The sequence below is a fragment of the Lampris incognitus genome, chromosome 3, assembly GCF_029633865.1.
Source record: "Lampris incognitus isolate fLamInc1 chromosome 3, fLamInc1.hap2, whole genome shotgun sequence".
Classification (NCBI taxonomy): Eukaryota; Metazoa; Chordata; class Actinopteri; order Lampriformes; family Lampridae; genus Lampris; species Lampris incognitus.
In genome coordinates this window covers 67,822,362-67,894,450 of record NC_079213.1, presented here as the reverse complement: position 1 = coordinate 67,894,450, position 72,089 = coordinate 67,822,362, and the positions used below count along the sequence as shown (strand labels likewise).

Genomic DNA, 72,089 nt, shown 5'->3' with positions numbered 1-72,089 from the left:
TTTCACACACACACACACACACACACACACACACACACACACACACACACACACACACACACACACACATTTCCTGTGTTTGGCAGGCTGTCTCACCATAGTCTGTGGGTGAGACATGGATGGACCTGGACCTGATGGGGACCATCGGAGACTGCACCTCCAGCCATAGCTCGTAGCAGTTCATCCTCAGAGGCTGAATGGTGCAGCTCCACACCCTCTCCACAAGCCGGCCCGACTGGCACGTTGCCTGCCCCAACTCTCCGACCTCCTCCCCCGGCTCGCTCCCTCCCCTCCATTACATCGCATGGCAGATCCGCCCACCTGTAATGGAAGGAAAGTGGGAATGCATGCATTACCAGAGTGCAATCTTTTCTTTAGACTCTCCGCAGGACTCTCCGTTCTCTCCATTCAACTCTAATTTATAGCGTCAATGAAGGTGAAATTCCAGCAAATATACCAAATGCCAATTTCTGGCCACCCAAAAGACTAAGATTTAACAATTTATTTATTGGCATAAACAAATTAATTCTCTATTTAAGGACTAGAGAAATGGAGACGCAACATGGGAGAGGTCCCAGAAGCGGAGCGTGTGAAAGAATGCCGAGGCAGTTATTAGCCAAGAAGCCTAAGGGGTAAACATCTCTGCGATGAATGAGATGCCCAGTATGTGCCCACAACACACGGGTGCACACATTCACACTCATGTGCACAAACACAAACATTTGTATACTGTTTATGCACACACACACACACACACACACACACACACACACACACACACAGACAGGCACACATTCCACAATATTTGCACGTCGATGAGCAAAGTGCTTTAGTGAAGGTTCAGTCAGGAAGACTACCTTTTGCATGCATAGGCCTGTAGTTGTATTTCTTATTTTACCCTGCCATTCTCATCTCATGCATGCTCGCTGTCCCGATTGGATCATATTAAACTGACTCATGGCATCCTCTGCTACCCGTGCCTCTGATGCCGACTATGAACTGATTGAAATGAAATGAAGTATTTAGCTGTCCTCTTTCAAACTGCCGCATTACACTCCTTGATCACAACTATAAGGTCAGAGAATGGAGTACAAAGGCCATTAATCACCTGGACTGGAAAGCATTTTGCTGGATCGCCGGTTCAGAACGAATCTCTTTGCAGAAAGGGAATTAACGGTGTACAGAAAGACACATGTTGTGAAACGGGAGTCTTGGATGTTGCAACGATGCCTGCAGCACACACCTCAAAGGTCTTGATTGAGCGTCCGAATGAATGGCGGCTATTCACCGGCACCTCTTTCACCCAATTAGTCAGAGACAGGCATGCTTTTGTGACTACATAGTGACGGATCTGTCGGCATTCAGCTCATCCGACCCGTGGACGACAGACGCGGCTGGGCGAAGGGGCCGTCCCTATTTTGAAAGACTCCCGGGGCATGGCATGTGCATCTCTTCTTTCCCCCACAAATAGTAAGTGGGCCAGGGGGTTTTACAATGCAAATTTGAATATTAATGGTTTTCGCTGTGCAAAGAAATGGAACAATACTTTTAGCCCCCAAATAAGAGAAAATGGCTATTACCCAACAAACAAGTAAAGTCAGGGGGCAGAACTGAGGTTGAGCTACATGATGGACTCTTTGGATATATTGGCAGTGCAGGAGATGTCTGTCACCGGTGTCACCAGTATGCCCGGGTAACCCACTTGTCCAGTTGGCTTGCATCAGAACTAGACAACAAGAGAGAGGGACTAAGGAGATGATGGCCTTTTTGTGTGTGTGTGTGTGTGTGTGTGTGTGTGTGTGTGTGTGTGTGTGTGTGTGTGTGTGTGTGCAGTTGCACTCTTGTCTGTTTCTGTGTATGCAGGTGAAAGAGATAGGAAGTGAGAGACAGGAGACAGCCTGAGACAGAGGCATGCAGCAGTCAGGGAGAGGTCATGCAGCAGTCAGGGAGAGGTCGTGACTTTATTGAACACGTCTGATAAGGGGCGATGGGCCCGCCTCTGAGGTAATCCCAAATGGAGAACACTTTTGTACAACATCTACAGTGTGGACAAACGTCTCGGTGTCGATTCATCAATAAGCTTTCGAAACACACTCAAAGCAACGTTGTGGTTGCAGCATACAACGATGTATTACATACGACTCAACACAACCTCACACAGCCAAGAACAATGTAACAGTATGTGTGGGTTTGCCTTTGAAGATGTAACTAAAGTGCTGTGTGATTCTTTCTCCACTTCAAAAGGTTACCTGGCATCAATGGAACATGAGAAGATGTGTTGGAAAGCAAATGTCTGGTAAGATAAACAAAGATCAATCAATCAATCAATCAGTCAATCAGTCTCTGTCTGTCTGTGTATCTATCTATCTATCTATCTATCTATCTATCTATCTTTCTATCCATCCATCCGTCCATCCATCCTTCCATCCGTCTGTCCGTCTGGCTGTTTTCTCTTGCCCTCTGTGTGTCTTCATGTCTTGCTCTTTCACTCCACGTCATTCAGTTCAGTTCAGCTCAGTTCAGTTTAATTCCGTTTTTATCGAACTAAATCTCCATGCTGTCTGTCAGTACCACCTCCACGGAGCCCGATGTGACAGTCTGGCTACAATGATGGATCGTAGCGAGAGATAGGTGTTATATTTATTTCCCACTGAGATGAAAACTTGGTATACTGGCCACAGTGTGATTCCTGGCAACCCGAGCACAGAAGTGAAGAGGGCTGAAAGGGAGGGCCCAATCACAGGAGCAAGAGGTGGTTTTCTCATTTCCTTTGTGTCTCCGGAGGGAACTTGTCGATGTGGGATCTTTGTCCCAGATGAAAGGCCCTGAAAACCAGCTCGGGCGAACACCAGAAGCTAAAGCCCCTTTGAGTTAATGCCGGGCGGTCAACATGGGATTTACTATGTCAAGCTGCTAAAGACCCCCCCCCCCCACAGTTCCCTTTGACAGGGTTGATGGCAACAGCCGATGCATGAACAGGCGTGTGGCCGCATGTGATTTGTACCCGTCTTCAGCCAAACACATGGCTTTCTGCTCATTGTTGACCCACGCACTCGCGCAAATATGATGCAGAAACAGTGTGTGGTATATCTAGCACGAGTAAGGAAAACACAGAGGAGTGTCCTTTTTTTGGAGTAATTTGGGGTCATTTTGCTTTTGGGCGCACATTTTTCCCACACCGCACTACAGCTGCACTGATTTAGAACAATAACATGACTAATAATAGTACTGCTGCTACTACTACTACTACTACCACTACTACTACTACCACCTCCACTACTACCTCTACTACTACCACCACCACCACTACTACTACTACTACCACTACTACTGCTTCTACTACTACTACTACCTCTACTACTACCACCACCACCACTACCACTACTACCACCACCACCACTACTACTACTACCTCTACTACCTCTACTACTACTACTACTACTACTACTACTACTACCTCTACTACCTCTACTACTACTACTACTACTACTACTGCTATGTTGTTTCTCAAATTTCAATTTCTATGATTTTTTTGTTGGTTTTTTTTTAGCAACCCCCCCCTTTTCTTCCCAACTGTACCTGGCCAATTACCCCACTCTTCTGAGCCGTGCTGGTCGCTGCTCCACCCCCTCTGCCGATCCGGGGAGGGCTGCAGACTACCACATGTCTCCTCCCTTACAAGTGGAGTCGCCAGCTGCTTCTTTTCACCTGACAGTGAGGCGTTTCGCTGGGGGGACACAGTGCGTGGGAGGATCACACTGTTCCCCTCAGTCAGCACTCCCTCCCCCCCGAACAGGCACCCCGACCGACTGGAGGAGGCGCTAGTGCAGCGACCAGGACACATACCCACATCCGGCTTCCCACCTGCAGTCACAGCCAATTGTGTCTGTAGGGACGCCCGACCAAGTCGGAGGTAACGCGGGGATTTGAACCGGCGATCCCCGTGTTGGTAAGCAATGGAATGGACTGCTATGGTTCCCGGACGCCCTAAAAAGCAAATTATTGATGATATCAGTTTCATTCAACCTGAAATCCAACAAAGCAGAAAGTAGTGAGGTGCTTTTGGGAAACCGGCATGTGAATGCCGCTCCAGGCTTCGTGAGTAGACTGGCCCTGAGTAGGGGGACTTTTACCTTTGACCTCTGGCTTACTCCCAGTCAACAGATCAGCGCTATGCATCCCCAGGGGTCAATGCATACATTTGTCTCCTTTTTTTCCAAAATCCAAACCAAATCCAAATAATTCCCCCCCCTCTCTTTGGTACCACACTCTCATTTCCCCTCTGCTCGTCTTCTCCCGCTTTTCCCTGCAAGTCATCAGATCACTTGCAGATGACGACAGCATCCAGCCCCAAGGTGGATCAGATGGGATACCCAAGTTTATTTTCTAAACGTGAGAGGAGGGGGCTTCTGTGGAAAAGCTGACTTCCCAGATGGAGAGGGACCGGGAGAGAATGTGCATATCACAAAGATGGGTTTTCATCAGATTTTGTCGGTGTCTGTTCATGTGTTGTCGGTGCCTGTTCATGTGTTGTCGGTGTCTGTTCATGTGTTGGCACGTCTGTTCACGTGTTGTCGGTGTCTGTTCATGTGTTGGCGACAGCACGGTTCGCAGAAGTCGACTGTATCGCTAACTCACACAAGCACAAACCTCCCTGTTTCCATGTTTGCCCTTCATGTGCTTGTGTGTGTGTGTATATATGAATGTCTTCTCCTGGGTCGCCACCTTGCCGTGGTGGAGAAGCTTGCCTGTACTAATGATCCCAAGAGCTATACCACCAGGAGCTCGGCTCCTGGTAGGGTCACCCGAGGCGGATAGGTCAAGAGGGAGGTTCCAGATGAAGCGCGATCCAACAAAGACCTCAACAGCAGAACTGGTGGAAGTTGTCTCCAGGTCACAGCAGCAGTGAAGGCGGATGAAGGCTGCAGCAGAGGGTGGTCCCCGATCGTCTTGGTTCTCCATGCCACTGGACTCTGGCCACCTCCTGCCAAGGACCGTGTGGTGGCTGCAGCCACATCAGCCTCTCCACGTAAAAAGCTGTGTCACGTGCAGGCGTCCTCCCACTATGCGGCTCCAGGATCAGCCTCTATGCCCCCCTCAGGACCCAGAGGGGCCCAGAATGAGGACAGTCATACTCAACCCCGAGTGACCGCCAATGATGATGATGATGATGGTATATATTAATGTGAAGGGGCACACCGAAGTCATGATTCCATGAACTGCAAATGTTCAGATGTTATAAAAGATCTCTTTGACTACAACAGGAAGAATCTCTCATTTCAGCCAGTGATGCTAACAGCATGCGAGTCTGTCTCACGTCTTTGTGACGTGATTTAAAGAAAGTTTCACGTCCAGTTTGGATGTGTCAAAGTCCCTGTAACTACCCGGGACAACCCGGAGGGCAGACCAGAGAAACAGCACTCACACACCTAATTAAATGATGCATTTCATTTAGTGTGTGTATGTGTGTATGTGTGTGTGTGTGTGTGTGTGTGATTTCTCTGATCCATTTTGATGTCTTTGACTCTATACTTGTGTGCATAATACAGAAAGCAAAAGAAGGGACTGGGAGGGTTTTTTTTAAAGAGGTTTTTGGACTGGGTAGATTCAGCAGTTGTGAAACTTTGGTTCTCCAAAAAGGCAACTATGTGTAATCAGCTTTAGCCTGCAGGAAGTCTTCCTCCTCCTCACAATAATAACAGCCAGTAATAACACTCCTCGACTCAAGTGCAGATCACAACATTTCATTTGTTTGCACTTCATATCGGGAAAAAAGTTGGGTAAGGATTTTGAAACCGTTATCACTCAATCTCTCCCCTCTTGGGTTTCCAAACCGAAAACTAAACACACGCTTTACTTAACGCACTTGTAGGCGCATCTTTCCATGTGACTAATGTACTTCAGCTGGCATTTTAGATTCAAACACAATCTGGCTATAGCGGCTTTACATTGACGTCAGCGGGTGCTAATTTGTCGCAGTTGAAAGCTATCTGCAAAGCACCAAAGAACTTTCACATGTGTTGCTCTTTTTTTTACAGGCCGGCCTTACCTCTTGACCCTTTGCTAAACCCCTGGATTGCACAGCAGTAGACAGGTACAAAGGTCCAGGGGTACACCTATAAAATCTGGTTCCCCTGACAAGATATGACACTCCATGCTGGCAAACGTGGGGACCCCCCACCCCAGGTTGCCTTTGCTGTTATGACTGGCCTACAGTCCCCTGATATAATGTAACATTTCTCATCAAAGTTTAATTAATAAACCGATCAACCATCTTTCCCCAAGTATTTCCCCTTAAAACCACAAAAATAGCTTCTATCTTTCTCCGTCCTCCATTATCATATCTTATTATCAGGCCTTTTTTTTAATTGATAAAAAATACGATACAGAACAGGTGTAACAGTTGACAGAGACGATTTTTTCTCTCAAAATAAAGGTACTGCAGATTCATACACCAAAATCATTATCACATTTTATGTGGCAGACGTAGTGTTTCTGGTCACATAAAATTTGACAGTATTAAAAAAAAGTAACTTTAAAGAATCATTCATAAACCTCTTGAATCTAGGGATGGCATTATTATTATTAAACTTGCATTTGTGTATGTAAAATGTGCCCATTGAAATATTTATATTCATAACAAATTCCAAGAGGCTAGTATGTTCCTGGTTTCCTTACCATTATCGGTTCATAGCCAAGATAAAAAAAGTGCTTTAAAAACACACACAAAAATAAACTGAGATCGTACATAGATTTGATTAAAAAAAATTGATCCACATTCGATCCAGAATTTTCCAGTGACTACACAAGCACAGACAATGAGACCAAGTGTTTCACATTCAGTTTTGGAGAAAAAAAACCGATTACATTATAAAATATATCATATATCGAATCCAAATATCACCATCATATATAAATTTGAACATGTGGAGTCTAAACATTGCGCAGTAGCTTCAAACTTCCCTGACTCGATTTAAATTGAGCTCGGAAAGAGAGCGGCGCTTTTCTGTCACCTGGTGGTCATTTGTTGACAATACACCCTACTGAAGTTACTCCCCGGTTTCCTCAGGCGTGTTTGTGGCTCTTTAGTCAGTCGCAAGATAGCAGACAGACACCACTTCCGGCTGTGCTGCGTAACACCCGGTCTCGTTATCTCTAGTTTGTTTAAATCTGTTCTTCGGTTCGTTTCTATGACGACACGCGCATATTTCTCGTCAACTGAGGAGCAACGAAGTGCCACCAGTGAAGCAACCTTATTGATTTTTTTATTTTATTTTGCCACCCAGACCCATCAGATATCATGACAAAACAATGTAAGAACACACAGGGCTGTTAACCCTCCTCCTATTGTGTTATTGGTTGTGGGTCAAATTTGATCCGTGTTCAAAATTATTAACACTAAAAAACTAAATAAAAAAACCCCACTAATTATCATCCGGTAAAATGTTTTATCTGCTAAGTAACTTCTTCACCTATATCATTTTATGTTTAAAATAGGCACAATGTATCGATTTTATTGCTCGTGATGAACAGAACAGGCAAATATAAGACCACGAGAGGTTGATGATGAACAAAATAATTCCCAGAATAACTTGCTTGTATTTTCTTTTTCGTTAAAACGAGCAACTATTGTTACATCTGTTGTGTTATTGGTCAAAATTGACTGCATATAAAAAAGGATAAAAGTCCATTTAATTTTCCAAGGTGTGTGTGTGTGTGGTGTGTGCACTTGTGCGGGTTTATGCACATATGTGCAGTGGCGCCCCCAGACATTTTTCATAGGGGTGGCCAAATGGGGGCACTGAAAATCTTGGGGTGGCACACCAAAACCAAAAGCCATGACTGAATTTCAGGAATTCTATTGTGCTGTTGCAGTGTACTGTATAGGCTAGTTGAAAACTGTCAATATGAGAGTTAAGGAATCACATACTGAAATACTTTGGTTTCTTTTTTTTTTAGAGTTAATATTACTAAATATCTGGTGTGCATAGACGAACAATTCTGTTTTAATGTTTTATGTATCTGTATATGTTGTAACGTGTTAGATGACCCCATATAGTGCATATAGTGGACCCCAAAAGCACTTCCTATATGACATAATTTATGGAGTCGAGGAGTCGATTCTCGTATTTTAAAGCCAAAAACTTGAGAGTCGTGCAGCCCTATAGCTAGCTAGAAACAGAAGCTGCTCAGCTGCTGTCAGAGGCGGACTGTGCACGAGGGAGGGAGTGTGACGCAGTGACGGACGATCAGAAGCGGCTGGCTGCCTGGCTATGCATTTGCTATTTTCTTTAACATGAATTATCATGAAAAATATACATTATTGATTTAAATGAACAGCACCTAATGTAAAATATCAGATAGAAGCATGTTATGCATAATCAGAAGCATATTCTGCATATGCGACTCGTGGCTGGGGGGGGGGGGCAGCGGGGGGGGCAGGGATCGTATCAGGGTGGCTGCGTCACCCCTGGCTACCCCTTGGGGGCGCCACTGCATATGTGTGCTTTTTTTGAAGATTATCTTCACAACCATGGAAGAAACTGCCGTTAAACAAGGACTTGAAACGTTAGTGCGGCTTAGGAACAAAAATGATTATTGATTTAAGAGCACAGTGGCACCAGCTCACAATGATTTTCCGTTAATATCAAACACTTTATGAGATACTGTAATGTCATTCTGAGGTAGGCTTTGGCAGGCAGACAAGTCCCCAGCTGCCTATTTTTTCTTCTCTTGCTCAGCTGCTGGGATGAGACAGGTACGTATGGTCGTCATCATTAAAGGACCTATAACTCTGTGTGTGTGTGTGTGTGTGTACTGTGCCAGGTGTGCAGTTAGATAATTATAATGACAACAATAGCACATATTATTTGTACCGCCCTTTCCAGAATACTCATCGATGCTTTATACATGTTGAAATAAACAAAACAGCAACACACCAAACGCAAACCACACACCTGAAAGGAAATGTGCCTCACCTGTGTCAGCAGAAGAAGTACCAGGTTTCTGGCAAGAAGTAGTCTAAATATGTAGGTCTAGGACAGGCTACACTATGTATATAGTTACCCATTTACGTGAAAAATTTTGAATTAATAATAAAAAATGATGTGAAGGTTATATAGTCGAAGTTTTTTCTTTATCCCTATTGCACCGGCCCTCCTCCGTAAGACCACCTGTCAAGTGGCCCCCGGGTGAGACCCCTGGCTTTAAACCATAGTGAAGTAGTTGCTGCTTGGGTCAAACATCAGAGGAGCCAAGTGCTGCTGCGGTGCCGAGACCAAGCTATCCGAGGGTCTTTCATTGGTACTGTCACAGCCGCCCCCACGCCCTCCCAGGACTCACACTCTTCGTCCCAGTCTCCCCTAATTGTCTCACTTACCTTGACCACTCCCCCTGCCCTGGTTTCTCTCTCCTGTTTGTGTGTGTGTGTATGTGTGCTTCAGGATTGGAGTCAGGTGTGGGGCAGGCAGAGCAGAGGTCCACCACCTGCATCTTATCTGCTGCATCAGCCCCACCCCTCATATAACCAGCCTTGCCACATCCACCTTGCCATAAGCTTCCAATAGTGTTCCTGTCAAAAAAAACTGGGAAAGACCCTACCACTCCAGTTAGTTATAGGCCTATAGCTTTGACGTCATATGTATGCAAAATTATGGAAAGAATGGTTACAGAAAGGTTGATGTATTACATAGAAAAGAATGAATGAATCACTGCATGTCAGAGTGGGTTTAGAAGAGGGTGTAGTACTTTAGATCCACTGGTATGCCTGGAGTCTGACACCAAGAAAGCTCAAGTAAATAAAGAGTGTGTTGTAGCTGTTTTAAAGGCTTATGACATGTTGTGGAAGGAAGGACTCTTAATAAAATTGGATATTATGGGTGTTGGAGGTAAAGTATATAATTGGATTAGGGACTTTTTATTTGGCCGTGCTATTCGAGTTCGTGTCGAGAACTCATTTTCAGAGGGATATGTAGTTGAGAATGGAGCCCCTCAGGGTAGTGTGATTAGTCCTCTTCTGTTCTCCATTATGATAAATGATATATATATATATAAGCAGGTAGGTCCAGATTTTGGTAAGTCACTTTTTGCAGATGACGGCGCACTTTGGATAAGAGGTAGAAATATAAAATGTGCTGTGGGAAAAGTTCAGGAGGCAATTATAGAAGTTGAAAACTGGTCTCTGACATGGGGGTTTAAGTTGTTAGTAGAAAAAAAATCAGAAACTGTATTTTTTTATAAGGAAAAGGGTAGGAGAAGATGTAAGTTTAAAACTCTATGGCCAAGGATTAAGGAAAATGAAAGCATTTAAATTCCTTGTAATATGGGTGGATGAGAAGGTCACATGGAAAAATCACAATGATAAAATAGAGGATAAATGTAAAAAAGTTTTGAATGTTATGAGATGCTTGGCAGGCACCATGTGGGGGGCTGATACAGTTGCTTTAAGGAGCATTTATACAGCTTTAATTAGACCAGTCCTAGATTACGGTTTTATTGTGTTTGGTTCAGCCGCATGTACTTCTTTAAAAAGGCTAAACAGAATCCAGGCTCAAGCATTAAGGTTGTGTTGTGGAGCAGTCAAGTCTACACCAGTGTCAGCACTTCAGGTAGAAGCTGGAGAAACGCCTCTGTATTTAAGGAGGGGACAGTTAATGGCGAATTACTGGGCAACTCTGCAGGGACATAAAGATTCACATCCTGCACAGTTCTGTTTTTGTTTTGTAATGTTTGTTGTTCATGATGGTTTGGCAACATTTACTATGTATTTCTCTGCATGAAGAACCCATAATTACTACCGCGCCAAACTTGAACCATAACACCACAGATGTAACTTTTCTTTTAATAGGCATTTAAAAAAAACGCCTATTAACAAAGATAATCAAAATGTGTTTCGCTGTATTCGGTAGGCTATTGTTGAGGATACAATGAAGCCTTGTTTTGATTAGGAAAAAAATCAAAGGTGTTTCACATATCTAAACTTGAAAACAGGTCGAATTTGGCCCAAACACAATGGGATGGATGAGTATTTGACAGATATCAACTTGACAGATATCAAGAAACAATCACAAAAATGTTCCATGTCATTGTGGGAAAACTTAAGTTTTACTTCAACGTGTTGTATTAAAACAATGGTTGTTAACCATCTAAGTGATGTTTTTGCCGTATTGGTTTAGAGTGTCTTATGCAGTGTGCGTGACAGCAAACCCATTTATCCCCCTGTTTCCAATGACGGGACTAACCTAGAGGCTCTTCAGGAAATGCTGAACTGATGCCTTTTCCCCCCACAGCAGTTGGCAGGACATCTTATTTGGCCTCCACATCAGTGAGAATGAATTGTTAGAGAGTGGAGAGGAACAGCTGGGCTCCTGTGTGTTAGCTCCTTTGTGTGGTTCTCGTTAGTTACACATGCTTCTCCAGCATCCAAGTGAAATCTGGGATTTGTTTCCTCGCAACACCCAGGGTGTGTATGTGAACGTGTGTGTGCATGTTAACGGTGCACAGGCACATAAGCACACAGGTTCATATCAAGACACAGACATAATCACGGGTTTTTAGCAGAAATAAGCTATTTATTCTCCCAATATTTATGCTTAAAACACCAGAATAGTGATGCACACAGAGAAGGCAGCCTTTTGGAGTAATGTCATTGTCTTTTGCCGTTACTCATCCCACAGTACACACATCTAGTCTGTCTGAACTGGCAAGAGCAATGAACTTAATATTTTGACCTTTTGCCCTGTGTGACAGTCATGAAAATAATGCTGACATCACACATGGTGGCTGCCATCTTTGCACCGCTGGTCCACTCTTTTTCCTGACAATTTGTAGTGCAATATTTTATTGTGCACGGCCAACACATGCACGGTACGTCGTCTAATACATTAGAAGACAGTAAATCAGGAAATGTATAATTTCCACCTTGTTCAAGAAATCACAACTATTCACAATAAATACTTAGCTTTTCCCAATTAAGGACACACAGTGTCATGGATGCAATGCACAACTCTTGCAGAGCACCCCTAGTGCTGTGCACGTGACCCGCTCTCCTTTGTGGAGAATCTTGAGTGAGTGAGTGAGTTAAAAGCTAGCTCCATGAGGTGCTTTGCATCTAGAAACACACAAGATATCTGAATATACAAATTTTAAACCCAAACCATGCTCCAGGATTGTTTTCATACATGTTCATCCACTGGGCTCAAATGTACATTCTAATGTCTTTTGTTTACATCCTTTTACAGCTTTCAGTTGAAACTAAAAAGCACAGAAAAATTAAGCACAATGTCTCACAAATTTTTAACATCTCAACTAGAGTATCTCACAATGGAATGACACACACTGTTTATGTTGGCAGGTAATGTCATCATTGCAAATTACAGTCTGCAAACTGTCCCTCATAGTTGTGTTTGAATTCGAGCACAAAGGGCCGCCGCCGGTCTCTTCCAACGGCTTTTGCATCCTCCGCAAAATACTTTTCCAGTCAGTGAGTCAGTTAATGAGTCAGTCGCAGCGGCAGCTTTCAACAGAAACACGTGTGCTTTTAACTTCAAAGTCGAATGTGCTCGGAGGAGAGCAAACGTTTTCTCTTTTCGGTTTGAATCTCCTCCTCGTTCCCCCTCGTGGCCCTGGCAGCATTCAGAATGGCTGCTCTTACATTTTAGCAGCAAGGTGGGCACGGGTAAATGCAGGTATACAGACATGTGCCCACCTACCCGGTTACTTACCACACACTGCTTTGACACCCGATTAAGGGTAAATTGACCTTACCATAGACCAAATAATTGCTGAAATTAACCCAGGTGTTAGCACGTCTCATAATACCCATTTACCCCCGGTAGCCACTCGCCCGCCACAGAAACCACTACAAAGCCACTTGAAGAGGAGCAGTTTGGTACAGTAGAAGTTAGGCTTAAACCTAAACCCATTTAAGAAAGAAATAATTGCAGATTACAGGAACGCGCCCTCCTATCCTCCTACCTCTTGCTTTTCCCCCCACAGTACACAATAGCAGCATTAGCGAATAGCTACACTTTGAGTGACTTATTCAGGCGAGGTATTTTACACTTTGTGACATCACACTTCACTAGGCTTACCAGGAAAATCATGAAAACCAGTTCCGGCAACACGCTGTGATGTATGGCACATTCAACTACAACATCATATGCATTTTTTTAAAAAGTGCATTTGTGTCAGTTCTCAACATAGCGCCTTAGCTCATAGCCTGGGGGTGCTTTCTGTGCACGAGGCAGTTCTGAATTGGGGCAGATACAATAAGGAGAAACCACCCATTGACCCGGATGCCAGCTCATTAGGCTTGTTAGAGTCCCCGGGTCCAAGTAATGGGTTTGATTCCACACAACAATCCTTTCTGCTCAAAACTGCATTTTCAAGAAGCCCAATCTTTGTTTCCCCTTTCTCCACTTGTTCTCTTTCCTCCTCCTCCTCCTCCTCCTCCACCTCCTCTGCCATATAATACAGGTCCTTCTCTTCTCTCATCCCTTCGTCCTCATCCTGTTCAGATGTCTCGGAAAACTCTTCCACAGAGTTGTAGGAGCAGGAGCGCCGCGGATCGTCTGCCTCCCCACCTCGGCAACTCTCCAGCTCCCACAGGCCTCCAGGGAATGATCCAGAAATGTCAGAATTGTTGGCAGAGAAGTTTCCCTCATCGCTGGAGCTGCTTCCACTGCCCTCCTTATAGTGTAGGTGAAGTGAAGGCTGGTCCTGCCCCGGGTCAGAGAGGAGCACAGTGGCATAGGTGACTGATGACTGTGCAGAGCTTTCCATAGTACCGGGAAAGATCCCTGGTTGGATATCATCCATCTGTCTGTCAATTAACTGAGGAGCTGATGTCACTAAGATACCCACTGTGGGAGTCAGGGAGGGCGCTGCTCCCACAATGTCATCAGATTTAGTCTGGTCGAGCCGTGGGGTCAACCCTGACGCTAGGCAGATGACGGGAGAAGAGACAGGGTCCGGAGAAAAGGAAATGGGAGGAGCTTGGACCATGGCTGCGGTTAAAACTGGGATGTCTGGCTTGTCTGCTACAACAGCTTGGGAAATCTTCTCTGGAGGCAACAGCAATGGCCAAGCTGCCAGACCCTCTGGGAGTTGGAACAGGTGGTCAAGGGTGTCCACCTTTAAAGAAAGGTGCAAACATAGATGGTAAGAGGCAAGTTATAAAAGGATATCAGAGCCTGTATGGATGAAAGAAGTCAAAAAGATAGCAATCATTAGAGTTGACATTTCAGTAATGTGGGCGATGGTCACCCATGAGTTTTTTCTCTCACAAGGAGGTGAAATTCATATTTCGTGGTATCACTAAGGCTAGGAGTGCCAACTACCTGTTAGGCAGAAAAACACCCATTATCTGTATCTACTATTAGGTAAATGAGGGAAATTATGTTTCAGTTGTGCAACACCTACACCAAAAAATACCCGAAAGACTGAAACTGAAAGTGATGAAAAAGTCACAGAAAGTTGAATCAGTTCATCTGGACATAATTTTTATTGAGAGAAATGTTTCATCACTCATCTAAATGTCCTCTTCAGTCTAAACCGACTGCAGATGAGTGATGAAACGTTTCTCTCAATAAACGCTGTGCTCAGATGAACTGGTTCAACTTTCTGTGATTTCATTATCTGGATTTTTGAGCATGCATTTAAAAAAAAGAGGATGAAAAACAGGTTTTCCATTTAAATAATGAGCAGCACAGAATTTGACATAAAAAACATCCAATATAAATTACGTGGTTAAAAGGTGAGGACACTTCAGTTGGGTGGCAGAGGGGGTGGAGCAAGCCGTCCTGGTCAGTGCTCCACCCCCTCTGCCAATCAGCGGAGAGCTGCAGACTACCACATGCGTCCTCCGATACATGTGGAGTCACCAACCGTTTCTTTTCACCTGACGGTGAGGAGTTTCGCCAGGGGGAAGTAACGTGTGGCAGGATCACGCTATTCCCCCCAGTGTGATCTGGTAGTTGACCGACCAGAGGAGGCGCTAGTGCAACGACCAGGACATATATCCACATCTGGCTTCCCACCCGCAGACATGGCAAATTGTGTCTGTAGGACGCCCGACCAAGCCGGAGGTAACACGGGGATTCGAACCGGCGACCCCAATGTTGGTAGGCAATGGAATAGACCACTATGCTTCCCGGACACCCATCACAAAGAATTTTAATTTGTGAACAACAATCATTGACTATTTTGTTTTAATTTCCCTGAAGTAATCAAGGGTTTCATAATACTTTTGAACCTACAATCCAACAGTTTAAGCGCGTTTTCACATATAGTTCTCTTTAAACGAACCAAACTCGTCCTCTTAAAAGTGGACCAACAGAAAAGGGACTCAGTTCTCCTTCCGTTCACATTGTCAGTTCATTGGAAAGAGGACTCGGTTCTCTTTCTGGTCCACTACAGCTCTGATGGGGCCTCAGTCCTCTTTCTGTTCACACTACTAGAGTTACTCTGGAGCTCAGACCTTTTTCTCATGTTATCGCGTGTGGTCGAGTACTTTTGACGTAGTTTTTTTTACTTCGACGCGGCGCTGCAGTGCGGTCCTATCAAAGCCCCTCGCTTTCATATGAACTGCAAACTGGAGGAAAACCAAACAGTTGTCGTTTGATTTGTTCTTCATTCCATATCTGGAGTAGTGCAGTAGTTTCGTCCTCGGACCAAACTGCTCCTCGTCCACTAGTCTTGCTTGCGGCCATGACTCCATGTCATTTGTTTTTTCGAGTGTCCCAGTTCTGTCTATGGCAAGCCTGGAGGGCGAAAATACAATAGCAAAGGGCGAAGCGAACCGAGAGCGCTTTGTGTTCACAATGCACAGATTAAGCGAACTGATTCGTGGACCAAAATCAAATCGAACTCAGACCACCTCCCGAGTGGTCTGAGTTCGGTTCGATTTAGAGGGGTCTGAGTTCGTTTGGAGTGTTCACATATGCGCAAAAAAAGCTGACTAATCGCTCTGAGTTCATTTGGAGGGCTGAAACGGACCAAGTGTGAAAACACCATAAGTCTCTTCCCTCTGTAGTGTGTCATACCTTTTTGAAATCGAGCCCTTTGGCCCAGGAACAGTTGTTGGGGTTGGGAACATCCTTCCACACAAACTTCTTCATCCTGGAAACAAGATGGAGCAGGTTCATCAGCTTGCATCCTTCTATCCCTAAACTTATCCCTCTTTCTCCATCTGCCAAGCTGGAGGTAACATGGGGACTCGAACCGCCGATCCTCGTGTTGGTAGGCAACCGAATAGACCGCTACGCTACCCGGATGCCCACTTACACTAATCTTAACCCTGAGATGCATCAGATTAACCGCTACCTGACCTTTAACCCCAAATGTAACCTCTACCTTAACTTAACCCTAACCTTAACCACTACTATATGTAATTAATATTCAAAAAATCAGGGCAGACATTTTACATTGGAGTCTATGGAACACCTGCCACATGTTTGCAGATGCCAGAGGTTACCTCCTGCGTCAATACAGCGACACTGTTTTCATGATGCCATGATTTTGGTAGCCAATTTTGTCAGCATAACACCTGTGAAACCCATTCAAAACCCCCATTATAATTTGAATATACATGACCTGGAAAGGAGAGGGGTGTTGTTTTCTAAATTCCTGACAAACTGACTTTTAACACTGAAGGTTTCATGCAGCAGGACAAGTGTTTAAGTGTTTTGTTTTCAAGAGGAGATGTACTCTTACTGGTTTTGGGAGAGGACGAGAGTCACAAAGAGAACGATAGACAGGAAGGTGATTGTTGTCAGAAGCATGTAGGCCGCAGGGTCCCCTCTCGTGGCTACGGAAAAATAGAGAAAATAAACATTATCTCTAATAACTTGTTGCAAGTGTCCTGCAGAACATGGCTGATACAAAGGTTCTGCGAAGACGGTGTCTTCCTGTATGAAATGCAGACTGTAATGCATGTAAGGGAAATTCTTTAATGCACACCTTGGAGTGGATTATCCTGGTTATACCGTGGTCACATAAAGAATTGAAATAAAAGCATTCACTTGTTTTTTTGTTGAATGTTTTGGGCTCAGAATTAAAAGCTTATAAAGCAGGCCGTGTCTGCGGGTGGGAAGCCGGATGTGGGTTATGTGTCCTTGATCGCTGCAGTAGCGCCTCCTCTGGTCGGTCGGGGCCTGTTTGGGGGGGCCGAAGGGAATAGCGTGGTCCTCCCACACACTACGTCCCCCTGGCGAAACTCCTCACTGTCAGGTGAAAAGAAGAGGCTGGCGGCCGGACTCGATGAAGCAGCAATATTGGCAACGCAGTCTTCGGGAGGGGGGCGGAGTCGGCTTGTGTTCGTCATATGAATGCATCTCTGGGTGTGTCGGAAAAAACAGTGGTTCGGCCTGGAGTCGCCTTGTCACGAAAGTGGGGAGGCGTCTCCTTCGAGACTGCCGGCCAGAGAGATGCAGTTGGTGAAGGCACGCAGTACGAGGGTGGGTGTTTGAATTAAAATAGGGATTGATTGGCCACTAAATTGGGAGAAAATCCGAAATAAATGTATAAAAAAAAGAAAAGAAAAAAAAGAAGCGGCTGGCGACTCCACATGTATCGGAGGAGGCATGTGGTCGTCTTCAGCCCTCCCAGGATTGGCAGAGGGGGTGTACAGTTGGGGAGAAAAATGGGGGGGGGGGGGGAGAATCCAAAAACAAAAAAAAAGTTGTAAAGCAACAGCTAGCCGCTAAGCGAACTCTAAATGTTCAGTGCACTAAATGTTTATGGTTGCATAGCAAACCTTTGGCCAGCATATGAATTTAGAACAGTGATTAAACCTTAGCCAAACTATGTGTGCATTATATGGTTTTAGGGCACACAGTACAGCCAATCGGACACCAGTATTCTTCGTGGCCGTGGTATAAGCAACGATGACACTGCAACATCATTCAGCTCTGGAAGTAAAGCTTACCTATGGTGTGCACCGGCTCCCCTTCTGCATCAGCAAACACAGGATACAAGGTGAAGCCATACTCCTCTGACCCAAAGAAATTGCCTATAAGATATTATATATAATCAGAATTAATTCTGGGTAACACTTTCTATGAAGCTTGCATCTATAACACCCTATAAGCATCTATAACATCCTATAAGCATCTATAATGCCCTATAAGCATCTATTGCATCTATAACGCCCATACTTTCCTATAATGTGTATTACAATGACTAACGGCTATGGCTGAAGACTGGGAAATAGTACTGAAGTCTCATTATGCATCTCTACAAAACTCCAGCAAAACAAGTTGGCTATGATGCATTATGACATTTGACAGATAAACAGGCTAATGATGACATATTCATAATGCATAAATCCGTTTTAAATTGACATAATGTATCATAAAGGTGGTTATGAGGTGTTGTGGGGGCATATACATGGTTATAATGAATCTTACAATGACTTATAGCTACACTTATAGGGCGTTATAGATGCTTATAGGGTATTATAGATGCAAGCGTCCTGTTTTCAATGTTATATTTCTACCAATTCCTTTTCATTTCAAATCTACGACAGTGGAGGGGAAGATAAGAGATGTAATGGGGGATGTATGAATAGAAAAGGTTACCCTTTAGGTAGAATGTGCCATCTGTGTAGGGGAGCCTGGCCCAAGTTTCTGCACTTTGGCTGTTTTGTCTGCCAGCATCCTGTTGCCTCTCTGCTGACCACTGAACCACCATGGCAATGGGCGCAGAGCAGTTGTCCATCAGACTCCATGACAGAGACACACAAGTATTGTTGAGCACCAACACATGGAAGAATCGCACACAATGCCCTGCAGCAAACAGAGGACAGCAATGAGAGGGCTGAATCGAATATAATAGAATCACAGGATCAGATCTGCAACATCAACATATTAAATGGAGAAGAATAGAGAATATAAGAGTGCTAAAAGATGTTTAATTGAACCTAATTGGCCATCTGAAGACAGAAACTTGCCACTAGATAACCTGCAGGTACAACAGAAAAGACATTGCCCATTAAAAACTCATCAGTTGCAGACAAAACTGCAGGTTTGGAAAAGTCAGCATGAACTCTACATCTCATCTGGTCATTCAGGTCTCGTTGCCTTCCCCGTCTTACAAAGCAAAGTAAAAACCTCTTACACAGTTCTGTTCTGGGGTGCAACTTTGTTTATGTTCCGGTCTCCTGAATTTACCGGAATATTGTGGAACATTTGTTAAAAATAAAATATTGACTCAGTTGCCCTGTAACAAAACATGCCACATGTTTCAACGGAAAAACAGTAAACAGCTTTTACAGGTTTTAGCCAATGAGTTGTATAATGAACATTTCATTGAATTATGGGAGTGATGGGAAAGACGAGCAAATGCATACAGAGACTTTTGCAAGGACAAACACAGACACGATCCCTTGCTTACACAAAGCGAACATTTATGCATTTAAAGGCTCAAACACAGTATTACATGGAGTGCTGCCATTAAGAGCTCCAACCTAGCTTGCTCTATTAGTGCTACTAGACTAATGCCCCCCCCCCACTCCCTAGGCTTTCAATATCATAGGCATGTTTTTATTTTCCTGCGTTAAAGTGCAGCTCTTAGTGCCTCTCAATGCAAATGAACAGGAAACTATAGACCACCTTTGCGAGATGCATGTTCCTATTGGTTCCATTAGCCAGTGAGGCATTAAACTGGTCATAATGACTCACAAGAGAACTGAAAATTGTTTAAGCATGTTTACTTTTTCTTTTTTTTTTTACTTCCCCCTCCTTTTTCTCCCAAATTGTGCTTGGCCAATTACCCCACTCTTCTGAGCCATCCCGGTCGCTGCTCCACCCCCTCTGCCGAGCCGGGGAGGGCTGCAGACTACCACATGCCTCCTCCCATACATGTGGAGTCGCCAGCCACTTCTTTTCACCTGACAGTGAGGAGCTTCGCCAGGGGGACGTAGCGTGGGGGAGGATCACACTATTCCCCCCCCAGATCCCCTTCCCCCGTAACCGGCGCCCCAACCGACCAGAGGCGGCGCTAGTGCAGCGACCAGGACACATACCCACATCCGGCTTCCCACCCGCAGACACGGCGAATTTTGTCTGTTGGGGCACCTGACCAAGCTGGAGGTAACACGGGGATTCGAACCGGCGATCCCCGTGTTGGTAGGCAATGGAATAGACCGCCATACCACCCGGATGACCAAGCATGTTTACTTTTAAATAATATTGAGTCCAGTGCACGGAGAGGTTAATGTTCATCAATCTAAACATGATTACCAAACGTGTAATTCTGGGAAGTATATCTGATGGGGCACCAAAATAAAAAAAAGGACAGTGTCATTGAATCCAGTCAGCATTAACAGGTAGATCGCATGACTTTCATTTTGCACCTTTGGGTTTGACTAGATAATAATACCCCTTAATTTAATCTTTTATACAATATTAAATGATCTAATCAATATCGTTTCAATTGTCTTCTGAGCTATAATTACACCCTAAATCCCACAAGGTGGGAGAGCTCTCTCTGCCTACACATACACCTAACCCCTTAAACCTGACCCTTGGCATTCGTATGAAATACAGTGGGTTAACCACTACCCTAACATTAACCTTAAACTTAACCATTGCCTAAGCTAATAATAACTGCCTCATAACATTGTCATTAATATTCAAAAATGAGCGCGTAAATGTCACATTGGTGTCTATGGAACACCCGCTGCATGTCTATAAAGACGCCGAATGGCACCCTGCACTCAATACTATGTTGATGCTTCATTAACGGCATCAACGTAAGTCGTCATGGGATGAGAATGTGTTGCATTGTCAGTTCCACTGCAATGGTCTTCACACCATAGACGTTTTATAGATCACACATTAGTTGCATTATAGCAGATGGAGTCCTTTTAAAATGTGTATTGTTGACAACTGTGCTACTCAGCTGCACTGCTGCTTTAGCACACAACACTGATCTAGAGCAGTGTTTCCCAACCCAGTCCTCAAGGAACCCTTATCCTGCAGATTTTCTTTGCAACCCTGAATAGGTACCTGTTTGTAGTTACTCAACCAATCAGCAATGAATTATGTCATATGTTGCACACCTTGCATAATTAAGTGCTGTGAGATGATTGATTAAGTACAAGCAGGGCTACCTATGCAGGGTTACAATGAAAATCTGCAGGATAGGGTTTCCTTGAGGACTGGGCTGGGAAACGCTGATCTAGAGTACTAATGACCAATAGATGCAAGCCTGTGCAGGTATCCAGTCTGCCTCAATCTGCATACAATCGCTGCAAGAAGTGAGATTGCCTTTAGGTGAGGACACTTCATAACACGAGATTCTACAAAATATAAACACAACAGAGCATATGAAAACCCTCCCTTCCTCCCACCGTTCTCGGCAGGTTTCCCTGCTGACTCACGTTTGGGCTGTCTGTCTAGTGTCATGTTGATGTTATTGGTCGAGCTCCCCAGGCTGTTGAAGGCTCCCACAGTCACAGTGTGAACCTCCTGGCTCCACTCAAAGCTGTAGGAGGCCGCCTGCTCTAGCCGTTCACGAAAAACAGCACCCCCGGATGTCTGGTGCTGAATTACAAATCCATCTAAGCAGTAGGAGCGTCCTTTTAGTTGCATATCCTGTGGGGAAAAGTGGAAACCACAGAATGATAGATTTCCCCCCCCCCTTTTTGTTTATTAGTGTGCTTTTTTGTTTTGGGCTGAGATGAAATAAAATCCAATAATTTCCCTTTTTACCCTATTCACACTTAACATGCACCTTTGCAGATCTGATAAATTTAACCACATACAAATTAAGGTGTAAATGCACCCAAGTCACAGCGGTGATGGATTGTAACCTGATTGCCGGAACCACCTCGAGAAGTGATCAGAGATACATTATGGCTGTGATTTAGATACATGTAAATATGATTGTTTCTCCAAGCCAGATATATCCTCTCTGCACATGACTTTGAGGAGTAGATTATATTTCCATTAGAAAAGCAAATACAGCACCCCTACTCACTTGTCATACTTAGCTGTATATTGTAGTTACCTACTCCAAACAGGTGGGACAGGGTGTTGTAGTCCGCACCTGTTGCAATGTGTCAATGTATATTCTGGCAGACAACATGGTCTAGTGTTGCAAACTGGGCATCACCCTTATTGTTTTTATTCACTGTAAGGCAAGTCAGTATCAAGCAATTCAAACAGTAAAACTTGAGCAACTTCAGTGTTTGCCATTCAAATAAAGAAAGGAAAAGAAACGAGAAGGGCACATCTATAAGATGCCAAGGTTTTCAAAAGTGATGGGACAAGCAAGAGAGTTTTGTAAATTGTGTAAGGATTGTAGGGAGTCTCGCCAAGCCAATCTTAAACATAAGGTATGGTCTTATTCTGAAAACTATTAAGAGAAAGTCCTTCCTATTTCCAGTAATGTCTTCCTTTCTTCATTTGTTTTTCACCTTTTACTGTTTAAATCGTGGACGCTGACTGATGAACACAACAGATTAAGATGCCGATTGTAATCTACTGCATGCAATCGGATGCCATTTGACTCAACATACAGTGCATGGGATCCGCTCCATTCCTCTCCTCCTATGGTGAGTGCAAATGATTTCAAGGCCAATACCTCTGTAAGCAATGGTGCGGCAAATGCCACAACATACACAGACCATACAAGTAGACAGGACTGATGAATAAATAGTCCAACTCCAGAGAAATAATTTTGATCAAGTGCAAATACAAGATTTGTACACCTTAAATAGCAGAGTGACATTGGTCTGGTTTCTGTATGGATCATCCTGAAGAACTCTCCAGAAATCAGGTCCATGCTCAGGTGCTGAGGAGAAAACACAAACACACAGAAGTGTTGACTACTAAACTTGTTCTGAATAAACACAACTGCGCATGACAAGAGACTCCCGCCTAGAAGGGGCAATACACTGCACATGCATAACCTGACCAGAAGGGGAGCTGTCCTCCATTACATTAACTAAATAGGGATGCATAGAGATAACAACATGTTAACAATCTCATTCTCTTTTTTTAAAGAAATAAACAGAAAACAAAAAAAATGAAATTCACAGCGTGAATTATGGAACATACATTTCCAGAGAAATCAACATGTCATGGAAACATTTGAGAACAAAATCAATTGTCCATCCAACACCCTTTTAACCCGGGTCCCATTCTCCTTTCTTTGTGAGACAGTCAGCGAGTTGAGTTTTCGTGTCTGACCAAAGAAAATCATCTACATGACATGCAAGCACCCCAGTGACCTTACATTGCTCATCCAACCAATAAAATATTGCTGGATCCACCTGAGACACTCTACCACCAGTAGTCTGCATGATTTCCTTCACTTTGTTGTACCAATATAGTGATGCGTCTGCAAGTCCATAAACACATTTCTTAAGTTTCCATACAACATGTTCACAGCCTGCTTCTGTAGGGGGGCGGATATAAATATCCCTGGATAGCTCCATACCCTGTAAAAATGCCGATTTGATGTCCATAGAATGCACTTCCCACTGGTTTTGACATATCACTGATAACATAAGTCTAAGTGAATCAGTAGCACATGTAGGGGAATCCTTTTGTAGCTCTTGAATATTTATCTCTTCAAAACCTCTGGCAACCAGTCGTGCTTTAGGCACAATACCCTTAGGTGTTTCTTTCCATCTAGTAGAGATATATTTCTGACCTGCATCTTTAACTACCTCGAAGACATTATTATTGTGCCAGTTCTTTATTTCTTCCTGTTTAGCTGCATCAAATGAGATGTCTTTCGTTATAAGTACATCAGCTTCTCTGTCTGTTTCTATGTGGAGATTATCAACTTCTGAGATATCAACTGATACCTTCTGCCCATCACTTCCATTATTCTCTAGATGTTGCATGTTATACCATGTTTTATATTTCCCTGTAGCTTTGCCTGCTCTCCCCAAGACTCTTGCTCTAAGTAGAGTATTGTCACCTCTGTTCATATATGTTACAGTCTGTCCTGTTTTTAAACTCATACCTGCAGAGGGGACAGGATTATCATGTGCATTAGGCTTATGGGCCATTTCAGTTTGTGCAACATTACTTTCAGGTAACTCATTCTCTCTATTTTGTTCACTGGCTAAATCATCAGCTACATTGTTTATACCTTGTTCATCATTTCCTGTTTCTGTGTCTTGTTCATCATTTACTGTTTCAGCATCATTTTCATTTTGTACCATTTGTTCTTCGTTAACCCTTGTGTTCACCTTGGAAAGTCTAGAGTGATGTACTCGCACTAAGATTCCACCATGCCTTACAAAAACAACAGCTCCATCCTGACCAATAACAATTCCTGGTCCTTTCCACTCATTACATTCAGCTCGTTTGTAATACACCTTGTCACCCATGTCATATTTTTCATCTGTAGCTCTGAGCCGTTTACGTAGTGCTCGTCTTATCCTTTCTGAGCACTCTGCTTCAGCGAATGCTTTTCTAGCAGCATGTAGGGCCGAAATGTGCTCTCCTACTCTAGCACTCATAGTAGTACCCTCTACTGCGGGTGGTTTATCAAACAGTACAGAAGGAAGGTTAGGATTCAAACCATACACAAGTTGACGTGGACTGTAGCCGTGCACATTATGCATACTGTTCTTAGCCATAAGAGCCCAGTCCAGGGCCGTTTCCCAGTCACAGCCACTTTCTCGCCTGACCTTCAGAATGATGTCGGTGAGGGTCTGATTATGCCTCTCCATTAGTCCGTTGCTCCAGGGACTGTATCCCGCTGTTGTTTTCGTCTCAATGTTAAAGTTCTCAGCCATATCACGGAACTCTGCATTATTGAATTCTCCTCCGTTATCGCTGTAGAGCCTCTGGGGGGCGCTGTGGATTCCTATCCATGTATGAAGAAATGACTTGACGATCTCTGAGGACTTCTTGGTTTTTACAATGCTTCCTGCGCTGAACCTTGTGAATTGATCAATGATGTGGAGGTACCATACCCCTGGTTCCAACTCATGCAAATCTACTGCCACCGTTTCATTAAACGTTGAAGCAAGAGGCAAGCCCACAGCAGGCTTTGGCTTCGTCTTGCTGTATCTCTGGCAAATGTCACAGTCCTGTACTATGTGCTGCAAAATCGTGTCACACTCTGTGTCTTTATTTCCAGAGCTATGGATGAGCCGCTGTAGCCTCTCGGCGGAGGCGTGACCGAACTGTTTATGCAATTTCAGAAGAACTTTGTGTTTCTCATTTGCGGTCATATTTTCTGTGACTGTGATGACCTCATCTTCATTCAGGCTGTTCTCTGGAGCCGTCAGTGCTTCAGTTTCTATTGGCTTTGTTTCTGTGCTCTTGTCTCTGATATCTATACAATAGTGTCCCGAGCTGGTTAATTCAAGAGGGATATTTTGATTAAACATCACAGCACTATCATTCTCCATATCCAAAATGGTCCCTGCCCTTTTCAGTGAAGTCTTACTCAGAAGCAGTGGGATATCAGCTTTAACTACTTCAGTTTCCACTTGACATTTTGTCTGTCCTATTTTTGCAGGCAGTTTCAGTATTTTGGAGGAATGTACTATATTCCCATCTCCAAAGCGAAATGGTCTGCTGCTTGGAATTTCACTTTGCGCTATCTGGTTCACTTGGCTTAGACTGAGGTCTGCGACAAAATTTTCCAACCACTTTTCTCCGCATACTGTGCGGGTACATGCAGTATCAATGATAGCTGTCCCTAACGACTCAGTCAGAAAGATCTCTGATGCTGATTCAGACAGCGAGGCTTTGGTAAACAATGTGTCCTCTACTTTTGCTGGCTCGCTATTCTTGTGGGGACAGTCCTTGGCCCAATGGAACGTGCTCTGACATACAGCACATTTTGATCGCCTACCGAACCTATCCAGTGGGTTAGTACCTTGTAACGGTGGCTTTTGTTGTCCAACCTGTGTTGTCTGTGACTCTTGTCCAGCTTGCTGCACAACGTTACTTGTTCGTTTAAATCTTCCTCGCGAGCGCTGCTCTGTGTAGAACACTTCATCTTTTACTTGTATGCCATTAGTCGCGTCGACTTGTATTTTCCCTCCAAAAATCCTCTTGAGCGCGGACTTCATTGCCGCAAACGTTAGGTCCGTACATGCTGTCAGCGCCATTTGCCTATTTTTCTCGTCTAGACAAGCCGTATCCAAAAGTTTAAAAGCTAATACGGCATCGGGAAGAGTCATATCATACTTTTTCATTCTATTGTATCGCTGCTCAAAGTCAATCACATAGTCCGCCATGGACACAGAACTGTCCTTCTTGATACAGTCAAAATACGAATAAGCATCGTAAGCGCGGTCCCTCTCTTCTTTGAGAAACATTCCATCTAGTTTTGCAATTAAAACGTCCATACCCCCATCTGTATTCAAGTCTGCAGCGGGTATTTCCATGGCGATATCCCTTGCCCTTCCTTCAAGCCCCAGGACGACAGCAAGGGCCTGTTTCTTCTTATCCAGCTCAGTAACGAGCTTCCACATAGCAAATTCATTTTTCCAACTCTCGTACGGTCGGGACTCATCGAACTTCGGTGGAACTTTGTAGCTAGCAGAAGCCATTTTCTGCTAACCGTCCTCTGCTACCAATGTTGACTACTAAACTTGTTCTGAATAAACACGACGTTTATCTTCAGTGAAACCGACTTTATTCACTCCATTTCTTCACGATACCAAGCGACCAGCAACTTGCTCTCGGCATCCGCACCACCACAACTGCGCATGACAAGAGACTCCCGCCTAGAAGGGGCAATACACTGCACATGCATAACCTGACCAGAAGGGGAGCTGTCCTCCATTACATTAACTAAATAGGGATGCATAGAGATAACAACATGTTAACAAGAAGAACCTTTACCTTCCAGGTAATGACGCTCAGAGGTTTTGGTGTGCGTGTGCGTGTGTGTGTGTGTCTGTGTGTGTGTGTCTGTGTTTGAGAGTGATTTCACATTAGAGTGGAAACCAGAGGGTTAGATATTATCAAAGCGGCCATTTAATGATTACATCTGCTGCCTCTTGCTATACTGAACCCTTTTTTCAAGTGGAATCAAAGTTGTCATATTCCCAGGTTCATCTTATTCATTCCAAGGACAAACTAGATTTTGCTGAAGAAAATCCATTGCTGTAATCCAACACTTCTGACCTACATTATATTATATGTTAATAAATATTTCTAATTTGTACATTGTGAATCATTTACATTCCACAGAGCAGATTTTCAGGGCTGTCCACTAGTATGGCATCAGGGAGATGACAGAGGAAGAGGCCTGGACTGGTGCAAATGAAACAGGAGGCTCATGAACCAAGGCTGAAGTAAGGGTTGTCAGCCTTGTCTACTCTGATGGCTTTGGGTATGTTTTTCTGAGGGTAGCAACAATGGCCAGAAACATGGTAAAATTTAAAACTTATTTTTGTGTCTCAGCTGATTTCTCTAATGAAAGACCAAATCCCGTCCATCCATCCATCCATTATCCAAACCACTTATCCTGCTCTCAGGGTTGTGGGGATGCTGAAGCCTATCCCAGCAGCCACTGGGTGGCAGGTGGGGAGACACCCCGGACAGGCCGCCAGGCTATCACAGGACCAAGACCAAATCCAAAACGCCAAAATTGGGAACCACTGCCATATAGTGGATCTATCTTGGTTCTAAAGATAGATCTTTTAGGGTAGCCAGCTCCTCTTACTTTTACATTTCCTTCCCAATGTTGTTTAACTTTTAAAATGTTTCATCATTGTTTTCTACCATTTTTTTATTTTGTCTTGTAAAGCACTTTGTAAGTTTGTTTTGAAAACTGCTATACAAAAAAGTTATTATAATTCTTATTATTATTGTTGTTGTTGTTATTATTACAGCTTGATAGCAATGTTTTACATATCCTGCACAGATGTGTCTGGATTTTTTTTCTAGCCTGGGTTTCTAGAGCCTAATAATAAAGGGTGGAAAATGGCCTCATGTGCATCATGTCAAGCAGATATGTTTATTACTGCAAAGCAGGTTCATATCAAATACAAACACTAATATGGCTCTTGTGCATTACATAACATTGATTTCTATTTGGCAAGAGGCAAGCGCTACAAGCTGGCTGCCATCTTCACCAGGTAAACTGTGTTATACATTTAAAACACTGATAAACTTTTGAGACTTATCTTGCTTGCACAGTTATTCACTTTCTGTTTTTATTTTCTACAAACCTGCATTTCAGTCCTCGTCTCCAAATCTATGGATAGATTATTCATATGCCACCCCCAAATGATGGAATTCTGACTGCCATGCAGTAAGCCCACAGACATTTTGACTGTTTGTGTTTATGTTGGTTGGATGGTGGCCAAAATGTGCAAAGGAGACTTTTTCCCCTGGCATAGTGCTGGCAGTCCATACCAGTGAAGTACATAATGTTAACTTATATTTGCCATTCGTGGCCTCCTCATACCTCAACCAGATAGGCTCATAACATGTTTGCAGCATCCCGTGTTTGATTCTGTGTTGGATCTGCTTTAAAAAGGTAACACTTGGCAAAAAAAATAATCTTAAAATTCCCAAGTTTAATTGTTGCAACTATTTTCAGTTTTGTTTACACTAATATTTATAGCTTTAGCATGAATATTATTTATTTATCATCTTCGTTTTGGATCAGTTGCTGGGCAGCCAGGATTGAAATTGCAAAGAACATCTGTTCTACTGAGAGCAATTGGAAATGGACACTTCTAACACATATGCCTACATAAAGCCGATTTGACAACAAATTTACAATATGGTGGCCTCAAAAAAATCAAATGAACAAACAAACCCAAAAAGAAAGTCACAAAAAATGCTTGAATGACAGTGGAGAATATGCACCATTGGGATCAGTGGCAAAAAGTGGGAAATTATTTAAGTCTTAGTAAGTTTTGTTTGGTATACTGAAATGTGAAAATGCTGTAACCCAGTGAAACCCACGATATCTTACTTCTACTGTTCTGGGGTGTGGAGTAGACAGATTCACTCCAGTCGCTCCAGTAGCCTGTACCATTGCTGTGCATGCAGCGGACCTGCACAACGTATACACGGCACATGTCTGGCACCACAACCTCAGCCCGTGTAACCTGTGTTGGCCTTTGGATCTGCGAAGAGGACAATTTTTGGAGAAAGTCAGATGGGACAAAATGATCTCTCTGAAAAATGAAATATATGGGATAAAATGGCTTCCTAACTATATCTCTGGGCTATGAACCTATTCCATCAATCCATCCAATTAACCCAATCAAATGAGAAGTAGTTTTGAGGAAACAGAGGCAAGAGGACATTACAAATACTCAATTTCTGAAAACGTGTTTTGATATGAGGATGGGGATGAGCTTTCATGCCATTTCGTGTCAGACTGAATATTAGAGGCTGAGTCCAAGTAATACAAATAATGGTTGACAAAAAGAAAAACACTTTGCAAAACATGTTGAGTCCTTTGTCTATTTGCTTGCTCATATATATATATGAGCAAACAAATATATACATATATACATACATATATATGTATATACTAAATGTTTGGGTTTTTTTCTTTTTCATTCCTTTCTGTACTTTGTAAAACTGCTGTATAAAAGCAGTAGAGCACAAGATGAAGTGTTATCATGAATAACATCACATCTGTGATATTATGATTTATATTATTATTATTAGTAGTAGTAGTAGTAGGAGTAGTAGTAGACGGAATACATATGCGTGAATGAGAGGGAGGACAGTGGAATGGCGAGGACGCAAGAAGTAGAGGTGATGAAGGCGTATGAGTTTAAATACTTGGGGTCAACTGTCCAAAGTAACGGGGAGTGCAGAAGAGAGGTGAAGAAGAGAAGCTAGTCAGAAGACGAAGCTAGTCAGACAAAGCAGACTAGCTTCGTCTAGTCAGAAAGGCACGAACTGAGGAAGCCTCTTGGATGAGAGGTGAAACGTCTTCACGGATATATAACCAAGTCCAGTTGCACTTGATTCAACTCCTTTGGATAGTTAAAAGGAAGGTTTACAAGATGGTTGTGAGACCAGCTATGTTGTATGGTTTGGAGACAGTGGCACTGACAAAAAGACAGGGGGCAGAGCTGGAGGTGGCAGAGTTGAAGATGCTAAGCTTTTCATTGGGAGTGACGAAGAAGGACGGGATTAGGAATGAGTATATTAGAGGGACAGCTCAGGTTGGATGGTTTGGAGACAAAGCAAGAGAGGCAAGATTGAGATGGTTTGGACATGTGTGGAGAAGGATGCTGGGTATATTGGGAGAAGGATGCTGAAGATGGAGCTGCCAAGGAAGAGGAAAAGAGGAAGGCCAAAGAGGAGGTTTATGGATGTGGTGATAGAGGACATGCAGGTGGCTGGTGTGACAGAGGAAGATGCAGAGGACAGGAAGAGATGGAAACGGATGATTTGCTGTGGCGACCCCTAACGGGAGCAGCCGAAAGTAGTAGTAGTATTAGTAATAGTAGTAGTATTAGTTATATTTTTAGTATGATAAACCTTACCTTCCAGTCTGGCTGGGCTCTCACAGTAGGAGAGTGATAACGGAACTGACACTGAAGCCCTTCAACAGGGAGAGGTGGAGGCTCCCATGATACAGTCAATATGCCACTGGGCTGGCTCACTGCCTTCACATTAGATGGTTTATGAGGTTTTACTACAGGAGAAATGGCACGTGGGATATGATTAGCGTGACTTAAACTGATAGTCATTAACAACTCCTCTTGTTTAAATTGTAATGTAGATTTGCCAGCACATTGGTTAAAGCTTATGTAAGCTTTAAAAAATGTTGACATGAGATAATTATCTCCCATGGTGGTTGAAAATTTCAACCCTATATGAGCAGGTCAAGTTTAGTGTGCCAAAAGTGAATCTCCTGGGCCATGAAAAGCCTATTCTACCCACTCATCTTCCAGAAGGAGGTAATGATTTGTTCACAGTCAACAGTTTATAGTCTGGTGAAACAGTAATTCCTTTTCAAATGAAAAACAATTTGCCCTGAAAATGAGTCAAGGGAAGACTAAAGGTAAAATTCTCATTTTTCCTGTACCCTCTTGACTGACATAATTGTAAATTGGCTTTTCTTAAATACCTCCCGGTGAGACGGTTTGATAGTGATATAAAGAGTGTGTTATCTCTGCAAATCCTATCATGAACTCATTCTGTATGGAAGAGATAAAAGGCAGGGTTCCACGTTTTTGCACATTGTACCTCTTCACAAACTAAAACTAGCATGAAAGAAAGATCTGCAAATTCAAATCTGTCTCTTTCTGTGCCTCTTATACTTTCTCACGTTATTGTCATTCACAAACACACACACACACACACACACACACACACACACACACACACACACACACACACACACACACACACACACACATTTCCTGTGTTTGGCGGGCTGTCTCACCATGGTCTGTGGGTGAGACATAGATGGGCCTGGACCTGATGGGGCCCATCGGAGACTGCACCTCCAGCCACAGCTTGTAGCAGTTCATCCTCAGAGGCTGAATGGTGCAGCTCCACACCCTCTCCACAAGTCGCCCTGACTGGCATGTTGCCTGCCCCAACTCTCCGACCTCCTCCCCGGCTCGCTCCCTCTCCTCCATTACATCGCATGGCAGATCCGCCCACCTGTAATGAAAGAAAAGTGGGAATGCATGCATTACCAGAGTGCAATCATTCCTTTAGACTCTCCGGAGGACTCTCCGTTCTCCCTCTAATTTATAGAATCAATGAAGGTGAAATGCTAGCAAATATATCAAATGCCAAAGTGCAACACCACTTCACTGAACAATAGTGTTTTTGCCCACCCAAAAGACTAAGATTTAGCAATTTATTTGTTGGCATACACAAATGAATTCTTTATTTAAGGAATGGGGAAATGGAGACATAACAAGAAATAAAGTATGGAAGAGGTCCCAGAAGCAGAGCGTGTGAAAGAATGCCGAGGCAGTTCTTAGCCAAGAAGTTTAAGGGGTGAACATCTCTGTAATGAATGAGATTCCTAATATGTCTAAATGTCATCTCATCCCAACTCTGCCATAGCGTCATTCTTTCATTACTGGAATGCCATTTAATTAAAGATTTTATTGAGAAGGGTTCTGCTGTTAAAAGTTAGATATCACATTGTCCATGAAAATTGGGATTTGTGCAGACAAACTAACACAAGGAGAATGAGGCCTGATAAAAGACTTTGTGAACAACTACAAGAAATGACTATGCAAATGACTGTTAAAATTGACCATGACAGCGCCAACACAATGCAGGTTTTATGCTAGTGTATCATGAATGTGTCTACTGTTCACTGCTGTATTTTGTGTAATTTCCAAATATTCAACAGCCTAAGTCCTAACTGTTGTGTGAAACCTGATTTAGTCGTGTGGTGTGTCATCTTTGGTGTACAAAAAAAGCATTTGTACTACCTGGCTAAGAAATTGAGCGTTGTCAACTGCAGGTTTTTCCAGCTACAGGTCATGGCATCAATGTCACCGCTGGTCACGCAGCTTATATCAATGGCAGCACCTAAAATGCACAAATTCAGATATTTGTCATATCTTCCTGCTCTCGTCCCTGTTATTCTTCCCTGCCAAATCATAGGAAGCTGGGAATATTAAGGGAAGGTGGCCTGTCAGTTGCTAATAGAGCTTAGTGCTCAAACACGAGGGAAGAGTAAGACTAAATGACAGCATATTCACAGATGATAGTGATATTTTTATTGATACTGTTCAAGATGTCTGACAATATAAGGCACTGTAAAAAAAAATCAACCTGGATTTGCATATCTGAATATGATCATCATCAACGAACAATGTAAAAAAATGTACAGATCAAAACAAAATTACAACTAATGCAGCTTCAACATAAAGCCAAATATTTGAATGTTTATTACATAACTATTGTACTCACCCAAAATCAATAATGTAATGTACTGTAGTTGGTGTGTGGATCTATCTTTCTCCTTAACTGACACATTGCCATCAGGGAATAAATAGCATTAACTTAAAACTGATGGGAGAAGTGTGAGATAGTAGTTGACTTTGTGTGTCTCTGTGGACAAAAGGGGTAGTGTTTTGCAGAAGAGCAGTTTCATTTTGCATAAGCATTGCCTCGTGTCCCAAAGATTGGCATTCCCCCTCCGATAGTTCGTGCATTTGTTTTGAAGATAAGAGTGAGATATATAGTGGTGTTTTGGAACAGCAGGTGTGATTACAAGATATACAGCGACAAGCTAATGTATCTCTAATTGTGGCTATGCATGCCATCTCTGCACCATACATCATTTTGTCAAAGTTCACAGGGAATCCAATGAGGCGTTAACATTTAGATGTACCACCATTGGTGCATCCGACCTCACCTTCAACATAGATCTGGCTGTAAGGGATATGCCACTGTCGTGCCTGAGTACACTGCAGCAGGTCATACATCCTCTTCTCTGATGGCCGCATTGTGATCTGGCTGACCTGGCAAGAGTCGGAAAAGAAAGTCATGTACTGTAGCTTAGCATGAACGTTGATTTCTCCAAAAGAAAATCAATGGAGAGGTGAACTTTGCAGTATGTTTGGTCACAAAAATTTTGTGGGAGGTGATATTTACCCATTGGTTGACCTGGCTGTACTGGGTGTGGGTAAGCTTATGTTTAAAGTTCAGCATCCAGACTGCTGTACTGGCGTTGACGGTGTGGTCATTAAACACGCAGTACACAGTTATATTCTCTCCCGGACGCGCCACCACTTTGTCTGGGATGTAACTCACAGCTGAGAAGAAAAAAGTGGATGTAAAAAGAGAAGAAAGTAAACTTCTTTTGTTTTCGATGTTAATTTTTGTGCCATTTTTTAATCTTGTTTTGTGTGGGTTTTTTTTCTTTAATAAACCACACTTTCACTCATTTTTACGGATTTATGAAAAGATCAAGACGGCAACATGTAGCACAGGTGCAGTCGCAGCTTTACTGACACACGCAATACTTTTAATTTTTTCTTTAATTCAACGGGCATACCTGATACAAAAGCACTTTTTAATAAAACCTGTCACAGCAAGAGTTGTGCAACCAACCTGCTAATCCAATCCTCGGATCAAAACAACAAACACCTAGGATTTGGGAAACATGCCCTTGTCATCACACTACTATTCCCATGCTGGAACTAAAAGTAACTACTAACTGTTGACATATACCAATGTCCAGACCCAAACTCAACAAACCCGAACTTCGGAACCAAAAATGCCAAGAAGGCCATCAACCATAGGCACAACAATCCAGTCTTACAGGTACACATGTTTTACAGAGAAATTCAGCCCATTGACTGTGTTCATTGATTGTGTCCTGTTGTCCGAGCGCTGTGGAGAGAGCCAGCGGTACCCATCCACACCTGTTGGCCATGGTCGAAGGGACTCCCACCAGGAGGATTGGTGAGAGCTCGCAGGTGGACTCAGGTTGTGGACTTGGAGAATTGCAGTCGTTTGAGGTTGATGTGCAACATGAGGCGCTGCTGGCAAACACTACTGCAAGGGACCCACCTAACTCTAGCAACTGTCCAGAGGCATCAAATGCAAGTAAAAAGCTTACAAAAAGACCTCCAAACATCCAAGTAAATGGTGAGTGGCCATCAAATCCTCACCACAGGAATCCATGCATGTGTGGAAAGTTCAAATCCAGTCAGGGAATTTGCCTCAATGGAGGGTAAATCTGGCAATTAGAAAAAAACCCAAAACGGAACTTTTTCCAAATAGTTAATCACTCTAAAGTAACCTGGTGTTCTCAAGCCAAAACCAAGGGTTTCCAAGGTGGACATTTTAACATTCGCAGCATCAAGTCAAAATAGAGTTCAAGTTCAACACCTTCTTAGATGGCAAATATTGATTTTTTCATGTCTGACTGAAACTTGCTTCACAAAAGTTTGCCATCAGGTGCATTGATTATACCAGGTTACAAGTTCTTCAGAAGAGATAGATCTAATATAAAAGGGGGCAGAATCCTGATTTACATGAAAGAATATATTCAGTGTAACAAAATCAAATGGTCCAATGGCAATGACTTGAAATGTATTGGTCTAAACATAATGCTATCACCAAAAATGTCCTTTAAGCTTATTGCATTGTCTCACCCAACAACATCTAACAATGAGTTTTGTGAGAAGTTTTGCAGTATACTAAAAGTTTGCAATTTTAAGGAAGAGGTTGTTCTTATGGGAGATTTTAACATCAGTGGGGAGGATAACAGGAAACACCTCAAACAGATTAGATGGATTTGACCTATCACAGTTAATCCAGGGTCCAACCAGAATCACCAATTCTACAAAAATCCAGATAGATTTAGTTTTTAGTAACAGACCAGAATGAATATTGAAATCCTTTAACATGATCACTGAATTATCTGATAACAGCCTGACACTGATGGCTAGAAAACTGAAAAGTAAGCATTTTAAGTCACCTGATGCCAGAGGCCCTTAATTTAGTAGAATTCCAAAAAGTGAGCTTCAAAATTTCAGAGACAATGTACAGGAAATGAAGTGGAATGGTCTGCTATTCAGGGATAAACCTGGAAGAGGATAGTCAGACTCTACTAGGCATAGTCCAAAACATAATAGAACAATATACTAGGGCAGCGGTCGGGAACCTATGGCTCGCGAGCCATATATGGCTCTTCCGGTGACGGCATATGGCTCCCAGACAATTTTGAGTTGAAAAATTTTTTTTTTCAAAAAAAATCAGTTTGGAACTGATTTTAAAATACTTGTGATATTTCTTAATAATACTGTGTCATTTTAAAGTAAAAAGAAATTAGTTTTGAAGATAAATTTCACGGGTCACGGGTCACCCGTGGGTCGGGTCGGGAACCAATGGCTCGCGAGCATGTCCGGGTCATTGTAAAGGTGAAGAAATCAATTTTATCAGATAGCCAACTAGTTTATCCGCTTCAACCCTTGTAACGGAAAAGATGGCGAAAAGAAAAAAAGACGATGATTACCGTGCATTCCAGGCTGCGTGGACAGAGGAATTTGCATTTGTGGAGAGAGCAGGATCTGCGGTATGTCTAATATGCAATGATAAAATTGCATCGATGAAACGGTCAAATATAAAGCGGCACTTCGATACGCACCATGCTTCATTTGCATCGAAATATCCAGCGGGGGACAGCAGGAAAAGGGCATGCGAGGAGCTACAGCGGAGAGTGCAGACGAGTCAGCAGCAACTACGTGTGTGGACCAAGCAAGGTGACGGGAATTCCGCTAGCTTTGCGGGGGCTTTGGCAATAGTAAGGAATGGAAAGTCATTCACAGATGGCGAGTATGCCAAAACATTCATGCTTGATGTGGCCAATGAACTGTTTGATGACTTCCCAAATAAAGACAAGATAATCAAACGAATAAAAGACATGCCCCTGTCAGCAAGAACTGTGCACGATCGTAGCATCATGATGGCAAATCAAGTCGAGGAAACACAAATTAAGGACATAAACGCCGGGACATACTTTTCTCTCGCGTTAGATGAGTCAACAGACGTTAGCCATCTATCTCAGTGCAGTATCATTGCCAGGTATGCTGCAGGTGACACACTGCGTGAGGAAAGCTTGGCTGTTTTGCCAATGAAAGGGACAACAAGAGGAGAGGATTTATTCATGTCTTTCATGGAGTTTGCTAAAGAAAAAAAACTACCGATGGATAAACTTATTTCTGTCTGTACTGATGGTGCACCCTGTATGTTGGGGAAGAACAAAGGATTTGTAGCGCTTCTCCGTGAACATGAAAAGAGAGCCATCCTAAGTTTTCATTGCATCCTGCACCAGGAGGCGCTTTGCGCTCAGACGTGTGGCCAGGAGCTTGGCGAGGTGATGTCTCTGGTCATTCGAGTGGTCAACTGTATTGTTGCCCGAGCTTTAAATGATCGCCAGTTTAAAGCTCTGTTAGAAGAAGTTGGGAATCATTATCCCGGTCTGCTTTTACACAGCAACGTGCGTTGGTTGTCAAGGGGGAAGGTGCTCAGCCGTTTTGCAGCTTGCCTGAGTGAAATCCGGACTTTTCTTGAAATGAAAGGCGTCAAGCATCCTGAGCTAGACAACACTGACTGGCTCCTGCAGTTTCACTATCTCGTGGACATAACTGGCCATCTGAACCAGCTCAATGTGAAAATGCAAGGTATTGGAAATACAATCTCATCCCTTCAACAAGCAGTGTTTGCATTTGAAAGCAAGCTGGAAGTCTTTCTCAGGGACATTGAAACAGGTCGTCTTCTGCACTTTGAAAGACTGCAACAATTTAGAGATGCATGCTTAGCAAGTGACTCCACTCAACATCTGGATCTCCAGCAGCTAGCTGGCTTTACGTTCAATCTCCTGCAGTCATTCAAAGCACGTTTTGGAGAATTTCGTGCGCGCACTGGTCTTTTCAAGTTCATCACTCATCCACATGAGTGTGCAGTGGACAAAATCGACCTGACATGCATCCCCGGGGTCTCTATCGGAGACTTTGAGCTGGAAGTTGCTGACCTGAAGGCATCAGACATGTGGATGAGTAAGTTCAAGTCACTTAATGGAGAGTTGGAAAGTCTTGCGCGACAGCGAGCAGAGCTGGCGAGGGAACACAAGTGGACAGAAATTAAAAATCTTCAACCTGAAGACCAGCTGATTCTTAAAACTTGGAACGAGCTTCCTGTGACATACCACACAATGCAGCGTGTGAGTATTGCCGTATTGACCATGTTTGGCTCTACATATGCATGTGAACAGTCTTTCTCGCATATGAGGAACATTAAGACCAACCTACGCTCACGTTTAACTGACGGAAGCCTCAACGCCTGCATGAAGCTCAACCTCACCACGTATGAACCAGACTACAAGGCCATCAGCAAAACCATGCAGCACCAGAAGTCACATTAAAAGTAAGACATATTTAATTTATTATACGTTAAAAATACTATATGGCTCTCAATGAAATATATTTAGAAATATTTGGCTTTTATGGCCTTCCCAGTCAAAAAGGTTCCCGACCCCTGTACTAGGGAGAGCCAAAATAAAAGGGGGGGGAAATAGTCTGCCGTGGTTTAATGCAAACATACTAAAACTGATGAAAGAGTGAGAGCTTGCCCTGAAAACAGCTTTTAAAACTAAACTACATAATGACAAACTCACGTTCACTACATTAAGGAAAAAAGTAGTACGGGGGCTAATAAAGGCTAAAGCTGTATCTTTCTTGAATATAATTAGTGAAGCACGAGGTAATGCTAAGTGAATCTGGGAGCAAATTAAGAAACATGACAGGACACCATCACAAAGTAGAAAGGCAAATGGAACTTGAAATCAATAGAAACCTTTCAAGGGACCCAGTTGAAATTGCTGAGACTCTCAACCATTATTTTATTGATTCAGTGGCCACTATTGCAACAGAGTTCCTCTGAGAGTCAAATTAACAAAAGTTCATTGGATATTGCAACATTGTAGCCACTATCCCCTTCCTTGGATGTTGCAGAACCACCCTTCCACATACACAAGAGATATTCCTAAGGCAGATGTGCTAAGAATAATCAATGCTGTTAAATCATCAAAAGCAAAGGATGTGTATGAGATGGATACTACCATGATTAAAGATCTAAGCACATCAGTAGTCTCTCCCCTCACAAAGATATTAAACCAGACCTTCTCTCAGGGAGTCTTCCCAAGTGCTTAGAAGATGTCTATTGTAACATCAATCTTTAAATCTGACAAGTGACAACACTCTCACCATCTGCCACTACAGGCCTATCAGTATCGTACCAGAAGTATCAAAGACTGCAGAGCAATTGACTTTCCACCTGAACAACACCACCTTTTTCCTGCACCAAATGCAATTTGGATTTACAGCCAATCAGTCTACAGAGATGGCTAACTGCTTCTTTATAGAGAAGGGTAACTGGATAAAGAGTGGTATTGTTGGGGCTGTGTTTTTAGATCTGAGGAAAGCCTTTGACACTGTAAACCATGCTGTCCTCCTCTCTAAGTTATCTACCTACAATTTCTCTCCAGATACCCTTAGGTGAATAGAGTCCTACCTTTCTGACCAATCTCAAATAGTCAGAGTTGATAACCATCAGTCCACTGCTCTCAGTTCCTCCACTGGCATCCCACAAGGATCCATATTGGACCCACTTCTATTTCACTTATATAGCAATGTCAATGGCGATGTTATTTATACAGCACATTTCATTACAAGTAAGCACAACATTACATTACATTAAAAGAAAAAAATATAAAATAAAGCCATAAACATGAGAAGATGGGTAACACAGACAATATGAATATAAGAATACAAGCATGGGTAAAATACAGAAACTGAATCAATGAAGCATACACCCAACATACATTAAACATACCATACAGCTATTAAAAACCCAAAAACATCCACACAATCAAATAAAACCCCCTGCCCTATCATATAGGCACATATAAGCAACCTTACAAAAAACAAGTGCTACCATACAAGTACGCGCGCGCGTGCGTGCACACACACACACACACACACACACACACATGCATCCGTATGCCCCAAGATAGAGACCCAAATGTTCGCAGATGACACTTTCAGTCAGTCTGCCTTTTCAGTTAAAGCAGCACATGAATGGAATGCTCTACCAGTCCACGTCAGAGAAGTCCTTTTCGAGACAGTTAAGAGCATGGCTTATAAACCCCCTAATCTGTCAGTACTAGTTTGAATGCCTTCATCATTTGGCAAATGTCTGTCAATAAACACTTTGTATGCTGCTAAACTGCTCTGTTGCTCTACCTACCTTAGTGCTACTGTTGTCCTGTTGCTCATATCTGTCTTTGTTTATGTCTGTCTTTGTGAAGCTGTTCTGTAATTTTCTTTTTTTTACTGTTGCTCATGTTTTTCCTTGCGTATGTTTGTTTTTTCTTTGTTGAACTGTGATTTGCTCTGCTTTTATTACTGCCCAAGTCTGTGTTCTGCTTTTACTTTAATTGACATGCCTTTTATAATGATTATTGTTTTAAACTTGTTTCTTGATTTTTGGTTGACATTAGGTTGCCAACTTCACACCTGGCCAGGGACTGTGGATGAAAACTAGCCTCTTGGCTAATTCTGGCATATTTACAGTAATGTTTATTAATGTGCACTGTCCCTGATAAACTGAATAAATAAAATGTACATAAAATTTTCCAACTGACATAGAAAGATATCTCTTCATGGTCTTATTTTTTTTTTTTACACCGCTTTCCATTAAGCCCACATACTGTAAGACAAAGCGAGATATCAAGCGAGAGAGATGGGGAACATTCAAATAACAGTGATGACAAAGAAAAAGAAAACAAACGCCATCAGTCCAAAAATACCTGTGACAGTCCTATTGTCAAAACCATAGTCAGGGTCTGCTAAACTTTTGCAAAAGATGGTGAGGTTTGGGCATTTTTAAATTAGCGGGGACACTGCCAAGGCCACTAGTGACTAAGCCGTTTAATTTGTTTAACTGGTAGTCTGATTGCTGTCTAATTGTTAAATGGTTTGACAGTGGGTTTGAGCCGCTGCCTAATCAACTCTTTAGGGAACAGTCTGTGGCCCATCTACTAGGTGTCATATAAACAACCCACTTAGCGTGTGCAGTTTTGCTTGAATAGGAGCATGACTAATCACCAAACTGGGTAGGAGCTCAGTCTCGTGGGAGATATAACTTACTTTTACAGGAAGGTTTTTTTTATAGTAAATCCGTTGTTGCCCAATTTTTATTTATTTCTATATTGTTTATATCTTATACTTTTACAATTCTACATTTTTAATTCTTATATTTTATATTTTTCTTTCATCACCTTATTTTAATTGTTTTTTATCATAATCCCTGTTTTATTGGCTCTAATTCTCTTCGTTTTAATTATGCTATCCTGACCGTGTTTTACCTTGTTCTGTGGAGCGGCTGCGGCATTATGTCATATATTTTTATTGTTTTTTGTTTTTGTTTTTATCTTGACTATGTTCGTTATTTTATCCGATTGTATAAGGCATTTTGTAACATTGTTCAGAGATACAAATAAAATTTATTATTATTATTTTGAATTAATAACTTTTAACAAGAGAAAATATCCCAAGTAAGTAAAATCCTCCTCTATGTTGTATTATTGCTCATATTCCACCATTTACTGAGCATGTCCTGGTCGACTACAGTATTCGGTCAGATGTGACTATATTTAAGATTTCAGATAAACAGCATCCGGTTAAAGAAGTGATGATCTTGAATGGCATCGTGAAGTTGTGAGCACTTACAAAGAATTGTCGGGTTTCAACGGGAGGGCAGGCTGGGTCAGAACAGATAGTGTCCCTCAACAGTATATTTTAATGCTTTAAAATCCCTTTACTTAAAATGTTATGTGCTTTTTTTAATCTTCAAATTCAGCAGGCTACTTGTAAAGCCATGGGCCCTATCTTACACTCGGCGCAAAGCACAGTGCAAGTGTCATTGCTAGATTCAGACCGACAGAGTTGTCATTTTCCCGCCCAGCACCCAGGTTGTTTATATAGCAAATGCACTTGCACCCATCTGTGTGCCCATGGGTGTGGTGGTCTTAAGGGTACTAATCCAACCTTGCATGTAGTGTACCTGAAAGTGAGACTAGGTGGAGCAGATGGTCAATGACACTCTAAACCAGTGATCTTCAACAGGGGGTCCGCGACCCCGGGAGGTCCTCAGTTACTGCAGGGGGTCCGCCAAATTATTTGATCCCAAACTTTTTTTTCTTCCAAAAATGTGTTTGAAAGTACACATTAACATAAATACAACCTATAATAATCAAAGATAAATCTCCCTATTCATTAAAAAAAATTACAACATTGAGGATACCCATGAATTCTCATGCAATAATGTGATCACCCTGAAAGCCGAGCACCAGCTAGCTATCCTATGCTAAACCACTCTATGTGCAGTGCCAGTAAAAAAAATGGAAATAAATGCATGCCATATTCGCCAAAATGGTACATATTATTAGCCTAAGTATTTGATGTTCCTAAATAAAAAAAATTACAAAAAAAATGTTCTATAAATATATGAATCTGTCAATAATTTGTATTTTAATGGCTTAGCATTGTATACACCATTACAAAGTACTTTTATACATGGCACTATTGGCCACCCTACACATTACTGTTGGCACAGATTAATAAGCAACACAATTTTATACGATATGTAATAGGGGGTCCCTCCGCCATGTCTCTATCAGCCAAGGGGTCCTTGACCTGAAAAAGGTTGAAGACCTCTGCTCTAAACCATCAACCGTATAACTCAAATATTTACAATGTGTGTGCGTATGTGTGTGTGTGTGTGTGTGTGTGTGTGTGTGTGTGTGTGTGTGTGTGTGTGTGTGTGTGGAGACAGAATGAGCAGAGAGTAAGAGAATGACTACTGTGTGTAATCCACTGAATGTGATGTGCTGTCTTTTCTCTTTCATAAAAACAAAAAGACACTGACAGTCGTTGTCTTTATGCATGCTCAATAATCCAGGTAAGAAAACCACAGAAAGTTGAGTTAGAACTCTCACCCATGGTCGCGGCAATTTGCAAATGAAACCGATTGTTGGTTTCGGTGGTTATGCCACTGTATCGTTTATAAGGGTGGGGACACCTGCAGTCATTTGAGACTGAAGAGGTCACTTAGATGAGCGATGAAACGTATCTGTCAATAAATGTTGTGTCCAGATGAACTGATTCAGCTGTCTGTGATGAGTCATTATTTTTTCTAATCACAAATCTTTCATAACCTCTTTGTTGTCTTTGTTTGACTTGCTCCCTTGAAGCAGCAAGCTAAACTCCCACTTCAGTTGGAGATGTTGCTCTGCATTCATGTGTCACACCTCAAGATGTCCACCTCTGCACTGATTAGTCATCATAATGTGCCGAAAGAAAGACAGGTGTAATGAAGGATCGCTGGCTCGGACTGTATTTGTAAATGGTTGGGAGTGGTGCATCGGCAAGAACGCAAGGATGTTATCTTCAAGGATGTTTATTGATAACAACTGGTATGTGTGTGTGTGTGTTTGATTAGCTGCACGCACACACACTTTAGAATGGGGAGAGCTCAATAATTGGCTTGAAAGAATATTTATAAAGTCCTTCTCAAATTCTACAACTCCTCACGGCAACTTGATCGCCCATTATATCGCACCTTCACGAGTTTCCTTCGTCATCTGATCTAAGAATAAGGTCGCTGATTGGCTGATCCCCACCACCCTATCAAGTGACTTGCCAATATATATGTACATTGCTACGTCATGCCAATAAAGCCATTTGAATTGAATTGAATTGAACTGACTAAACTGCTACCATACGCAATGAACAGGCCCTTCATCACTACTGTGTGTAATCCACTGAGTGTGATGTGCTGTCTTTTCTCTTTCATAAAAAACAAAAAGACACTGACAGTCATTGTCTTTATGCATGGTCAATAATCCGGGTAAGAAAACCACAGAAAGTTGAGTTAGAACTCTCGCCAATGGTCACACCAATTTGCAAATGAAACCGATCATCAGTTTCGGTGGTTGTACCACTGTATCGTTTATAAGGGTGGGGACACCTGCAGTCAGTTGAGACTGAGGAGGTCACTTAGATGAGTGATGAAAACGTATCTGTCAATAAAAACTGTGTCATTATTTTTTTCTTCTTACAAATCTCTCATAACCTCTTTGTTGTCTTTCTTGTTCCCATGAAGCAGCAAGCTAAACTCCCACCTCAGTTAGAGATGTTGCTCTGCATTCATGTGTCACACCTCAAGATGTCCGCCTCTGCACTGATTAGTCATCATAATGTGCCGAAAGAAAGACAGGTATGCGCACACAAACACAAACACACACACACACACACACTCAAATGTATTGGCACAGGGTCAGATAATGGAGGCTTTTCTTTACAACATCCTTAAACACGTTCATACACATGTATGAGAGGGAGTACATATGCTTAACAATATTACTCCATCGAACATCCTCCCACATACACCTGCATGTACTGCACAGACACAAACCACTTGAAAACATCCCTACTGCAACAACACAAACTGATAGCAGGGATGCTCCTTTCACTGGAAAGTCAGATTTCGGTTTTTAACGTCGACTGTGAAATCAACAATAAAAGATGTGTGGTGTTCCTGCACATCTTTAGGCTGAACCTTTGCTTTTGCATTTTTGTTTCAAAATACAGCACCAGATCCCCGAGTAACAGCGTCCATATTTTACAAAGAGAGACCCCCGGGTTCTATGTTCTTCATAGTACTGTAATTTTACTGTTATTTGCTGTGTTATCACATTCAGCAGTCAAGTCAAATTCCTCGTATGTATTCATTTACTTGTTCAAAAAGTCTGACTCTGGTAATACCAGTCTCATTCCCACAAAAGTCACAATTTTTAAGCACTGCTATTAAGATTTGCTGTCCCTGTGTGGGTTCAGTGCGCTGCAAAGAAGAGTATTTTGTTTAAGGAAATCTACTTCTCTTGTGGGCTACTATGATATGTGAGTGGTCTTTAATCTTGAGGCTGACCTCTGAGTCAGACTCTCTTGAGGTTAGCCGTGCTTAAATGAGGTCTTTGTTAATGATTTTTTGGCATTACATCGGCATCCCATTAAATCTACCTAAGAGATAATTGAGGTCAATAGTCCACTACCATCAGTAAATAATCCTTGTCTGCATGTGCATTCAGATCCTGTTAGCCGCAGGCTACCGGTTCGATCACCAGGTGAGTACTGTGTAGGGTATTTTCATGTTTTGTTTTTCCAAAAACATCTGAGATAGGATGGTCTTACTGTCTAGGTAGATATGATGGGGTTGGCTCCATCCACTCCAGAGCGGAGGCTGCTGCCCAAGGTGGGAGCATCGAGCCTGGATAGTGTGGTTCAACCTGGGCCTCAGATCCAGAGACACCCTGGATTCTCCAGAAACGTACACAACCTGGGGAGAGCAAGCACACACGCACACACACGCACACGCACGCACACGCACACGCACACACACATGCATTACACTTCTTGGGAAAAATTACTATTTCAATAGCCACCATTAAGACATGCATGCAAGCAGCTGCCAGAAGACGCCTCTATTTTCATTGCCAGTCCACACCTTAATACATTACCTCTTTGAGTAAACACTTGGTCATATTATTCCCTTTTATTTTTAACAAAAAGTCTAGGTGCTTCGTGAAAGTTAAATGGTACCAAGCACACCTTTTAAAACCTTATGCATAGTTTTGATGAGCTGACTTTTTTTGGACACACACCTGTGCTGTTTCCATTCAAGAACAGTGATATACTACAACACTGTGCAGTGGTGTATAGATCAGGATGACTCCATTCTACCCAGAGAAAATGTACTGTCATGCCATTTTATATTTGTTTCAATAATAACATGGCTGAATGGCAGAGAAAAGGATGGGCTGTAATATTATAATTCAAACCTGATGACGAAAATGTCAGGGGTAATCTAAAGTAGCTATTTTTGAATTTGGAAAGAGCGATATAAGAATTTCCACAGAATAATTTACCGTCTGGGTGGGTTAATGAATTTATAATAAAACAGTAAGTAGGAGTCCTCTATTGATTGTTTATAGTCTAAATGTCTATAGGTCTCTATAAGTGACCCTGTTAAGTCTTACTCCTTATTACATCATAAAGTCCCCCCTTCCTTTTTCTCCCCAATTGTATCCAGCCAATTACCCCATTCTCCCAAGCCATCCCTGTTGCTGTTCCCCCCCCCTCTGCCGACCCGGGGAGGGTTGCAGACTACCACATGCCTCCTCCGATACATGTGGGGTCGCCAGACGCTTCTTTTCACCTGACAGTGAGGAGTTTCACCAGGGGGACGTAGCGTGTGGGAGGATCATGCTATTCCCCCCAGTTCCTCCTCCCCCCTGAACAGGTGCCCCGACCGACCAGAGGAGGCGCTAGTGCAGCAACCAGGACACATACCCACATTCGGCTTCCTACCCACAGACATGGCCAATTGTGTCTGTAGGGACGCCTGACCAAGGCGGAGGCAACATGGGGATTCTAACCAGCGATCCCCATGTTGGTAGGCAACGGAATACACCGCTATGCTACCCGGACGCCCCATATCTTGAAGTTAAATGCAGATGACAGACTACAACACAATGAAATCCCTAAACAAATGTGAGCAAGTCACAGTAAATGAGCAAATCATGTCATAAATGGACATTTTTATCACGTTATGGGAACAAGGAAGAGGTACTACATATTGTACTGACAGTGAGTGTAATTTGCCTGAATATGCCAAGTCTTAGTATGAAGGGTCTCCAGTAGCCAATGCAATCAAAAAATCAGTTTGTCAGAATTAATTATTAACACTTATAGAATCTTATTTGAATATCTCAATTTCAGTGTAGCCCAACAATCTCCAACCCTTGAACTGCTGTCTGCCAGTGCATTTCATTACATCCTGTCCTCGTGACTTTCAATATATAACTTACACTTCGACTGGAACGGTGCTGTTACTCATTGAGGTTAAGAATTTTCAGCTGCTGCTCAATAAGTGTACCGTTAAAAAAAAGTTTTCAACGGTAAGAGGCTCTTTTTTTGGCACCATTTAAAACATGCCATGCTAGTCCCAACATACTGTAACATCCTCTTAAAGAACTTTAAATTATGAGATTCCTGATGGGTACATTTGCATGTAAGTGCACCGATAACTCCACCATATCATTTTTAATTATTTGATGTTATATTTGGCATGAAAACAGTCAGTATTTTATTTACCTGCCAGACTGGATGACTGCTTTTTGTAGTATGCCGGACCTCACAGCTCATCCGGCCAGGGTTAAACTGTGATGGGTCAGTCCAGCTTAAAATCAGCTGTCCCTCGATGGTGTGAGTGTGTGTCAGATTGAATGGAGGACTTGGTTTTACTGTAAAACATGCAGGCAGGAAAACATCCGTTTAGCAAAGTTGCCCATGTATACCCACAGAGTCTTAGATAAAAATGCATAGATGCACATATAAATCTCAGCATAACAAATGTACAATGTTATTGTCATCAGACAAATCACACTTAATCCAGTTCATAGCATTCACTATGCCAATGTGGAGCCTGAACTAATATATGTTTGTATTTTAAGAAAGTTGATAAATCCTGTGTCTTATCATAATAATCATAGTAATCATAATAATAGTTTAACTTCTGGGCGCATGTGCACACAAGTGACCAGTAGCAAGCGGCATGCATGGGTTTTTTTTTTTTATATTGTGTCTGTTAAGTTATTTATCATTTTTTTTAAACTTGTTTTCTTTAAGCTATGGCTTATAATTCTTTTTCAGCTCGACCTTGATAATACTGTTAACACTGTTTACTGTTGCATTGCTTTTCCTTGGCTTTGTTCTCCTCACTGCATGTTGTATTTATTTGCCTTATGTGCTCTGTGAAGGGTTTGGGTGTTTAAATGCTGCTGCTGCTGCTGCTGCTGCTGCTGCTGCTGCTGCTGCTGCTGCTGCTGCTACACAACAATTGCCCCTCTGGGGACAAATAAAACCTACTTGATTTGACTTGACTTAATCACACCACCTAAGAATATTTCAGTGCCAATGAGGTACGCATCTATGTGAGATTCGAAGGTCCAACGTGTGGCCTTGGGTTCATCCATTCAGCACCATTGTATATCTGTATTTATAGAAAGGGCGGCAATTTACGATGTCGACAAATATGAAACATAACAACCCATCTAAATGAGACAATGGGTTTGGACTGCAAGTGTTTCATAACTGAATCAATCACACCAAGAATAAAGGATTGATGGAAAAATAAACTTATAACTGTTTCAAGATGGGGCCTTGTTCACTTAACAGTGTGTGAGCATTTTGATTTGATTTCATTTGACTCAATAACATGGTGTGCCGGAGTACAATTTCTACTGTCGATAATTGTCTTTCCACTGACAAAGGTAAGTTGTTTTACCGTTTGTTTTTGGCAGTACATGTCCATGTGTTTGTATGAATTAACACATGGTGCATTTATGAATCCAAACGCAACCGCTTTGTAAGCCTTCAATTGCTGCGTTTGTTTGTTTTGAACACAAATTACTCTTCTTATCACACCAGCGTAAACAGTGACGCTTGGTTAAGTGAAAGTTTGTAAAAGATAGAAGCAGCCTTCATCAATTAACTTGGCAGCAGCAATGCTCAGTGTTGTAAATATGACTGTTTCTGTACATGAAAACATCATGTAGATTATTGCTATATTTGATTGTTTGGACTCAGTCCATCGGCAACAGACTCAACAGTTCTTTTATCCAGCATGCTGCACTCACACAGCCACCACTAGGGAGAGCACCGCTTTTGACCCATCTCATTCTAAACCCTGTTGACTATTTTATGTTAAAAAAAAACGGTTAAAAATAGAATAATAAAATTCTCACCCTTACCATGACGAGTGGGAATGCTAAGTCGCACAGGTGGTGCTGTGGCGTTAGCGAAGCCAATGGTGACCACAGCGATGAAGCTGGCGGTATCGTTGCGAGTAAAAGAGCACGTGAGAGATTCTTCTGCCGCACAGACCATACGATTATCAACAACAGCAACCACATCCTTCGCTCCGGTGTCCATTTTCTGTGGCCTGAGAATGGATGGGACATTTCTCTAAATACAAAACACACCTTATTTACTCTGACCTGTGGCTACAAAGTCAAAAGCATTGGCACAATGTACTTAGGTTTGCCTTTTTTGTTACTATTTACACTGTTCAAAAAAATAATCAAGAGTACTTAAAAAAATCAAGAAACTACTTGTTTCCCACAGAAATAAGTTAAGAGGAAGAAGGCATTTAGTTAGCTAAATTATCATAAATTTCCCCAAATTCCTCCCCAATTGTGCTTGTTCGAAAAAAAAAAAAGAAAAAAAAACGGGACCTGCGAATGGTTATAGACTATTGAAGGCTGAACAACCTCACTAAAAAGGACAAAAGGCAGAACAACCTCACTAAACAGGACGAAAGGGGAAATTGGGTAAATTTCCCTGAGGGATGGATAAAGTATTCTGATCTGATTCTGATTCTGATAATCAAATACAGATGTGCAATCTGTATTTGATAAAAATGGATTATATTGTTACATTAACCTCAAAGTGAACAAATTTTAATGGAAAAATAAGTATCCCACAGATACTGGAAGGTATCAAGTTATGTTGCTGAATGTTGACCAAGAGAAATCATTACATCATGATGTGTTATGTGGATAGGCCAGTGTTGCTTATCAACTTTGTGCTACGTAAGCTGTGAGTTTGCTCAGATACAGTCTTCACCCTGCTGTGGTGAATGGAGATGTTTGTGATTCACACCACACACCCACACACATATGTACTAATGCACTTGCATATATAATAATAATAATAATAATAATAATAATGTTATTTATATAGCACTTTTCTAAAACAATGTTACAAAGTGCTTCACAAAAAACAAAAAAAAACTAGACAAGGCAAAAATAAGAGTAAGACCAAATAAGTAAGATTAAAAATAAAAACAGTATAAATAAAAACAAATATCAGACATTTGTAAAAGCTTTCATAAAAAGAAAAGTTTTAAAACGAGATTTAAAAGAAGCTAGAGACTTGGTTTATATTAGTTCAACAGGAAGAGAGTTACATAGTGTGGGGGCTCTAACGGCAAAAGCCCGATCACACTTTGTGACAAACCGAGACCTGGGAATAACTAGCAGTGCTCCATCTGCAGATCTTAATGGTCAAAGGGGTGTATACCAAGTCAATAAATCACAAATGTTTGAAGGAGCAAGACCATTTAAAGCCTTAAAAGTGAGCCGTAAAATTTTAAAATCAATTCAAAATGTAACGGAACCAGTGTAGGGAGGCAAGCACAGGAGTGATATGGTCATGCCTCCTTGTCCCGGTAATGAGCCGAGCAGCGGCATTTTGTACCAGCTGCAGACCTTGGAGGGAGCCCTTGCTGATACCAGAATAAAGTGCATTACAATAGTTAAACTGAAAATAGGTAAAAATAATGTAGAACTTTTTGCAGATTTGGCAATTGATAAAAATGACCTAATTTTGGAGATTAGTTTGAGCTGGAAAAAGCATGACTGAACAGCATGTTTAATGTGATTGTCAAAACTGAGGTTAGCATCGAATATTACCCCAAGATTCCTAACAGCCTGCTTATGACTACCTGACAGATCGATCACCAAGATTAGTAACAAAAGGTCTGATGGAATATTCAGGACCGAACAGAATGACCTGACTTCTCATCATTAAACTTGGGAAAATTTTCAGACATCCAGGATTTAATGTCAGAAAGGCAAGTTGTGAGATTTGCTAGGGTGCTAGTATCTGTGGGTTTTAGTGGCATATATAATTGAGTGTTGTCAGTATAAAAATGGTAGAGCACATCATAATTTTGAATGACCTGGCCAAGGTCATTCAAAATGTATAATATAGAAAAGAGAAGGTGCCAAGAACTGAGCTTTGAGGGGCACTACAACTCAACACTGCACACATGCATGCACACACTTCTGTTTTTATGCTTAAAGCGTGGTTCTTTGGACAGGCAGGACAAGCATTAGAAAGCAAGTTGATGAGAGAGAGAGACTTCTGAAACTGTAACATGATTGGGATTCATACTTACACCAGGTGCTTCAAGCTAATTGCTATCAATCCCGCACTCCATGCATTTGACAGTAGGATTCCAGCCTTAATATCGAAAATTACATTTTGTTGCTCCTCATCAATTCTGCAGGTGATATTCATACAGATCTCTGAAAAGAAAAAGATTCAGTTTAGATTTTAGTGGCAAAAGTAGTATAAGCACTGTCAGGTGCAAATCCAAAGAGGACTTCTGAGAAAATCCCGTCTGTGTATTCTAGGAACTTGTTTTGAGGTTTTCAGCTAATATCCATTGATTAGGATGGGTCACAGTGCCTCACAAATTGATTAAAAAACAAATCTTCCTCCCTGCTGTATCAACAGTCCTTCGACCTCGCTTCCATTACCATTTCCGAGCTCAAGTGAGTGCTTTATAACATTGACTATGGCTTACTTAAACTGGCCCCTGCTTCCTTTTTAAACTAAACTACTCTCTTTTGTTCCCTTCAGCCTTGCTACTGTAATTTATTGGCATAGTAGCATTGTCTGTTCGCATAAATTAAATCACACATCTTTTCTATGGGGGGGGGGGGTAGTAGAACCTGTTATGGGGCTTAGCCATGTTGCAATGACCTATCATGTGAATTGATCACAGTGCAAGGCACCTACAACCATCAGACAAAATGGCAGAAGAGCCAAATTGGCTCACATAGTCAGTTGATAGCAGGCATCTCTGAGATGTTTGCAAAATGTCTTGAGATGGGCACTAACTCAGGTCGAGTAGTAAAACTGGTGTCTTCTGTCTGGTGACCTCACAAAGTAGATGCAAACAGAAAAAAAGTGTATTTCATCTATTTAAATTTGTTTAAATTTAAATCTTAGAGCACTCTTATACTGATTGATTTGACTTTTTAGCCTGAGGAGTTTGCATTGTGCTCAACTATGAGATTTTTTTAGCTTATGAGGATAATTTTGCTTATGAGGTTTGGTATAGGGTACATCTCACAAATTATGCATTCCATATATTATACATTGAAAATGTTAACATATAAAGACTATGTTTTCCCTTAGACAAAGAAAATAAACATTAACTTTGACTCTTACCTCCTGGGGAATCATGATTTTTCTGAAGGTGCAGTTTTCTTCTTGCGCTTGTAAAGTGACAGTGAGGATGGTGTGGGTGGTCTGATTGAGACAGATTTCCCACAGGCCCCCTGGACTGTATCCTGTGTCTGTCATCTGCCTTCCCAGTGAGATGGGCTGTAGGTGAGTCACAGCATAACTCATCCTGCCATGGGAGGTCAAGGGCACCCTCATAGAGAGAGCCTTCTAGCTCTGGCTCATAACACAAAACACCTGTGACACAGTGAGGATACAGTAACTTAGACAGAGGGAAACAGGGATGAAAAAAGCAAATATGGTATTTTAAACAAGATATTCTACATTTTAAATTTCATGTGGCATCTTTTTTAAACCAGGCATTTTATGGAATAAGTGCTGGTATGTGCTTTGCATTTATCCCAAAATAACTTGTTGACTGTTTTAGCATTGAAATTAACTGGCACTACTACCACAAGTCATCCAGTACAAGGTTTTTTTTTTCAGTTTCATTAAGTACCCACACAAAAACTAGATTTCAAGTGTCTAAAGTAGGAAAACGGAAAATGCTATAAAGGCTGTCTCTATGTGCCGGTTTGGAACCCCAGTTGAATGGCTTTTCAAGAAATGCTAGAGATCATAGATTTGAATCCCAAACCCATGAATGTAATATTTAGGAAATAGATTTGTGGCTGGTATAATGTTTTTTCTCCATTAAGATCCAGTTAAATTATTGGCAATAAGAAAAATTTCGTGCTGGGCAGGTCTAAAAAAATGAAAGTCACAGCCAACATTCACATCCCCGCACATTGTAAGTTTGCATTCACACATTTGTTCCAGTGTATATTGAGTCAAACCACATTTTTCTCCACTTATATACATGACCTGAGAGATTTTTCAAATAATTTTTCCAGAGGGTAAAAAGACAAGTGAAAAAGAGGGGTCATTACCACATGACAAACTACCAATTTACGAATGTGAACATTGTACTTTGGAAAGATGAACCATTTTTTTAACCCCAATTGCTGAAAAAATCTGTCATTATGTCATGAGTTATAGCATTGCCTATAATATTTAGATATTTATTTAAAAGTAAACCTCGTTTCTCCAGCCATTGTTTGATCACCTTCTGTAACTCAACGACACTGTATGTTTGTATAGGTATGTTGACTTTTGTCCACGGTACATCTATTTGTATTCTATGTTGACTTTTGTCCACAGTACATCCATTTGTATTCTATGTTGACTTTTGTCCACGGTACATCTATTTATATTCTATGTCCACAAGTTTCTGCAAGGCACGATTGATTGGAAACATGTTCCCACATGATTCATGATGCAAGATCTAAGCCAGACCAAATACACACACACACACACATATATATATATATATATATATATATATATATATATATATATAGATGTAGGAAAAAAACTTTTAATACATAGCAGTACAAGCTTGTTTCGTGCGTCGCACACTCATCAGCTGCTATTGTGATGAGGAATATATATATATATACAATGCTATACACACACACACACACACACACACACACATACACACACACTCACACACACACACACATATATATATACACTCACTGGCCACTTTATTAGGTACACCTTGCTAGTACCGGGTTGGACCCCCTTTTGCCTTCAGAACTGCCTTAATCCTTCGTGGCATAGATTCAACAAGGTACTGGAAACATTCCTCAGAGAGTTTGGTCCATATTGACATGATAGCATCACGCAGTTGCTGCAGATTTGTCGGCTGCGCATCCATGATGCGAATCTCCCGGTCCACCACATCCCAAAGGTGCTCTATTGGATTGACATCTGGTGACTGTGGAGGCCATTTGAGTACAGTGAACTCATTGTCATGTTCAAGAAACCAGTCTGAGATGATTCGAGCTTTATGACATGGCGCGTTATCCTGCTGGAAGTAGCCATCAGAAGATGGGAACACTGTGGTCATAAAGGGATGGACATGGTCAGCAACAATACTCAGGTAGGCTGTGGCGTTGACACGATGCTCAATTGGTACTAAGGGGCCCAAAGTGTGCCAAGAAAATATCCCCCACACCATTATACCACCACCACCAGCCTGAACCGTTGATACAAGGCAGGATGGATCCATGCTTTCATGTTGTTGACGCCAAATTCTGACCCTACCATCCGAATGTCGCAGCAGAAATCGAGACTCATCAGACCAGGCAACGTTTTTCCAATCTTCTATTGTCCAATTTTGGTGAGCCTGTGCGAATTGTAGCCTCAGTTTCCTGTTCTTAGCTGACAGGAGTGGCACCCGGTGAGGTCTTCTGCTGCTGTAGCCCATCTGCCTCAAGGTTCGACGTGTTGTGCGTTCAAAGATGCTCTTCTGCATACCTCGGTTGTAATGAGTGGTTATTTGAGTTACTGTTGCCTTTCTATCAGCTCGAACCAGTCTGGCCATTCTCCTCTGACCTCTGCTATCAACAAGGCATTTTCGCCCACAGAACTGCCGCTCACTGGATATTTTCTCTTTTTCAGACCATTCTCTGTAAACCCTAGAGATGGTTGTGCGTGAAAATCCCAGTAGATCAGCAGTTTCTGAAATACTCAGACCAGCCCGTCTGGCACCAACAACCATGCCACGTTCAAAGTCACTTAAATCACCTTTCTTCCCCATTCTGATGCTCGGTTTGAACTGCAGCAGATCGTCTTGACCATGTCTACATGCGTAAATGCATTGAGTTACTGCCATGTGATTGGCTGATTAGAAATTTGCGTTAACGAGCAGTTGGACAGGTGTGCCTAATAAAGTGGCCGGTGAGTGTATATATCTACACAGATACAGGAAAAAAGTTAATGCATTGCAGTACAGGCCTGTTTCGTGCATCGCGCACTCATCAGCTGATAATGTGGTTAAACAAAGAATCATACAGTTTACGTTGCCCAGTGTCACGCCCCTAATTTCGGTTGGACAGCAACCAATCAGATGAGGAAACATTCAAACTATAACAACCAATGGGGTAGATACTTATCCCTCCATTGGTTGCTTTGCATCATTGTTTTTTTTTTCCTGTATCTGTGTTGATATTCTGCTCCTCATTAGTTGAGCACTTATAACACCATTGACAGTTTCGGGAAAAAAACGCTCTATATATATATATATATATATATATATATATATATATATATATATATATATCCATCCATCCACCATCAAAGTCGCTTATCCTGCTCTCAGGGTCACAGGGATGCTGGAGCCTATCACAGCAGTAGTTATTGGGCGGCAGGCAGAGAGACACCCTGGACAGGCTGCCAGTCCATTATAGGGCCCACACACACACACACACACACACACACACATCTAGGGACAACTTAGTATGGCCGATTCACCTGACCTGCATGTCTTTGGACTGTGGGAGGGAACCGCAGCACCCAGAGGAAACTCACACAGACACGGGAAGAACATGCAAACTCCACACAGATGATGACCCGAGACGACCCCCAAGGTTGGACTACCCCAGGTAAGAAACGGTAATAGGTACCCTGTCACTCCAGCACCTCATCCTCATCAATCAATAACACAATAACGACACAGTTGAAATAGTTGACAGCTTTAAATATCTTGGACTCACACTGGACAATAACCCACCTTCGACCAGCATACAAAGGACATTAAAAAAGGAGCCATCAAAGACTATCAGTCATCCCTTAACATAAGGGCTCTATGGAGCCCCCCCCATCTCCCCCTACTGTTGTACCAAAAGTATTGTCGAACCCATCCTGCTCTACCGCGCCACCTGTTTCATCTGTCACAAACTCAAACTCACACGCATAACCAACATTGCTGCCAAGATAATAGGTCTCCCCACACCAAACCTCTCAGAGATCAACCATAGGGCCATCACACGCACTGCAAATACCACAGCGCAGGACATCACACACGCACTCAATCGCCACTTCACTGTACGGCACTCTGGGTGCAGGTACAGGTCTCTGAGCTGCAGAAGGGATCGCTTTGGCAAAAGCATGGTACCCGCAGCCATAGCAGCCCTAAACAGGGTGACTCGTTGAGGGAACTACATGTCTTGTTTTCATGTTGTTTTGCCTGCCGCTGTTGTGTGCTGTTGTGTTATACTTCATGTATTATAACTGCCTGTCATTGTTGTGTGATGATGTGTGTAAAGTGCAATGTCAATTCTCCCTTGTGTAACTGTATTGTTCATGATAATATGTGGAGTGTCTGTTGTTGTCCATGTATGTATTGTGCTGCAGAGTGTAAAGCGTACCAAAAACAAATTCCACCGGCCTTGGTCGTGCGGCTAATAAAATCTATCTATCTATCTATCTATCTATCTATCTATCTATCTATCTATCTATCTATCTATCTATCTATCTATCTATCTATCCATAGATAAATTCATCTTTCATCTTTGTTCTCTTTGTTCAATTCAAATTTTGCTTTTTTTTTAATATATAAATTAGATTTCTCCAGCTAACAGCCAACAGGTTTCTGAAAGAGGAGAAGAGGTTCACTCTTGGTACATCAACTTTCTACATTTCTACATGGTAATTCAATGTACACTTAATCAGCCTGTATATGCCTGCAGTGTACGGGGGGGTTTTCTGTATGACAAAAATCACAGCTACATGACATTAACAGATGCAATGTGAGTAGAACAGGTAAATAGAAATGACACAATTTCCACGTCAGCAACTCCTTATGAGACATCTTACATCCCCTGGAAGATCACTCGTCAATTGAAAAGTGTAGCCAACTCACAATGACGGTTTTTGTCTGTATCTGCCTGTCTGTCTTCCTGTCTCCCACTGCATATAAGTGCTTAGTATTTGACAAAAAGAATTAAAGACTGTCATTGAGAAATTCAGTCATACACGATAAAATAAACTTGCTGTGTGGGTGAGATTTATTGACTCAAGCATAGCTGAGAAGCAAATCTGCGGGTTTGATGGTGTTTGGGGGATATCATCCTGCCATAAAAGTGTATTGTAGTGCTCATATTGGCAAACATTGCCTACTGGGCCCGTACAAGGAGGAAATATCTTGGATATACGTATCTGTGTACTGTCTCGAGCAATCAAGTTTCACTACTGGTATGAGGAGGCTGTGATATGTTATTCCCCGGTGGGTTGAAAAGATGATGTGAAACTACAAAGCTCATACAATATCCGAACCACATCTAATTAATGAAGACCTGAAGAGAATTCAAGATTTTGAGAATTTTAAGCTAGGAATCACTGATGCTGCTAGGAGTTATGCTGCAACGTTGTACTGAGTAACTGATAACTTAGTGGTATTACAGTGACTTGTTCAATTAAAACTTGAGGAAGACTGTCGTTTGCTACCAAACCCTACACACTAATAGGGGCAGCAGAAAACCTGATGCTAACAGAATGGATGTAACAACCGGAGAGTCGCTATTTTGAACCCCCCCCCCTTTTTCTCCCCAATTGTATCCAGCCAATTACCCCACTCTTCCAAGCCATCCTGATTGGTGCTCCAATCCCTCTGCCAATCCGGGGAGGGCTGCAGACTACCACATGCCTCCCCCCATATATGTGGAGTCGCCAGCCGCTTCTTTTCACCTGACAGTGAGGAGTTTCACCAGGGGGACGTAGCACGAGGGAGGATCACGCTATCCCCCCCAGTTCCCCCCCCAACCTGAACAGGTGCCCCGGCTGACCAGAGGAGGCACTGGTGCAGCGACCAGAACACATACCCACATCCGGCTTTCCACCCGCAGACACGACCAATTGTGTCTGTAGGGACGCTCGACCAAGCCGGAACACGGGGATTCAAACCGGGATCCCCGTGTTGGTAGGCAACGGACTAGACCGCTACGCTACCCAGATGCTCCACTAGTTTGAATCCTATAGGACTGGCCAGTTAATACTGGTTGGCCTTCACCTGACAATAAAAGGGCTGTTTGTATTAAAATCTCAGGTATAGCCATGACGCCATTATGCAAGGCACTGCCCCCCAATTGCCCCAGGCAGCACTATTCTGATGTTGTTCTAGTATCAGTCAAGGAAACAAAGGCACCAATGTAAAAATGACCAGTAAATTACAGCTAGAAAATTTCTCTATGCTCCTTAAGGTTACAATTGGGCATATTTGCTTATGTCATTTTTTTTTACCTAAGTATAAACATTTATGAGACAAACACTTAAAGGGGGGCCTTTAATGGCATTCAAGCAGAATTTAAGGGTTACATTTATCTTTTACAACAATAAACAAGCACAATCTGGAAGGAAACTGCCTAGATGGTGAAAGATCACACAGAATGTTGTGAGGTAGCAGGAACTCACCGTGGGAGACGAGGAAAATATGCAGCAGGAATGTCAGCATTGTGGACCAAACCCTGTAGAGAAAAGGGCGAGGAAAAAAATGAAATGAAAGGAAGAAGATGGGCAAAAGAAAGATACGGAAATTAAGAGATATTGTTAACAATAAGAATAGAAAATGTGAAAAGAAAACAAGACTAGGGGAGAGAGAGCACAAAAGCAAGACAGCCATTTTATGAAAGCAACAGAAGGAATTTCATATCAAGGTTATGCTATATTGTAGGAGTGGGCGAGACTGGAGCAAAATATGTGAGGTGAAACAATTCTTTTTGAAGAGGACACTGTCATTCTGTCTAGTGGCACAGGTTTGATCTACAGTTCCACAGAACTCTGGAGGAAAATGAGGATGAATGTCTCTGCAGGTGCACCAACTAATCTTCTGCAAGACCTCTGTGCAATTTTGTAACACAGGACAGTGGATACAAGTTTCAATAAAACCAGGCTCTGAGGGTGGCACAAAGGTAACTTTTAGCTGCTTTTGATAGGCAACACAAATACACACACACACACACAACTGTAACTGAGCATCATTAGAAATATTGCATGTCAAATTCTCCAGCTAACACTGGGTACAATAAACATGTGTTGGCTGAGAATGAGGGAAAGAAAATCACATTTCAAAATTAGGCTGGTAACTTGTGTACACTAAGTAGTACTGGAAAAGAAAAACAAAATACTTACATTGCACTCACAGCCTAGTGAGTATGGCCTGAGCATTGGCTGGGTCAAATCTCACTGGATAGAGAGGGGGAGAGAGAGAGATGGAAAGCTTTTAGTGACTTAAGTGGTACGTATAGAGTGTTTAAGGATCTAGCGCCCCAGTTGGAGTTGGGACTACAAGACAAATGCTGCACGACTAACATTGTATTGGGAACAACAGTGTGATTGGAAATAAATACTACTGGTTGTAATTCTTAGCAAATATGTCCAGTTTTAATATTTCTTGTCTATAGCCTCAGACTCGAAAGGAGCAAGAAGGGTGGTGGAGGCAAATTTTCAGCAGTGGCATTATCATCACTTTGAAAATACTGTAGGGCAACTGTTCAGTCATGTCTGAAGAAACCATATTCTGATGTTCAACATAACAAACAGACATTTGAATATCTATTAAAGTCATTGTGTCATCTTTTCCAATCTTTGTCTTTCTTTTCAGTAGCTCAAGCATCATTTGCTAGGGTTGATTCCTGCGTTTTCAAGTCGCAGCTCAGGGTGAAATAACAAAAATATATTTGTGTTGTTTTTGTAACAGAGAGGCACTTTCATTTTATTCTAGATAATGTGAGGTCATCAATATCTGGTCAAAAGAAGCAGCATTTTCACTGTCTACTATTAAACAGAATAAATTGCAATTTTGATGTCTCTGGCCTAGCTCTCTCGTGGCTTAAGTCCTAATTATCCGGAAGAACCCAATTTCTCTGCTATAATAATGCTACATCAAAATTCTCTGATGTTAAATATGGCGTACCTCAGGGATCAGTTTTTTAGCCCTTTACTTTTTTCTCTTTATATTTCACCTCTTGGTCAAATTATATGCAGTCATGGAATAAATTTCCACTGCTATGCTGATGATACTCAGCTGTATGTGCCTATAAGGGCTGATGATCATATTCAACTGACCAATTTAGAAGCCTGCTTGGCTGCTGTGAAAAATTGGATGTCACTAAATTTCCTGGTTTTAAATTCGGACAAAACTGAGATGCTGGTCATTGGCCATGCAAGACCAATTTGATCAAGTAACAGTAACACTTGACAACTCTGTAATTTCACGAACTATGGCAGCCAAAAGCCTTGGCGTTACATTTGATCCTGGCCTTTCCTTTGATAAGCACATTAAAGAACTCATCAAGACTGCTTCTCACTTGTGTAACATAGCTAAAATTTGGTCTTTCCTGTCCATGGCTGATGCAGAGACTCTAATACATGCATTTCTTTCATCCAGATTTGATTATTTTAATGTTCTGTTTTCAGGTCTGCAACATGCTAGTACTAAAAGTCTTCAGGTGGTTAAAAATACTGCAGCTAGAATCATAACTAAAACTAGAAAATTTGACCATATTGCACCAATTCTTGCCTCCCTTCATTGGCTTCCTATCCATGTTAGATCAGACTTCAAGGTGCTTCTGATGATTAATAAAATCCTAAATGGGCCTGCCCCAACATACCTGTCTGATCTCCTTAAACCGTGCATTCCATCTTGAGCTCTCCACTCTCAAAATACAGGGCTCCTGTGTGTACCCAAAGTTAAAAAGAAGTCAACTGGAGGCAGGGCCTTTTCCTATCGGGCCCCGTTCTTGTGGAATAACCTGCCTGCTGCCATCAGACAATCAGAGTCTGTTGAGTCCTTTAAATCCAAACTTAAAACTCATCTTTTTTTGCCTTAACCTACAGTTAGTTGCCTTTATACTGAGTACTTCACAACCTGTAGTGCATGGCAGGTCGGTTTCTGTCTCAATGACTATACCAACCACTTCTGCCAATGAAATTATAAAGTATAGATTATTGACTATAGCCGGATGATCCGCTGTGGCGACCCCTAACGGGAGCAGCCGAAAGTAGTAGTAGTAGTAGATTATTGACTATAGCAACTGTTCCTTTTTCTGTAATGTCTTTTCTCTCCGTCTGAATGATGTCCTCTCCTTTCTCTTCTGTGTATGTGAATGGTGTGATGTGAGATTCCCGTGTGCACATGTAGTTTGTCCTCCTCCTGGTTCTCCATGGTGATGGTAGTTGCCACCTGGATGCTGTTTGGCCTTCTCCTCATCACATTCTTTATATAGCTTATAAATCCATGTAATTTTGTTATCCTGTTTCAATGTTATATCCTTCTTTCTCTCTGATGTGTGACTTAATGATTTTTTTCTTGTCTCTTCTCCCGTGTATGTGAATGGTGTGATGCGAGTCTCTCCTGTGTGCATGTGTAGTCTGTCCTCCTGCCAGGTCTGTTTGTGATGATAATCACATGGCTGTTTCGGTAGCACCTGGACACTGCTTGGCATCCTCCTCCTCATCATATTCTTCATATTTTATAATTCCATTGTAACTCTGTTATCCTCTTTCAATGTTGCATTCTGTAAATTGTATTTTATTCTGTACACACAACCTCCATTGCATGTCTGTCCGTCTTGGGAGAGAGATCCCTCCTCTGTTTCTTTGGTTTCTTCCTATTTTTTCTCCTTTTTAAAGGGTTTTTTTAGGGAGCTGTTCCTTATCCGATGCAAGGGTCTAAGGACAGGATGTTGTGTTGCTGTAAAGCCCACTGAGGCAACTTTGTAATTTGCGATATTGGGCTATACAAATAAAATTGACTTGACTTGGCATTTTTCCTTAGAAAAGGAAATGGACTTTTTATGGCGATATTGTGGCAGGAATGAGGAAAAACACAGGAGACCAAGGCGAGTTTGATGTTTATTCCTCAACTCCAAAAAACCAACTGCAGCAGGAACAACCCTGCACCGGCGAGCCCGGGAACGTAAACCACGCCCCCAGCTCACAGTCCTGCTGGGTGAGAGGCATAGCCCCTAGTGTCCGCCACACAGCCCCCCCCCCCGAACACCCAGAAGGGACTCCTGGAAAGAAAATTAGTGTCTCACTGGAGGCTTAAGCAGCCTGCCATAACGGCTGCGCCGTCCCTCAGCCGAAACAGTAGGTGAAACACAGCCCAAAGCCAGCTGAGAAGCAGAACGCTGAACCTGTGAAGACACTGCCGGGGTCCTGGAAGGAGGACGACCCCGACGGCGAACCTGGGCCGGAAACACAACTTCACCTGCCACCCTGTGTGCCGGTTTAAGCCTATCAAGCGTGACACGCTCCCTACGCCAACCCATATCTAGCACAAAACCCTTAGGACCCGTCTCAAGAACCCGAAATGGGCCATCGTATGGGGGTTGGAGGGGCGAGCGGTGAGCATCATGCCGTACAAAAACAAAACGAGCCGACATGAGCTCCGCAGGCACGAACGACCGCGGAAAACAGTGGTGAACGGGGCCTGGAACCCGAGTGCTGTCGGACAAAAAAGGATAAATGGCCGGACGGGGTCGAGGAGCGGAACTCCCAGGCAAAAATTCCCCAGGGACGCGGAGCGGCTGACCGAGCACCAGCTCAGCGGGTGACGCGTCGAGGTCCTCCTTAGGAGCCGAACGCAACCCGAGCATAACCCAAGGTAAACGATCCACCCAGTTACCATCCGAGAGCGCAGCGCAAAGCGCTGCCTTGAGCAACCGGTGAAAACGTTCACACAACCCGTTAGCCTGAGGGTGATACGCGGTAGTGCGGTGTACCTGCACACCCAAGGATCGCGCAAGTGCCGACCAGAGCTCTGAAACGAACTGGGGGCCCCTGTCTGAGGTGATATCTGACAGAGTGCCGAAACGGGCGACCCAGGAGGAAAGAAAAGCGCGTGCAACATCCGAGGATGTTGTGGAGGATAGAGGGACAGCCTCTGGCCACCTGGTGGTCCGATCTACCATTGTGAGCAGGTGCGTAAAACCCTGTGAAGAAGGTAGAGGGCTCACCAGGTCCACATGCACGTGGCCGAAACGTCTGGCTGGGATCGGAAATGGTTCGAGGGGCGATTTAGTGTGCTGGTGGACCTTAGCGCACTGGCATGCTACACATGCAGCTGCCCACCCCTTGACGTCCTTGCGGAGGCCAGGCCAGACGAACTTGGAACCGACCAACTTCATGGACGCCCGAACTCCAGGGTGCGAGAGGGAGTGAATCCAATCGAAAACTCGACGGCGCCAGGCCACTGGAACAACGGGGCGGGGACGGCCGGTGGAGACATCGCAGAGGAGGGCAGGACTGCCTTCCTGCATCACAGCGTCCTCTAGCTTGAGACCGGTACGCGTTGACCTAAGGGCAAGGACGTCCGGGTCGCTGGGCTGGTTGGCAGCCATAGCGGAGAAATCCACACCGAGGTGCACAGGACACACAAGCACACGCGACAGACAATCAGCAACAGGGTTGGACTTCCCGGCCACATGCTGAATGTCCGTTGTGAACTCGGAGATCGCCGCTAGGTGGCGCTGCTGACGAGCAGACCACGGCTCAGTCACCTTGGACATGGCAAAAGTCAGCGGTTTATGATCCACATAAGCCGTGAATGGGCGACCCTCCAGCAGGAAGCGGAAATGCCGGGTTGCAAGGTGCAGTGCCAGCAACTCCCGGTCAAAAACGCTGTACTTGCGCTCGCTATCCCGCAGTTTGCGGCTAAAACATGCGAGTGGCTGCCACGCATTCGCCACACGCTGTTCAACCACAGCCCCCACGGCTATGTCAGACGCATCGGTTGTTAAAGCTATGGACGCCGTGGGTGTGGGACGGGCGAGGAGGGCAGCGTTAGCCAGGGCGCACTTAGCTCCGTCAAAGGTCTGGACCTGTTCGGGAGTCCAGTCGACAGGGTCGTTAGCCTTCTTAAGCCGCAGGGCTTCGTAAAGTGGCTGAAGGAGGTGGGCAGCGCGAGGGAGGAAACGGTTATAGAAATTCACCATGCCCAAGAATTCCTGCAATGCCTTAACAGAGACTGGGCGGGGGAATTCCGCCACCGCTTGCACCTTAGAAGGCAACGGGACCGCGCCTTGCGGCGAAATGCGGTGACCCAAGAAGTCAATCACCGGCAGTCCAAACTGACACTTGGCCGGGTTGACTATCAGGCCGTGTTCGTCCAGACGACGGAAAACCTGTTTCAGGTGCGCCAGGTGCTCTTCAGCTGACGGACTGGCCACTAATATGTCGTCGAGATAAACGAACACGAAAGCAAGGTCACGCAACACCGAGTCCATTAGCCTCTGAAAGGTTTGCGCTGCCCCCCTCAAGCCAAAAGGCATGCGCATGAACTCAAAAAGCCCAAACGGGGTGATCACTGCGGTCTTGGGCACGTCCTCTGCGCGCATGGGAACCTGATGATAGCCGCGCACCAGGTCCACCTTAGAGAAAATAGTGGTACCTGCCAGGCGTATGGAAAAGTCCTGTATGTGTGGGATGGGATAGCGGTCATTGGCGGTGACGTTGTTCAGGCGGCGAAAGTCGCCGCAAGGCCGCCACGACCCATCCGCCTTGGGCACCATGTGAAGCGGCGATGCCCACGGGCTGTTGGAACGCCTCACTATACCCAGACGCTCCATGATGGCGAACTCCTCCTTAGCTATAGCCAATTTTACCGCGCCGAGGCGCCGCGCGCGCGCAAAAACTGGCGGTCCCAGAGTGGGAATGAAATATTCTACCCCGTGTTTAGTAACCGCGGTGGAAAAGGCAGGCGTAGTCACCGATGGAAAATCCGCCAGCAAACGCTGAAAAACATCCCCTAATGCTAAAAAGTTAGCGTGTGTTAACGGCCCGGCTCCCCCTGTCTCGCACGGAACAGTGGCGAAAGACACAGCATCAATTAAACGGCGGTTTGCAACATCAACCAGCAGACCATTAGCACACAGAAAATCCGCACCGATAATAGGCACAGTAATGGCGGCCGCTACAAAGTCCCACTCAAAATGGCGCCTGTGGAAGCAAACAGTCACCAACCTTGTGCCAAACGTCGCAATGGACGAACCGTTAGGTGCACTTAACTGTGGGCCGCCGCCTTCGGCCGACCTGTCTGTCTTAGCAGGAGGGAGTAGGCTCTTTTGCGAGCCGGAGTCCACCAGAAACCGTCTTCCTGACATCGTGTCCTTAATGAAGAGCAGCTCACTACGTCCACCAGCGCCCACAGCTGCTACTGAGCGCTGGCCCTGGAGTTTCCCGCCGCCTCAAACGTGCACGGAGGGACGCAGCGCCTCGCTTTGCCGCCGAACCGCTGGTGGAAGAAACAGAGGCCTCTCCCGCGCCGTCTCCGGGCAGTCACTTCAGCCACCACTGCCGGGTCCGCGTCTGCAGAGGCTCCGATGCCACACTCTGCACAGAGAACCGTCTGGTAGCCAGCAGGACCCGATCGGCCTCCTCAGCCAAACCTTGGCAGTCACCAGCGGCCAGACACGGGGAGTTAGCCAAAGCCGCGCGCACAGGAGACGGGAGCTGGCGCAGGAAAACGTGCGGGAAAAGGAACCCACCTTCGTCTGAGCCTAGCAGCGACAGCATATTGTCCATGAGATCCACAGCCGTCCCGTCGCCCAAACCGGATAGGGTAATGATTTTATCTGCCCTCTCTGCGGTAGATAGGCTGTACCTCCGGAGCAGAAGATGTTTGAGGGCGACGTATTTATCGTGTTGCGGAGGGGCAGCTGCATGGCCCGGCGTGTGGACTGCTGGTCCAGCGCAGCGACGACCAAATAGTATCTGGAGTCGTCCGCGGAGATTCCACGCAGGTGGAACAGCGCCTCGACATGCTGGAACCACGAGGCCGGGTCGCTCCGCCAGAACTCTGGGAGTTTCACAGCCGCGGCGAGAACGGCCGGCTGTGAGAGTTGGGGCGGCGTGGCCGAAGTGGATTCACACTCCTCTTCTGCTCCAAACATGTCCAATTCGGGGTCACCAATGTGGCAGGAATGAGGAAAAGCACAGGAGACCAAGGCGAGTTTGATGTTTATTCCTCAACTCCAAAAACCAACTGCAGCAGGAACAACCCTGCACCGGCGAGCCCGGGAACGTAAACCACGCCCCCAGCTCACAGTCCTGCTGGGTGAGAGGCATAGCCCCTAGTGTCCGCCACAATATGAGGCTTTCACCGAAATGGATTTCATCTGCTGAGCATCCTTCTTGTCTCTTCTTGCTTTTACATTTGAGTTCTATGGACAATTTTTTTTATTGTTCATTCAAAATCAAGAAAGAAGGACATGAGAGGGAACATGCTAAAACACAACACAAGTAACCACAGCAACCACATTTATTAATTCACTGACAAGGACATTTAATATGCTGTGGCAAAACAGCACCATGGAACAGGTGTGTGGTGTGTGTGTGTGTGTGTGTGTGTGTGTGTGTGTGTGTGTGTGTGTGTGTGATGATGAAACCGCAGCAGGCTGGCATGGTGGGTGTGTTCTTTAACAACAGTGGGTATCCAACTAACAACAGTTGGCAACCTATTACAGTTTTCAATTGGATGTCAAGTTACAACTAGTATGAGGAATGTGATATACTCTGAAGATGAAAGTGTTCATTTGTTTCTCATTTGTCTGTCTATTTGTCTATCCATCACTCCATTTCAGCTATCAATCAATTGATCTTCAATCAATCAATCAATCGATCAATCAATCAATTAGTCAATCCGTCTATCTATCCATCCATCTATCTATCTATCTATCGATTTATCTATAGGTATCTATTATCTACAGGTATCTATCTCAAACTCTGCAAGAAATGACAACTTTATTGCGCTGCAAAAACCTAGACTGCTCAAAGTATGTATCAAAATGGCACACCTGTAGCTTTGCAAAGAAGGAGAAAAAAATAGCCTAACAGGAAACCATTTGCATATTATGAGATAAGCGAGAAATTGCGACAGTAACTCAGTATCAACACAGTGACTGAGTCTCTGCATTTAATAAAGTGCCTGACTATTGTAATGTCTGAATATTGAATACGTCTGCAATTGCCTTCTTGGCAGCTGTCTATTTCTTATTGTTTATTTTTTCTACTTGTTTTTTTTTCTTTTCTTTTTTTTCTGTGCAGTGCATAGATTTTTCCCCTTGATTTTTCTGAAACCAAGACGTTGTGTGCCTCTTGGGACCTGACTCCACCAAACCAATTATTCATGCCTGGCTGACTCACTCTCTAGCCCTGTCCCAAGATCCTAAGGCGTGCCGATGCTTGATTCCCTCAGCAGTAGAGGAAATCCTGACACTTTTTTTTGGAGGGGGGGGGGCTTTCATTCATTTATTTATTTCATTTTATCTTTACAATCACGAGAGAGGGGAGATAGATAGATAGATAGATAGATAGATAGATAGATAGATAGATAGATAGATAGATAGATAGATAGATAGATAGATAGATAGATAGATAGATAGATAGATAGACAGACAGACAGACAGACAGACAGACAGACAGACAGACAGACAGAGGAAGCAGGTCGATTTTTCCAAGGTTTTACACAACAGGTATAAAATGACCAGATTATGTCCCGCTGCCATAAGTACAAACAACACGTTTCCAACCGTGTAGAAAGTGGAGCAGCACAGGTACGTCATGCTGCTATGTCTCTTACTGCTGCCGTAAGCCCAGCGCTACTACTGGTTCACATTAGAGAGCGTCTCTGTCACATGGACCGAAAACATCTGCGACCACCGCTCGCAAAACGGAAAGAGAGAGAGAGAGAGAGAGAGAGAGAGAGAGAGAGAGAGAGAGAGAGAGAGAGAGAGAGAGAGAGAGAGAGAGAGAGAGAGAGAGAGAGAGAGAGAGAGAGAGAGAGAGCACATAAACAGTACCGGGGGGGGGGTTACCAAACGAGATATGCAAAACAACAAAATCCCGCGGGTTACAATGGAGAACTGTTCTCTATTCGTGCGAGGTGAACATAAAAGAAGAGCAGATAAGAAGAAAAACAAACTGCACTGATCATTTCAGACGCGCTCTTTGAATACGTCCCGACCGGACGTTATCATCACCGAAACAAAAAAAAATGTTGAAATTTAAATGAGCTAATCTTACAACACGATTATAGTCCGGAATGTATTCTTACTTTGCCGGATTTCCCCGCGGTATACGTCTCCACAGCTGCTCCGTGTCCGGGACGTGTAAAGTCACTTCTGCTAAGTTGGAATCTTCATCGGATCTGCGCACCTATGTCACTACCTCACTACATCCGTGAGCCGCGGGCGGCTCTGAAGCGATATAACGTTACTTTGCTGGGGACTTTTCCCCCAGTGAAAGAAAGGTCTCTGCTTCTTTTCACACACACTCCCCTACACACACTGCCCCTTCGGAACACGAGTACAAGCGTCCCTTGACGTAAAATCACATAACTGCGGGCACATCTGTAAAGGCTGGGGCTGTCCGTAGGAGGGAGCGTATGAAAGAGTGACGTCACGAAGTCGTTGCGCACTCCCCTCTGTGGGTATTACCGACGCACTTTTAAAGAAAGCAAAGGAAAACTCTCATCCGAATAATTGTGAGATGTTATATCGTCCTGTAATTGCTGCAGTGTTAAGATGCAGACCTCCCCTTCCTAATTTGTGCAACAACAAAAACAAAAACCCCTACCATTTCGGGTGTTCGCTATTTTATTTTTAATCCTCCCCGATTGTATCCGGCCAATTACCCAACTCCTCCGAGCCGTCCCGGTCCGCTACTCCACACCCTCTGCCGATCCGGGGAGGGCTGCACACATATACCCCTACCACACACTACCCCCCCCCACACACACACACACACCCGATAGATGTGGAGTCGCCAGCCGCTTCTTTTCACCTGATAGTGAGGAGTTTCGCCAGGGGGACGTAGCGCGTGGGAGGATCACGCTATTCCCCCAAGTCAGCGCCCCGCCCCCCCTAACAGGCGCCCGGACCGACCACAGAAAGCGCTAGTGCAGCGACCAGGACACAACTACATCCGGCTTCCCACCCGCAGACACGGCCAATTGTCTGTAGGGCGCCCGACCAAGCCGGAGGTAACACAGGGATTCGAACTGACGATCCCCGTGTTCGCTATTCTTATGACGATAGATTGAAAATGAGAAGCTTAAAGAGGAGCGGCAAAATTACATTTCCCTATGCCACTATTAAATTCAACATGGGACAACTGATTTTTTTCACAGGACTTACCTCCATTATCTTTGACTGGCTGTGTGCAAAAATAACAGACGGTGTAGAAAGAATTAGCCAAAACCTTTCTCTACAGGATCATCTATTGGTTGTGCTAATGAAATTAAGACTGGGCCTAACTCATACTGATTTAGCCTATAGATTTAAGGTATCAAAAACTACCTTATCAAATATTTGTCGGAGCTGGATACCTGCTATGGCCACAGTCCTCAAGCCACTCATTAAATGGCCAAGTAAGGGAGCTATACTAAAGAACATGCCTAAAATCTTCAAGCGAAACTTAAAAAGATGCCGGTGCATAACAGATTGCACAGAGGTTTTCATTGCTAGACCCAGTAATCTGACTGCCAGGGCCCAGACATGGTCAAATTATAAACACACCAACACCATTAAATATTTGATTGGCATCACTCCAGCTGGAGCAATATCATTTCTGTCCCTTGGTTGGGGTGGGCAGGTTTCTGACAAGCAGCTAACAAAGGAATCGGGGTTTTTGGAACGTTTGAAACATAACGATGAGATTCTGGCAGATAGGGGATTTCTAATCCAAGATGAACTTGCAGTTTATGGTGCCACCCTTTGTATACCTCATTTCACAAAAGAAAAAAAGCAACTCTGCACAGGAGGTGGACTCATCGAGACAACTGTCTCGTGTAAGAATACGTGGAACGAGTAATTGGACGATGGAAGAACTTTAAGATTTTTCAAACAGTAATTCTAGTGTCACAGGTTAACATTCTGGATCATGTTGTGATAGTGTGTGGCGCTTTCACAAACCTCTGCAAAAGTGTTGTTCCCAAAAAATCAAAAAAATGAGTGAATTCTATCATTCATATGTTGCCATTTCACAAACAGCACTGCACTGTGCATTGTCAGAACATGTAACATTGTTTTTGTTTTCCTCAAAATAATTTAGAACTGCAACTATTAATTGAGAGCTGTTATTGAATATACATTTTGACAACACCTTGATCTGAGTCATTTATAAGAAAAATTGTGCAAATTCTCTGCTTTTAGCCTCTTAAATGTGAATATTTCTCTGGTTTATTCCCTCCTCTGTGACAGTAAACTGAATCTTTGTGTTGTGCACAAAACAAGACTTGGCAAGACTTCGGATTTCAGGACACAAAGAGTCTATGTCATGGTATCTTACATTTTGTACGTGACCACAGACAACATAGTTGTAAGCGTCCAGTGACTTGTATGCCCGCAACTTCTCTCTTGTGTATACGCTCGGTTTCTCCACCAAATATGGATATATATCTGGCCACTGGATATTAGGCCACTTAGTAACGTCTTCCACCCACTCGGTAATACCACACGGATCTGGAAGTCGGTTGCCGTTCGCCAAAGTTAATTTATTCTGGTAACTTTCGTGATCTTTTGTCGTTAATCCCCTTGCATAGTTTGACAAACTAGCTAACTCCGCCATACTTTCGTTGCCTAAATGCGCGCGCATCCACACTACGTCATCACTGTTTACAAACAGTAAAAGGGTCTATACTTGCACTTCCGGTCTGGTTTGTTGAGAGAAGAGATGGCTTTGTTTTACGCTCGCTGTTTGCAGAACCTCCCTGAAATCACGGTCAACGATGTACATCACATCATGAGTGCTTCCTCGGTTAGCAATGTCTCCTGCGGCCGCGGAGACCGGGCCGGGTTCGCTTCCCGGCCGCGGCAGTTCCTGTGGTTGCGTTGTCCCCCGAATTCGCTACATTGGTGTCAGAAGTGGGATGGAGCGACCGTAAGGCCATCGGAAGCGTATGCGCCCTGAGGCGTGAAGGAGCTGATATGCTTAAGCGCGGGGAAGCGCTTCCCAAAGGAGGGGGGTAGTGTAACGTGCATGGATAAGAAGACAGAACACAGAAGACTGGCGGCTGGCTGGCGGGTCTGACTCTATAGTCGAGCGGTTAGCGATGTCTCCTGCGGTGCGGGCGATGCGGGTTCGCTTCCCGGCCGCGGCAGTTCCTGTGGTTGCGTTGTCTCCCGAATTCGCTACAATATATATTTCGAGCTTCATCGCATATTTCGAGTATATGTATATTTCGATCTACACCGGGTGAGTAATGGCATTATTAGAACTATGCTAGCGCTAGCTAGCCAACTAACATTAGCTGGCTGCCTTGCAGCAGGGCAGCGTCCGCGAATTTCCGAAATGCAGGGTGGCAGGGGGAGGTTCATTAATATTCATAAAGAAGCGCTACCTGATTGGCCGGTGAAGGCAGGGGCATGTTTATTAACATTCATAAAAGCGCTACCTGAAAACATATATTTATTATTTTCGCCATTATTTTCATAGGCGCAATAATGTACACCAGACTAGTACTGGTTAGAAAGATTATGCATCAGCTTCAGTAACGTTATGATTTCTGTAGGGAGAGAGTGGAAGTAGCAGCATTTTGAAGATCTGACCCTTAAGAGGGTTCAACCTACAATTGTGAAATAGGTGTAACACAAACATTATAATACATTCCCTTACAAAAAGTGCCTTCTGACAAACACTGGTGGCAAACCTCTAGCAACGTTGCTGCAAGTTTATAATGAATAAATATACCAACACATAACGTAATTAATTTATTTAATCAGGGGGAACCTGTGTGTGTATTTTTTTCTCGTTTTAATCACAATATTTACATGACCTGTCAATTCAATTTTTCAGAACTGGTATATATATTAAAAAAGGCATAGTCTGTGATTTGTTTGAGAATTTTTTTTTGTTGTTTAAATCAGGATACTTAGACCTACATTAACATGCTGTTTTTTTAATACAATACATTTTATTTGCTGCTATGTTTGCCACCCAGGGACACACTATCAGTCACACACTGAGAAAGTGAGTGTGGTGCCGATGTTTTGGGCAGTGCAACTGCCTCCTCTTTAACTCTGCCATAGTTATGATCTCTCCGGGCTCTTTAAGGAGGTCATCCAGTGATCAACGCCCATCTGCCTCCAAGTGGTACCTTCCGTCGAGCCACAGCTGTAGGTTGCACACTAATTGCTGTGCTCATTTGCAGGCATTTCCTTGCCCGCATTTTTAGTAGTTTGGCTGAAGTGGCCGCACTAATTGGTTTTCCAAAATGTGGACAATGCTGAAATCAGCACGCTGTCGGTCGTAATCTTCTCATAAGAGGAGACAAGAAATTTTATGGGTGCCTGGAATGTTTCATCCTGTCTCAGTTTCTCCAACAGCCTCTCAAACATACTTTTGAGGAGATCCTCAAGATGCTCTCTTTGACTGGCTGATCCTTCTCCAGGTGGTGGAGCCTTCTGCAGGTGTTGAGCCACTTTGTTCTCGGGTGCCTATTTGGCAAGGGCACAGAGTCTTAATCTCAGATTGTATTTGTATGTGTTACATGAAACACAGCATATTACTCATAAACACTGCACAGGTCTTGACATTAAGGCAAATTTGCCTCTGGCAATTTGTGTCTTTTACTGTTTTGGACTGA

The 72,089-nt window shown here is 43.2% G+C and overlaps 1 protein-coding gene across 2 annotated transcripts; it reads right to left on the bottom strand.

Moving 5' to 3' along the window:
• Positions 1 to 11,553: 11,553 nt before the first annotated feature.
• On the bottom strand, positions 11,554 to 67,908 carry lepr (leptin receptor). 2 transcript variants are annotated; one of them, XM_056276029.1, is made up of 21 exons: positions 67,560 to 67,908; positions 58,634 to 58,687; positions 57,917 to 57,969; positions 51,605 to 51,856; positions 50,544 to 50,673; positions 48,334 to 48,524; positions 46,676 to 46,824; positions 44,714 to 44,858; positions 33,546 to 33,706; positions 33,307 to 33,412; positions 32,375 to 32,474; positions 31,360 to 31,583; positions 30,455 to 30,606; positions 28,918 to 29,071; positions 22,715 to 22,797; positions 21,383 to 21,596; positions 18,579 to 18,785; positions 17,927 to 18,010; positions 16,714 to 16,807; positions 16,044 to 16,119; positions 11,554 to 14,133 (listed from the first exon to the last, which is right to left on the bottom strand). In XM_056276029.1, coding segments are annotated over exons 2-21 (3,498 nt in total). In that variant the 5' UTR covers positions 58,636 to 58,687; positions 67,560 to 67,908; the 3' UTR covers positions 11,554 to 13,212. The 2 variants fall into 2 exon arrangements, with proteins under 2 accessions (XP_056132004.1, XP_056132005.1); XM_056276030.1 differs by lacking the exons at positions 51,605 to 51,856; positions 57,917 to 57,969; positions 58,634 to 58,687; positions 67,560 to 67,908 and having other exon boundaries at positions 48,334 to 48,547; positions 50,544 to 50,658.
• Between the last annotated feature and the right edge of the window lie 4,181 nt (positions 67,909 to 72,089).

Bases quoted from the DNA above. Each gene is read 5' to 3' on its own strand.
- lepr (XM_056276029.1), bottom strand. The intron at 44,859-46,675 runs GTAAATAAAATA...TGCTCTCCCCAG, and splicing joins GCAGTCATCCAGTCTGGCAG to GTTGTGTACGTTTCTGGAGA. The intron at 14,134-16,043 runs GTATGACACACT...CTTTCTTTAAAG, and splicing joins AAGGGCTCGATTTCAAAAAG to GTGGACACCCTTGACCACCT.